The following is a 60,948-nucleotide window of genomic DNA, read 5'->3' as shown; positions in this document are numbered from 1 at the left end:
CTTGTCCCTTCAAGTACTCCCCTCCCCTATTCACACACTTATCCCAGTGGTGTGTTCACTTTGTGAAGCAGTTCTGGATAGCTTCATTTGGAAAGGCCTTTCCTTTAAGGTCCGTGATGAATTTGCTTTAATGTCATCAATAATCTCAAAACGGCAGTCTTTTACCATTGATTTTAATTTCAGAAATAAGAAAAATTGCAAGGAGCCAGGTATGGTGAGTAAGGAAGGAGGACAGTCATCTGACTTTTGGCACATTGTGAAGGAATCATGAGTTGTCTCACCACAATTCTGGTCTCTTTGCACATTTTTTCACATAACCATTGTAAAACGCCTTGATAGTATGCATGGTTTACTATTTCACCTTTAGGCAAGAATTCAAAATGTAATGAATTCCATTAAAATTGAAAAAAAAACAGAGAGCATTACTTTAACATTGGGTTGAGACTGACATGGTTTCTTGGGATGTGGAGATCCTTTGCCAATCTAGTGTGATGATTGAATTATTGTCTCAATGTTGTAGCCGTAATCTCAGCTTTCATCTCCCGTTATGATCCTTTTCATGAATGTTTCATTGTCATTGGCTTGTTCAAGAAGTTTCCAACAAACATTCACACTATTATGTTCCTTCTGCTGTTCGGTCATCAAATGAGGAACACACTTTGCTGCAACTCGATGCATGTTCAATTTTTCAGTCAAAATGTCATGGCATGATCCAATCGTGATGCTAACTCTCTTCTACAAGTTCTCTGAAAGTCAATTGGTGATTTGCATGGACCCGATCGTTTATTTGATTAACGTGGGTGTCATCAGTTGAAGGCCTTCCTGGTCGAGCAATCAATCTTCAATTTACTGACAACCACTTTTTAAATCATGAAAACCATTCATAACATTGTGTACAACCCAGAACATCATCTCTGTATACTTGTTTCAAAAGTTGAAATGTTTCTCTGAAACTTTTCCCCAGATTCATGCAAAATTTTGTTATATTGTTGCTCCTGAAAATTTCACATTACAAACATCACTACTAACATTTAAAACATGTTGCAACCAAATAACAATAACATAAAAACTAAATGACATATCAAATATCCAAGAGCATCCAAAATGTTCAGTTATTTTCTGAACAGACCTCGTATTTGACTATCTTTTTTAATCTCTGAGTTATGAGCGTCTGTGCATTACATTTCAGCCACTTCTCATATAAACAAATATTTTATTCACAGGATATAATAAATGATGAATGACATTTATTGATAAGAATGATGCAGTGCTATCTACCCATGCCATTAAATTGAAGTCTGGACGTAAAATTTTGAAGAAAGTGGTTGCTAAACATGAAACCTTCTGGTATAAACAAAACAAAACAAAATGTTAGTTGAATTTTTTTTTGTCTTCAGTCATTTGACTGGTTTGATGCAGCTCTCCAAGATTCCCTATCTAGTGCTAGTCGTTTCATTTCGGTATACTCCCTACATCCTACCTCCCTAACAATTTGTTTTACATATATTTGTTGCCTGCCTGCACAATTTTTCCCTTCTACCTGTCCTCCAATATTAAAGTGACTATTCCAGGATGCCTTAATAAATGGCCTATAAGTCTCTCTCTCTCTACTTTTAACTATATTTTTCCAAATGCTTCTTTATTCATCGATTTGCCACAACATCTCTTCATTTGTAACTTTATCCACCCAACTGATTTTTAACATTCTCCAACAGTACCATATTTAAAAAGCTTCTAATCTATTCTTCTCCGATACTCGGATCGTCCATTTTTCACTTCCATATAAAGTGATGCTCCAAACATATACTTTCAAAAATCTTTTCCTGACATTTAAATTAATTTTTGTTGAAAAATAAAGTTGAAAATAAAGATGCTGTGTGAGCTGAATAGTCACAAATTTTCATATTCTCTGCCTGTCATCATTCAGTTTCTCTTAGTTTGTTAAAATACATTCATATAAAATTCAAACACTGCAGATAATAAATTATGAAGATTGAGTTAAGTGACTTTTTGTTAGTAACTTTTGAATCTAATTGTGAGATATGGCTGAAATGTATACAAGAACATGTCCACTTATATGGATATGCGAATAAACAAAGATATCATAAGGCATTTTAAAATTATCATCAACAGAGCCACAACATCATTATTTTTCATAAATCACTGATGTTAATAAACTTCTGAGTATAGTTCTGATTGGAGAGATAAATGCTTGGTACTGGTTTGAAGTAGTGACATGGTAACAGTGCACAGTAAAAAAATAATAAAATAAAAACAACATTTGATAGAATATTTAACACTTTTTTAAAACAATCATCATACATATACATATATAGAAATATATTTAAAATAATAATTTTTTATTTACAGTAATGGAATGGCTAAAAACAATTACAATGGAAATTTTTTCAAAATGAATTGTACACTTCATTTTAAATATTATAATTATATTGTAATAGTCATTCAAATACTAATTATTAAAATGTGTATCTTACAATGTAATAATAGATATTTTTCACTGGAATATAACAATTATTTTCAAAATTGACAATACTGTTTAAAACATGAATAATGGTAGCTGCAAATAAAACATAAATATAAACTTACTGTTAAAAATTCACCCTAAAATAAAATAGAAAAGAAAATTTTTTTATAGTACAGTAGTAACAAACTGAAAATACAACATTATTATTATTTATAATTATGACTGGGTAATATGTAAAAAATGTGGATTGGAATACATTAAATTAGAATAAAAGACAGGAAATAAAGGCAATTGAGGATAAGTAGAAATGATAAAATGATATTTTTTTTTAACAGCTTAAATTATGTTCACAAGTTGTAAAAAAAAAATTCACTTTAGAAAAACCTACAACACAACATACCAGTAACCATAAATTGAATATTATTTTAGATGTGCTCAACAATGATAAATATTAATTTCAGTGAATATCCTCTGGATTAAACATTCCCTGGAAAAAAAGAAATACAATTTAGTGACAAATCCAAGTTTTTCAAACATGTGTAACAAGTTGGTTGGTTAGAAAGGAAGGAAGTACTTGGATAGTTTTGAAATATGATTGTGGAGAAAACTGGTAAAGTCAAATGGAAAATAGAAAAAGGAATACAGTACTAAGTATTTTAAAAATAACATTTTTTTAAAATGAAAGAAAAAATCATTAAGTAACATTTAAATTTTTCTTTTCTTAAACATTTTATGATTACTATGTAATATAACAACTGAAAACAAACAAATTTTAGTTAAGACTGTTTATTATTTTAAAAGATGAAATTTCAAATAATAATTGTCTGAAAAGTCACATGTATAATTATTTTATTTGATGCATTATAATAGTTCACTTACATTTCTCTTTTAATTATTTTTTTTGTTTGACTCGACTGCTGTACATATGTTTCAGTCATATTTTAGGGGGTAAAATTTTCTCATTAAATTAATGGATTCATATAATGTAAATGTAGATCTGGAAACACTTTTTTTTATAGGTAGTGAAAAAGTATCCAGATTTGCTCTAAAGGTTAAAAAATAATTCATTAGAAATTCGATGGACACTAATTATTGAGAAAAAGTAGTGGTTTCTGCATATGAAATCCTCACAAAAAAAAGGGTTGAAAAACTATATGTCTAGTAATAGTTTCCTTCAAAATCGTTGTAATACCAAAAAAAAAAGAGTTGAAAAAGCAGGCTTTTTATTAGATGTGGCATTCATTTATTAGTTAAATTGCCAATAACTAAATAAAACAGACAAAATTCATGGAGAATCTAAATCTGAGAAAATTGAAGTAATTAAATAATAATTCCACTCATTTGATCAGCATGAACCCTTTCATCATAAAGGAACAGTAAAACAGCTCAAAAGTTCTATCCCAATATTAGCATAAAAAATCTTCTGGAAACTCAATTCCATATATGAAAAGTCATTCAAATATAAACCAAAATTTGTTTACATAACTTTATTGATATTAGATAAAATTACAAATAAATTATCTTATATTTCTACATAGTTTCCTTGAAGAGAAATACATTTTATCCACTGGACAGGTAGATAGCAGCTTCCTGATTCCAACATAAAAAAAAACCAAGATGCCTCATCAATCAATTGTGCACGTAATGCTCGACTGTGGCATTGTTTTGAAATCTTTCCCCTCCTGAAGATTCTATCAGCAAACAAAACAAGTGGAAATCACACAATGAGAAGTCTGAACTGAATGGTGGGTGTTCAAGAGGTGTCCAATGAATTTTAGCGAGTTTATTGTGAGTGAGCTGCTATGTGCGGCTTTGGTTGTCTATATCATTTGTTGCAATAAACAGCAAAAATATATGTTATAATAATATATGTATTAAAGTCATAATATATGTTATATGTTTTAATTTGTTACATCATCCAACAACTAGCAAGTAGTATGCTGCATTTACCATCCTTCACTGGTGCAGGAGATCACTTAGCAGCACACCTTTTGAGTCCCAAAACACAGCTAACAAGCATTTCTTGGCCTTGATTGATACTCTCTTTCCACTTTTCCTCCACTACATACTTAATCTCCTGTTTTCCGAGATGTAGTGGTGGACTCACAAGCGCAGGTCACAATACAGTTCAAAAATGCCTGTCTTTCTTTCTCAAAGAGATTATGAAGCTACTGACAGATGTCTTTCCAAACATTTCTCTGTGCCTTAGTGAAAAAACATGGGAACCCTCTTGGCCACACTTTGTTGTATTGAAGAATGTCTGACAACATTGTTTACACACTCCCAACACTTATGACCATCTCTAATGCAATTTCAGTGATGGCTGTGTGGCAATCATCTTCCACAAGGTCATAAAATGCCTGAATGTTGTCATCATTGATGCTGGTCTGTGAACGACGTTTGTGACTTTCGTTTTCCACTGCATCACAGCCATTTCAAAATGTTTTGGGCCAATCAAACACTTGAGTTTTTGACAGGGTAGCATTTTCAAACTGTGCCTGCAGTCGAGTCAAAACTTCACTTTTTGAGATGATTTGACACCTCCATTGGTGAGAAATCTGATTATAATTTGTTGCACAATGGACAATGGTATTTCCTGCTCAGACATTCTGCTACTGATGTGGGTACATGGCTGGCCGGTAGCTTCCCTCCACATATATCCAAGTAACTACTCGTAGTGCTCATCACATTCGCTGTTCTTCCTCAGAGCAAAATTGTAGTTTTTGAATAACCCTCATATTTAAAAATCAAGTCGTGTTTTAAATCTGCATTAAAAATAAAATAATTTTTAAATCATCAGTTTTACAATATTTATTATAAATTATAATTCTTAAACTGATTAAAACCAATTAATAATTTAGAAAGATTATTATTAATTTCTGATGCATTAAATTGAATTATTTAAATTTTGGCCAAATTTATGTTTTATAACTTTTAATAGCATATAAACTGTTTATGTGCCTGCTTACTTCATTTCTTCATAAGAGTTATCAACATTTGATATTAAAATAAAAAAAAATACCAGGGTAATCAATTTTTTTTTATAATACATATAAAATACAGTAATGGAATAGTTTTGTTTTGAAAGAGCACCTTGTTCATATTATGTAGAAACAAATACACATAAAAGAGGCCCGAATGGTGAACAAAAATTAAGATTTCTTTAATGCTAATAAAACTCAAAGCTCAGTTAACATGCAGGATGGAGGTGGACTGCGACTAGTTTCTAGGCGTCCTATCACAGTACACTATCTCCTTCACCATTCTATTACCAGTGCTAACATTACTTCAAATACCTTAGGTAGAACTAAACTACTGCACATCTATGAAATTACGCTTTCTAAACTTAATAAATAATTTTGGACCTTCAAAAATATTTTCATCATGAAACGATTTACTTTTATTTGTTAAATTTTTTTCTTAAAAACATTTAAATATAATTTTGACTTAACATTCTTCAAAAAAATAAAAGAAAATAAATATAATTTATTTCAGCCGTACATCTGTAATAAACAGGAAAAATATTTCAAATCATTTAATATATTGTGTAAAACATTTATTTAATAATTTATTGTAGTTAGGAATCATCTGCACAAAACAATCCCTGAAAATAAAAATAAGAATACTGAAATAAATATAGATATACTTTTGATTTATTTATGTTTTATATATATATATATATATATAATACTGTAAGAGAATGAATCATTAAGTTGACACAATCATCAACGGAATTCAGATTGTAGTAAAACAACAATTAATTTCATTTGAACTCAGTTCAAATAAAATTTCAAAGAACACCAGGTAGACAATTGATGCAAATCACTGAAGTAAATGGGTTAATATTTATTATGAGAATTTAAGGGATCAGTAAATTAAGGAAAAATAAGCTATTAACAGATGAGACAAATTAGCTGAAAGTAACCTTTATTATTACTAGTTGTGTACTGTCAAATATTAAATATAATTACTGTTTAATCTTAAATCTTTCTTTATAACTAAATAAATAAAACAAAAATATACAGATTCCATTGATGTAAAAATATTTCCATTTGGTCAAATTTTAGAGAAGTTATCCATTTGTAAACAAAGCCTAAACTGCATGGTTTGTTCAGATTCAGGGATTTCTGCTTAATAAGAGGATGTTTACCATTATACTTTGTTATTGTAATTATTGTTAATATACTGCTTAAATATATGATATCATTTTGTTATTATGTTTACATTTGGGGTTTTTTGATGTAATAAAACTCCATAAAGGCTCTAAATTTTGAATACATAATTAAAGATAACATTTAAATATAAATGCTAAGGTGCATTTTATTTTCATGTCAAAGATGGACTTTTGTTAAAATGTTTTATTCCTTGTAATTTGCAGCTATTATCTCTGTGTATTTTAGTTTGTGTTCGATAAAGATGAATGACAATCAATTTCAATGAAATAAAAATATTTCTAGTTCTATTTCTATTTCTTAGTTTTGAAATTTTTATAAATATTACACAACAGAATAGCAACGAGACTTTATTGAAGATACAAGGGTTTGCATTTTTTGGTGATCTTAAAAGACATAACAAATTTTATTTATATATGATGACTAAAAAAATTCATTTTAAATGATGAAAAAATTCATCAATTCTTGTTGAATGTGACCTTACTGATGGTATATTTAACAGGGGATAAAATTAATGAAAAAAACTGGAATAAGCCACAGGCATTATGAAAAAATTTATCAATAAGTTGAAGCTCTGAAGGATAATGGATTCCTGATTCTTCCATTACTGACCAAATGATGGGCTGAAATTTTTAACATGAATTTTCAATCTAATATGAAATGGAAAGGGACACAGGTTTGAACTGCATGTTATTTGTAAAGAGTCATGGTTGGAGTACTATATTCCTGAAAAGAAGTAATTGAGAATGGAATTGTGATCATAAAATGAAACCACTTGATTGAATACAAAATCCAGGCTGTCTTGCCAGTATTTTTTTGGAGTGAGGTTTAGTAAATGATTATTTATCACTGAATGATGGACAATGCTGCATGCTAATGCAAATTTTGGAAGAGATAAAAGCCTATCACAATTAGGTTAAAACTTATCAGTACAAAAGACACATGTAACAATTATTTGTTATTTCTTCATGATAATGGTGCATTCTGAATTACTGCTATTATAAATTGTAACTGGACCAGATCATTGCTAAACATCATTCTAATCTGTTTATCAGATTATCTTTTCTAGTAATAAAGGAAAGTAAAGCGAAAATGATTCAAAATGATCAACAGGTAGACAATTTGTACACAATTGGTTTAGAATATACACTACTGCTTTCAATGAAAATGGAATAGAAAAACTTCTATTCTGGTGGCAGAGGTGCATGATCTAAATAGAAAGTTTTTATGCAAAAAAATTAGTTTTAGAAAAGTTCCAGTTTATATTGACTTTTGTTCCTGTCCTTGTATTATAAGATCTCTAATCACAAGCGAGTCTTTTTTTTAAAGAATTGCACTGCTATAAAATAATAAAAAATTATTTAACTCAAAATCCTTGTTTTTACAATGAAAATATGTCTTACACTACTTTTCAAAATAATAACTGTTGACACCCATCCACAAATTTTTGAGATTAAGAGATGAACTTCATGATCTTCCTTCTGAAGAACCCAGTTCCTCGATCAGTATGCAACAGTGAGCATTGCCATTGATCTGTATGAATTTTACACTCAAAAATTCTTTTAATTTCAGGAATATATAAAAATCAGGTGACACTAAACCTAGACTGAATGTGGATGCATGACATTTAGTGATTCTCAAGTTTTTAACTCCACAATCCAGAAAAAAAATAATATAATGAATATCTTTTTTTTTCTTTTTTTTTCCTGTTTAGCCACTGGTAACTACCATTTAGATAATACTTCAGAGGATGAATGAGGATGATATGTATGAGTGTGAATGAAGTGTAGTCTTGTACATTCTCAGTTCGACCATACCTGAGATGTGTGGTTAATTGAAACCCAACCACCAAAGAACACCGGTATCCACGATCTAGTATTCAAGTCCGTGTAAAAATAGCTGGCTTTACTAGAACTTGAACGCTGGAACTCTCAACTTCCAAATCAGCTGATTTGGGAAGACGCGTTCACCACTAGACCAACCCGGTGGGTATAATGAATATCTTGTGACCCCCAAACCCAACCCAATGAAACAATTTGCGTACATTGCTAGCAATGGGTATGAACATGCATGTATGAAGTGTACAAGCAAGAGCAAATTACAAGTTCCAACATTATGTGCACATGCTCCTTGAAATTTAATCTGCTAGAAAAATATTTGCTGTGACAGCGTCATGTTCAAACATGTATATAATATGTTTGAACACATGCTCTTAGAAGTACAAAAGAGGTGAAAGGTATTGAGGAATGTCAATTTAGATTTGAATCAAAGTGTGTATCTGGTGCCTTTATTTAAGTTTTTAAAAGTACAGTTTAATTGAAAATAATAATAACTGAGGTTTTCGTTCTTTAGTGTCTGGTCAATGCAGCTGTTTAAGTTTTCAATCAGATTCTTATACAAAATGGATAAATTTGTGGAAAAACGAAGTGAGTCATTTACATTCAGTGAATCGATTAGTAAAAAGACAAGATTGTACAATTATTTAAATTATGGTTTTACCTCATTGGATGGAAAACCACAGTGCGTTGTTTGCTTTCAAGTCCTCTTCGATGAAAGCATGAAGCCATTAAAATTAATTCAACACTTGAATACTAAACATTCGCATCATAAAAGCAAATCGTTTGGAATTTTTTGAAAGAAAATTACATACTTTGAGAAATCAACAAGCTTCTATTTGTAAATCAAGCCATACTGATAAAAGTACACTTGAAACATCTTATCTCAAAGCATTAAGAGTAGCTAAAATGTCCAAACCCCATACACTTGCAGAAAATCTCATACTGCTTACTGCAATTGATATGGTTAGCATTTTAATAGACGTGGGAAAAGCAAAAAAACTGAAAAATGTTTGCTTTCTAACAACAAAGTATCAAGGCAAATTGATTACATAGCTGCCGATGTTCGTGATCAGATAATTCAGCAAGGGAGTTCATGTGAATTTTTTAGTATTCAATTTGATGAATCAACAGATGTGGCAAACATTTCTCAGTTCTTACATTTTGTAAGATATGAATGCGATAGGGGCAAATCAACCAAAAAAATATGATGTTTTTTTGCAAATCAATACCTGTTTTGCAAATTATCACAATGTTATTTTGATAATTTTTATAAAGCTACTAAAGACTATATCATAGATTGGGTAGAATATACTGCAGTATCTAGTAATAGTGCAAAGATGATAACAGGAAAGAATAGTGGATTTCTGAAAAAATTATCTTACACCAAAGGTGAAATGGGTGTACTGCTTCCTTCGCAGACATGCTCTTGCCACAAAAAAATATGGTGAAAAATTTCAAAAAATTTCTTTGTAAAGCAGTAAAAATGGTTAATTTTATTAAAAGTCGACTATTACAGAATAGGCTGTTTCCTAATTATGCAATGAAATGAGCGAAAAGAAAAAATCTCTTTTTTTATATAGAAGTCAGATGGTGTTGGCTTACTTAGCTGATATATTTTCACTTTAAACGACTTGAATGTGAATTTACAAAGATAAGATAAAAACATATTATTAATGACAGACAAAGTTCATGCTTTCATTAAGAAGTCTGATATCAGGATTCACCTTCGAAGCAAAAATTTTGATAGGTTTCCACTCACTTCTGATTATATTAAGAAAGAATTTGATAAAGAAGACACTATTATTCAGCACAGTAGCATAAAGATGCATTTGCATGAGCTAAGAATTCAGTTGGCAGCGTATTTCCCAGAAAATAAAAATGATTTCTAGAAGAGATGGTACTGAATGCATTAGTGAAAATGCTGTTGCACCTGCTAAGTTACCAGTTGAGATTCACGACAACCTCATCGAAATGTCTGCCGATAAAATGTTACAACTGTAATTCACATCTGAAGATGTAGATACATTTTGGCTTGCTTGTTGAAGTGAATATGGAAATTTAATCACAGAAGCATTAAAGATATTAATCCCTTTCGCCACAACTTACCTCTGTGAAAAAGGTTTTTTGTCAATGGTTGTGCTAAAAACTAAATATAGGAATCATTTTTTATCATTAGAAAACAATTTGATTTTGTGAGTTTCTAACACAGACCCACATATGGAAAAACTTTTAAATGAAAAACAAATGCAACAATCTCACTAATTCATTTTTTTACATGTGTACCCATAAATCTAAGAAAAATGTTTATATTAAATGATTTTTTCTCATAAAACAATTTCATTGTTGTTTACATGTAAAGTTGTAGGCTAATTTCATGACCCCTATGGGGGTCACAACCCCCAGGTTGAAAAACACTGTTATAGATCATATATACCCCCTTTAGTGAGCAGGCAATACTGATTGTTATGTATAACATGCCATACATTGTTTTTCACAGTTCATAATGTTTCCTTAAGGCAGATAATTAATCATAATACTTTTGTCTGGTATTAAAAAACTGTTGCTATGACTTTCATTTTGCTTTGTTTCAGGTGTGTAATGACACTCATCTCTCTCAAAACTGCTACATCTCTCTTAATGTGCGATTGAAAAATTTCTTCCCTTCTGCCTGATAAGAATCAAAACATGCCTGAAAATAGCTGCTTTCTTCAGTTCGTATTCTGATGTGCCAGACTCCTTGGGTTTCACCTCATAAACTTTCTTGTAATGAAGATATTCACTAAAAATACTGTGAATAACACAGTACAAGAAACATTAGAAAAAGCTGCATGAAGTTCATATGTTGTGAATCACTTATTTTATTGAATATGTTATCCAATATAATTTTGAATTTTTCAGTTAATCTTTGATTGAGCATACAAATCTTGATTTATCTTGCACGTCCCTCATTAAATAACAGATTCCATTTTTATTTATTTGCTTCTATCACCTATTCTGTACACTTCAACTAACTGTTGATAAATTTCTGTTGCGTGAATGATTTTTTATTTTCAATTAAAAAATGAACCACAGATGCAACTACCACTTGTTGGGATTGACAACTGACACAGTTAATGAAATGCTACTGAAAAACAATGTTTGATGATGCACATGGTCTTGGAGCATCACAGATAAGTTAATATACATTTCTGACCAGATAACTTTCAAAAAAATCAGCTTGCATTGGAAATATACAAAAGTGATTTTTATTTAACAATAATCCCACCCCATATTTCTCACTCAACATATATTCTTTTGTTGTACCAAAAATAAATTCATATTTTATGAAACGTTTTTGTTGTGATGAATTACAGAAAATCATGAGTTTTGGATTGAGTACTTGTTCCTACACTATTTTGTTTATAAGCCATTGAACTCATACTCTGAAATGATTTATTCCAAAAGTAGAAAAACAAAGGTTAAAAATAAATATATAACACTTTTTAACATATTTAAAAAAAAATCTATTGAATCGTGCAAGAAAAAGTAAAATTAACATAATACAATGAAATATAAAATAAATAAAAACCAAACCTTTGCTCTGCGTAAAATAGAATCCTTGCTAGCATCATATGGATGATCTTTAGATGGGATTTCAAGTATTGATGGAATTGGTGCATTATGTAAATCAATGACATGTCGAATTAATTCTGCAACCTTAAAAAACAAAAAAGAATTTAGTTGTTAAAATTAAGAAGAAATGAAATATCAGTTTTCAGAATTTTTTCTTGGAAATTATTATAATGAATTAGAAAATCAATAATACTGGTTTTAAAAGTACAGTAGTAATTATATACCACTGACTAAAATTTCTTTTTCTTTTTTATGCAAGGTGCGTTTTTAAATTAAGTCTATTTTGAAATAAAAATACACATGAAAAATCTGAACATTCTTTACAACTTATACTTAAAAATTATATTAATTTACTACTTTGCTATTATATTGCAAACTTCAACATCACATTTTTCATATCATTTCACTAGTTTCTTTATTTCCTCTACAAAATAGCCCACTACAACTGACTTAAACCATGCAGAAACACCATTTTTAACGTGCTTTCATTGTCAAACCTTTGTGTTGCAAGCCACTGTTTAAGGTGAAAAAAAAAGAAAACAATCATTTTGCCATGTAAGGCTGCATTATTTTGCTAAAACAAAAACTTGCAGGACAACACTCCCCGCCATTTATCTTTTATAGCTCTTCTAAAGTTTTTTAACATGTTGCAATATGTACATCAGCATTCACAGTAGTTCTTCCATTACTAAATCTGACAAGCAGGACAACCTTTTTGTCTCAAAAATCAGTAGCCATGATATATTTTACCAAATGTTCCTGCTTTGAGCTTCTTCAGTGTAGGAAATAATGAATGCTGCCATTACATTGACTGTCGGTTTGTTTCGATGTTCTGAATAAGAAACTGAGGTTTCATCTCTGGCAATTCATCACCTTCATCTTCATAATACCTCAAAAATTTATATGCGGCAACCACACATCTTTCCTTGTGTGTGTCTGTAACATCTTCAGCACCCATCTGCCACACAATTTTTAACGTCATAAATCAAAGATCATGAAACTCTAAATACAACTGTGACATGGTGAGTTGCTGATTTTCTCATATTTTTCAGTCAAATCATCTGTTACCTTTGATGGCCGGCTGTTACATTCATTCACCATGGCCGGCTCATGAACATTCATTCGCCATTCTCACAATGAATGGCTTCACTGTCTTACTTTAGAGTTACTCATAATATTCTGCCTGTAAACGTCATCAAGTTTTCTTGTGAATATCAACTATAGAATTGTTTTTTACCAACAAAAATTAGTATGTCCTTGTAAATTACAATGAGCAGAATCGTAAATTGTAGTACTCATTTACGTGTTTTTTTTATATACAACTAAACACAAAATGACTGAACTACTGTTATTAACAGTTGACTACAACTGATTGATATAACTGAGCTACACAAGCGCCATCTGTTCACAAAGCTTATATAGGCAGGAAATTCAAAATTAACCTTATATTAAAAAAAACATACCTCCTATTTTTTTTTCTTTTTTTGAAACTTTTTCTACATCCCTAATCTTTACAAACTGTCTCCAAATTATGACTCTACTGCATCTATTCTTAGTCTCTTCTACCTTGTACAGAGAATCTTTCTAATCTCCTTCTTAGCTGCAGTTCAGTTTCAACTTCAGTCATTCTTTTGCTGAAATAACTGTTATCTCTATTTAATAAAATTAGTAACGCTACATGATTAACCTAACTTGTCACTGGTTTAATAGCCATAAATTAACGTCATGAACAGTATTTATACATAACAATATTATGTATGCTTAATTAACTGTCTTCTATAAGGGGATGGAAATGTGATCTAACTCAAAATTAAATGTAAACAAGTATTTGCAACTATTTCACAAACTGTTTATTTTCTAAACACTGTAATTTCCTTAACTAAATAAGCGAGAAAATTAAATTTACCCATTCCTAGTGAATATGCCATTTATTTAGTTTTAATTATAATATGAGAATTTTTCACTAATTCTCACTAATCAAAATCACTAATTGATCAAGATAAATTAAGTAAAATTAATATTATTTAATATAAGTAAGTAAAAAAGATTAATAAAATGTTATTACATTTTAATATTTAGATTTTTATTATTTTATTACTTTTATCATAATTGCGCGACAGATAAAAATTCAAGATACTTCTTTAGGTATTTAAAACATCTAAAATTTTCTGTTCAGGAACTTTTTTATTGATCGTTATACCTACAACAGGTATAGATAACACAGTGTGCTAATTAAATAATACAATTACATCAGCTTTGCATTTACTATTGCCATAAGAAAGCAAAATAGTAATGGTTTGTTCTACTAGTGTGTTTTCTTTCCTTTAAGTACAAGTTAAAAGCTATGTAAGCTTGAGTTTGTGATTTACAGGAAAACATAGCAGTGCTATGCAGCAGAATGTCATTAAGAAATTAAAATGATCTTGGGTGACAGTACTAGAGACACATTTAATGGTTTAAAAAAAAATCTGATGTGGACATCACATGACTTCTTTGTACACCTATTATATTACATATACACATTTTCTGCTGCACTTCATTTAAACTTATTTCATTTGAAAGTGTGATATGATCCTCCAATTCTTTAATAAAGTGGACAGGTTACACAATTGCTGAATTATTAGTTTTCATTAACATCAAATATTTATAAAATTATTAATTCAATAATCTTACATGAAATATTAGGATAGAGTAATCCTACTGGTATACTACTCATATAGGAGTAATACTACTTGTATTACTAAATCAGTATTATTTGTATCTTCATAAGTTGCAGATTAACTAAAGTTTCAGATTTCTGGTGTATTGTATAAATAAAAGTAAATAATAATTAAACTATTCCTTTTAGTGAACTCCTGTATATTGGTTAAAAATGTTAATTTCGACTTTACCGTGTAAAATATTCAGTTTTTATTATTGAATTATTTGGTGAATAATCAAAAATGAAAAAGAAACAATCATACAGGAAAAAGAAAGATAACATGAAGAAAATGTTAAAACCAAAGAAAGAATAAAAAGATTAAGAGTAGATGATAATATAAAGAGGAAGAAGACGTTAAGAAGACCAAGAAAAGAATAAAAAAATTAAGAGAATGATGAATATAAAAAGAGAAAATTTTAAAACTAGAGAACATGTACACAAAATAAGATCAAACGAGTTATATCAAACCAAAGTGCGATTAAATGATCGGCAACAAAAAACAAATAAACAAAATGATGATCAACTCTAACTTACAGAGAATATTGTCAGACAATGTCAGAGGAGTAATTTTTTGCAATTTATTAAAGATTGGGCATGTATGCCTCAGTGTATATGTTGTTCTTGTGAGGGTCTATTTTTCAGTCATTCTGTAGTTAACTTTAATGTAGATAAAATAAAAAGAAATTCCAGAATAATTAAATAAAATTAAACTAGAAAACCCAAAAATAATGCGATTCAAAATTATAATTTTCAATTAATATTAAATAATCAGATGTTTTACCAAATCTATTGCATATACACATATGTAATAATGCCTATTAAATTACATATACACATTTTTAAAAGCACATAAAATTTTATTTCACTAATAACTTCTAATATAAAAATTTTTTTTTATTGTTATTGAATAATTATTTAATTTTTTAAATTTATTTATTATTATTATTGTAAAACTTTTTTAACAATCATGGGTTAATTATTAATAAATCAATATACTAAAATTAAAAAAAAAATAAAAATAAATTAAAAAAAAAAGTCTGATTTGAACCAAAGTGCCTTCCCTTGTAAAATCGAAATATTTCACTAATTAAAATTTCATCTAGCTATAACTCTGGAACCAATGAAAATAAGTACTACTTATGAGATACTGTTGAAAAACCCTCAATGAGAGATTTTTCTTACTGCAGTTAAGAAAAAGTCAAAAACCCAAATGTTTTTGGATTTTGGGCTTTTCAGGACACATTTGGTTCAGTTGATTGCAATCAAAAGGGGAGGTGCACAACTAGATCTTACAGCAGTCCTAAATCCAAAATTCCATTATGCTATGGCTAATCATTTTTGAGTTGACAAGATATACACACACACACACACACACACATAAATATATACATACTGATGTCATGCCAAAACTAGTCAAAATGGATTCCAGGATGGTCAAAATAGATATTTCCACTGAAATCTGAAAACCAAGATTATTTGCGATCACAATACTTCCTTTACTTCGTACAAGGAAGTAAAAAAAATTCATGGTACTGAATGACTGTCTTGGCCACAGGTTTTTGAATGATTTTCTTTGTTTTCAAGAACATAAATTGTAAAATGATGATTCTGGGTCTCATTAACTGATCTTCATTCAAACACCAGAGATGATCAAAAAGATGAGAAAAACTATGCTTGAAGATCAATCAATTTCAACAAGGTTTCTTACAGGAATTAGTAAACATGAAAATTTGTTCTATTTAAATGCATTTAAGTTTCAAGCAATGAGAAAAGAGCCAACTGTTTCATTTATTTAATGGCATGAATTGAAAATAAATTATGATTTTTGAGTAGTATCTTTACTGGTGATGAAAGTTGGTGTTTCAGAATGACACCAAAATGAAACAATTCACATTGCCATACCACATATCCTTCTTCATCAGAAAAACTTGCTTGGAGAAATTGTAAATGAAAATCATGTTATTGTTTTTTTCAATATAAAATACATTATAATTATTATTTGGTGGGAATATTTCCTCACAGATTTATGGTCATCAATTATGTAGAGGTATTACAGAGGCTCTAGAATTAAATTTGTTGGTTAACTAAAATGTTTGAGCCCAAAAAAAAAAACTTGTAAATATCAGCCACCCCTTCTGTTACATACATCAGTTATTTTGGATAAAAAGGAATTACACTCATTAAATATCCCCCTAAATAATATGATATGAGATAAAACATCAAAGCTGCAGTGATCAACCAATCCGAAAGTGGCACCTGAAAAGTGGTTACAAAACTTTGTATCAACGATGTAAATGTGTGTGTAAGAGGGAATTATTAAAAACCTTTTATGTGTATTCCTGTAAGAACCTATATGTAACCTTGTTGGCAACATGGTTAGAATTCTGGCTATTAAATTATCTAGTCATAGGTTCTATTCCTTGCAATGTGAGGACATTTTTCATCTATTATTTCATTTTATTCCTCATTCAACGAATGCATGTCTAAGTTTGTAATATTAATACAAAAAAAAATTCTAATTTGTATATATCATACTACACATTTTTGGTTGCTCAGAAATATATGAAAAAAAATACACAAATGCTAAAAATGGAAAATTATGGTTATATTTCATTACTTAATAAAAAAAAGAATCTAGTTACATTTGTTGATCATTAAGTTAATCTGATTACATAAAACAATTCAAGTCCATAGGAAACATTTAAGATACTGACAAAAAAACAATTTATAAAAAACATTATTTTCTTCTTCCTTGAAGTTTTGAAATTCATATTGATAAAGAGTTAAATAAATAAAATATTTATAAGAAATATGCAAACTTACATTTTGATTGATGAGAATAATATCTATATCATCACGTTTAATGAAACGTTTGAAAGTTTCTTCAATCTCACTAACGCTAGTATCTATAATGGACAGAATATAAAATAACAAAACATAACACAAAATAATACATTATGATAAATTACAAGGTAATGGGTATTACATATGGCTAATTGCATCTCCTTACAAGCTGATGATTCTGTAATACTAAGAACAAGTCAGGGAGTAATACCATGGTAATTGAAAAGTGTGATTTTTTTAAAAAAGGGAAAACAAATGTATACTCATTAAAGTTCAAAACTGATGATAAACAAAATTCATTACTACAGTGCTGCTTGTAAATACAGCAATGTAAATTTTCACAAAAAAAAAAAACAAATTAATAACAGAATAAACTGAATGAAAAACAAATGAACTCAATAAGATCAATGCAATAAATGGAAACAATTTAGGGTGTCAAATAGACACCCCCCCTGAATAGAAAGAAACCAAAATGAATGTAATCTAAACAGGGAAAAAAATTAAAAATATGAAAACAAATATAGAATTTATATATATAATAAATTCTTCTGCTGGCATGGCCAAGGTGGTTCAACCCAAGTGAACCCATGCTGGACCAGCTCCTGCTGATGGGCTCATTGGCCAGGGCACTTGAAGCCGTCCAGTAAGCTGGAGCAGGAGGATAGCATACGCGTCCAGTGGCGGGCTGGCCAGGAACCTTTTTCTTCTTCCATCATCTTCTGCTTCTCTAGGCGATTGTTGGCAACGAATTAAAAATTTGTTTTGCCGTTCACCATTTTATAGGTGCTCGTGAGTGGTAGATTCACAGGGTGGATTTGGTGGGAGAGTTGAGAATTATATTTATAATTTATATATTTGTCATATTCAAACACACACACACACACTAAACGAATAAATATATATATATATATATATATATATATATATGAGGGTGGACTAATAAGTACTCGTGCTTGAAGTAGGTGGTGTTGCTAAGGAAAGTTGACATTATTATAATATACTACCATCTATGAAACTAACAAAATTTTACTGTTTCAAAGTTAGTTTTTATTTGATAGCCACTTGTATTAAACATATTTGGTGTTTTTTGATATTAATCCGTAATTCACTTTTCATTTTTGGATAGAAAAACATGTGAAGAAATAAAAGTGAAGTTGGATTCTGTCTATAGGGACTCTGCACCATGTATAACAACTGTGAGTTTTTGATTTAATGAATTTAAACATGGCTTACTTCTGTCTTTGATGAGGAGCACCCAGGTTGCCCAGCAGATGTGGTTACTGAGGAAATCGTTGAAAAAGGTCCATGACGTGATTCTTGCTGATCACCAAACAAATGTGCATAAAGTAGCAGAGGCCGTAGTTGTGTCATACGGAATGGCAATAAAGATTTTACTAGATAAGTTAATAATGAGAAAGCTGTTGGCCCGATGGGTGTAGTGATTGTTCACTTCGAACAAGCAGATACAGCGGTCAACTTCGAAGCAGTGTTTAGATCTCTTCAAGTGAAATCCGCACGAGTTTTTACGTTGATGAAACCTGGATCCATTACTATATGCCAGAGACCAAACAACAATCAAAGCAATGGGTTTTTGAGGTGAATCTGTTCCAAAAAAGGCCAAGACGGTCCTGTCAGGTGAGAAAAGTCATGGCTACGATTTTTTGGGATGCAAAGGGTACTCATAGACTTTCTGGAAAAAGGAAACAAAATAATGGGGCATACTACAGTGATTTACTGGATCGATTAAACGAGAAATTGAAATAGACACTGCCCCCAACTGCCAAAGAAAAAAGTGTTGTTTCGTAATAACAACTTACCAGCTCACTCATCCTGAATTGTCGCAGCGAAATTGCATAAATTGTACTACGAATTGCTGCCGCATCCACCATACTCGCGCCTGACCTCGCTCCCTGCAACTACTTTCTGTTCCCCAACATGAAAACATGGCTCATGGGAAAAAAATACAGCTCAAATAAAGAGGTCATCGTTGAGACAGAAGCCTATTTTGAAGAATTCGACAAGTAATATTTTTTCTTGATGGCTTAAAAAAATGGCAGGGATTTGGGAAAAGTGTATCCTCTAAAAGGAGATTATGTTGAAACATAAAATAATTTTTCTGAAAAACTTGTATTTTCATTTCTAACACTGTATTTATTGATCCACCCTTGTGTATTATTGTCACATACATGCTGAGTGCAACAGTAGCTGCTCAAATGTCAGTGGGAGTACAGTATACATATGTACCTGTACAAGCACCGTGCCACTGCCCACCAAGCTAGGTGACTGCACAACTCTCCCACCAAATCCACGCTGTGAATCTACCACTCACGAGCACCTATAAAATGGTGAACGGCAAAACAAATTTTTAATTCGTTGCCAACAATCGCCTAGAGAAGCAGAAGAAGATGGAAGAAGAAAAAGGTTCCTGGCCAGCCTGCCGCTGGATGCGTATGCTATCCTCCTGCTCCAGCTTACTGGACGGCTTCAAGTGCCCTGGCCAATGAGCCCATCAGCAGGAGCTGGCCCAGCATGGGTTCACTTGGGTTGAACCACCTTGGCCATGCCAGCGGAAGACAACCAACACTGACCCGACACTGTGGGGCTCTGGGAGCCACCACTATCACACTGTAGTGCGGACCCAACTGCCGCTGAGGGGAAGCTTGGTCTGATGATTCCAACAGATAAGCTGCAACTCCCCAACTACAGCTGAGCTGATATCACCGGAGACCAGCTTCCTGACCTAACAGCCCTTCTCTGCCTAACTAACTAAATGCACAAATAGCCCTTTTCAGGGTCAGCACTATAAAAACCTCAAACAGCCCTTCTCTGCCTAACTAACTAAATGCACAAATAGCCCTTTTCAGGGTCAGCACTATAAAAACCTCAAACAGCCCTTTTCACGGCTACCACACGTGCCATCAAAGCCATTCAGTGATATATATATATATTATTGCCGACATATATATTTATATACACTGTTTTTAAAAAAACATGTTTTACACTGGTAGGTGCCGTGAGAAAATGCTTCTTTAATTAATTTGTAAAGCTGCAGTATTTAAAGCTGTGGTTTGCTGGCTCTTTTAAAAAATGGGCTATATTTTTCAATTTTTATTAGCCACTTTGTTAAATCAGGATTCACTAAGACTGCCACTACCAGTGAAGGTTTCAGGCTCCTAGGATCTTATAAATTTATATCATAAATTATCTCCAATGTAGTCATTAAAGACTTAGTAATTTATATGATTTAAAAATATAATTATTTAAATATAGTTAGATAATTTTTTCTCTCCTAATTTTCATGTTAGGCATCTTGATACTCATTTAATGACAGTCTCCACTGAGAGTTGTTATAACTGTGAGAGTATAAGGAGCTGTTTTCAAAGAAATATGACTTTACCAGTAGAATTTTATTCTTACTTAACTTCGGATTTTTTCAAGAGGTGTTATAGGTGTTGAAAAAACATCACATTTAAGTGAATGAAGAACCCTATCAAATTTCATCAGTTACTATATTTAATTAACGGTTAATTTTAAAATAATACTTACTTTTATCAACAACCATAAAATTTGGTTGTCTGTTTTTATTAATTTCACCAACTCCTCCTAGGAGAAATCCAACACAAGTATCCTGTATAAAAACAAAATGTAAACATTAAAAGTATTGATTTATAAAAAAAGTTGTGTGTGTGTGTGTGAGTATATATATATATATATATATATATATAAATATTCTGTGCCAGGTGGTAAATAAAAACCACCTGGCACAGAATATTTAGATAAGACATACCTTACCTTAATTTTACCACGTAAGTACTTTTACAAGATTTTGCAACCTCAGGCATGGCTGAAATATTTAATTAAACTGCATATTCAAAAATACTGAGTATTTTTAATTTTCAATATGCAATTAATTAAAAACTTCAGTCATAAAAGAGAATAAGGGATCCTGTGAAAGTACTTTCATAGTAAAATGGTAAATTAAGATGTGTATTATTTCAATATTACATACTAGGTGGTTTATAGTAACAGAATTTAAAATATAATTTAATAGTAAAGAGGAGTAATATGAATCTTAAAATAATTAATTTCAGTAAAATAACATACATATAAAAAGTTGCAATAAAAACTAATGAAAATTAAAACTTTTATCCATAAGAATTTACTTTTCTTCTACATTGTTCCCTTCAAAGTAGACCCTAGATATGGTACACACTTCTTAGATATGCCAACATTTCTTCCAATCCTCAAAACATTTGCTGAAAGCATTTACTTACTTTCTTATTCCTGTTTAGCCTACAGTAATTACCGTTCAGATAATACTTCAGAGGATGATATATATGAGTGTAGTCTTGTAGTCTCAGTTCGACCATTCTTGAGATGTGTGGTTAATTGAAACCCAACCACCAAAGAACAATGGTATCCACGATCTAGTATTCAAATCCATGTAAAAATAACTGACTTTTCTAGGAGTTGAACGCTGGAACTCTTGACTTCTAAATCAGCTGATTTGGGAAGATGCGTTCACCACTAGTCCAACCCTGAGGCGTTTAAAAATATTTACTGGTACAGCCTTAAGCTTAATTAGCAATTTTTTCTTTATTTCATCTATCGTAGCAAATCACTGTATTTTTAATGTTCCCTTAATCAGTAGGAAGAAGAAAAATTGCAGGATGCCATATCTGGAGAATAGACAGGTTTTGAAATCAGTATGGTGTTATTTTTGGTTAAATAATCACAAACTACAAGTGAAATGTCAGCTAAAGTGTTATTGTGGTGCAAAATTCAATAATTTTTTGCCCACATTTGTTTTCATTTTCTCCAGGTTGCTTCATTTAAACAGCGTAAAACCACTAAGAAATATTTTTTGTTTCACACAAACTTGTAAGAATTTACAATGAAACATCATTATAATGATGTTCAACAGTGAGGGCAACCTTAATAATAGAACAAATTTAACGTGCTTTTTTCAGTCTTGGTTCTTCAGAAGCTTAAATTGGGATGATTAGACATTAGTTTCAATATCACAACCGTACACCCACATTCTGTTACCTTTTATGAATGTTTACAAATTCTGTGATGTTGCTTCTGTTGAAAATTAACAGTTTTTGAAAAAGGTGTGCTGCTACTTGTTTCATACTCAAAATATCAGTCAAAATTGTTTCACACAAGCCATAAAAGTTTTACACCTCTTAAGCATCTTTTTCAATAAATTATGTTACGATTATTGATCAAAATGGTCTTTACTTTTTCAATACTTTATCACTTGTTGATGTGTTAGGATGCAACCCTTTTACAACCATCTTGAAACTGTCTGTATGGTTCATAAACCTTTGATGTAACTCAATATTCTCATCCAAAAACTTCTCAAACATCTTCCCACTTTACTGATTATTAACAACAGGAAAATTTCCATTCGTTTTTTGGGTTCTTTAAGTGTGAAAATGTCTAGATCCGGTGAAACCCGCACAAGATCAAATTGGATAATTTCAATACTTAGAGAGCTATAGTGCTATCTAGATGAGAAAGTAAAATTTTTTAGGTACTTACATATTAACGCCACCGCAGCTACAGCTTTATTTAAAAACAAAGTAGTCAATCGGATTTCGGTGGAAAATGGGCCGATATAGAGTTTAACATAGATTCAAAACAGTCTCTTTATTAATTTTAATAAATGGCTATTTATATTCATTTATTTTATAAATTTAATTTAACCAAACTTAACCTACGATCACTAACCTTGACTAATTGACAGTAGTGTTTTGATTATTTAAATAATAAATAATTGCAATAATTACTGAATTTATTAAATAAATACTCAAAAAATTACGGTGTTAATTAGTCAAGGTTAGCGAGCGAAGCGAGTGTAGGTTAAGTTTGATTAAATTATATTTATAAAATAAATAAATATAAATAACCATTTATTAAAATTAATAAAGAGACTGTTCATTTTCCACCGAAATCCGATTGACTACTTTGTTTTTAAGTAAAGCTATAGCTGCGGTGGCGTTAATACGTAAGTACCAATTTTTACTGTTGAACAAAATTTTACAGCAACTATTGAATCTGTTTAAAATAAACACATACCCTAGACGCAAGGGTATTTAAACCATAAATCGTAAACATATGTGTAAAACAGTAATAATTTGTGTTACTGAAAATTTATACTGGCAGAGGATAATATAAGAATAAATAAAAGAATATGATATCAAGATTCACAATTTTTAAAAAAATATGCAGATTGAGAACATTTATTTAACTTTAGCCCCTTTATAACAAACAACTATTGTGTATAAAAATAATGAAATATGACTCAAACACTATAAATGATTATAATCCTCCCAAAGTGAAGCCAATAAAAAATACACCACTGGGAATACACCTTCAACCTAGCATATCAAACATTCCAATTCGATTTGTTTCACCACTCCAAACATAGTACCTCTTCATAATAATCCAATACTCAAACAAATCAGATTCTACTGATAACTAACCAATCAGAATACCGAATTTTTCCTACGAAGAATAACTATCAATGAATATGAATATGAATAACTATCAATCAAAAACACCAGTTTTTGTCTGATCACAGCAGTGAAAAAAACTGACCAATTATAATCCATATATCATAATATATATCATAAGATATATCATAAGATATATATATCATATATATATATTATAATTCCAATCAATCATATTCCCTCATTTTATTATCTAATCATAAGGTGTGAATAAATCTTACTGATCAGTATACAACATACTTGTACTTTTACAAATCAAAATATGTAATACACTTGAATGCTGTTAATACTATATCCTATCCAATCGCAAAACCTCCATAATATTGTATTAGTAATTAATGCTGATAACCAATCAGAACAAACATTCAGAATATCATCACCAATATGACATTAAAGTTTTCAACAAGGATAATGAAAATAGTATGTCAATAGTTAACCAATTCAAATCCGTTTATTATTTCACAAATAGACCCAAATTTTAGAAGCAGAATGTACTGCTTCTAAAATTTGGGTTCAAGTAAGACAATGGAATAGCCTATTAATATAATACCACTCTTCTTATAAATCCAGTATGAGCAAAAGTAATTGGCTATAATATACTTTTAGAAAATAGGCCAGAATATTAGTAAAATTTTACTATCAGGTACATACTAACTTTTTAATTATGTGCTGTTTGGTTCTAATAAGTTTATTTCAGAAAACTCCAAGAAATCTGCACAAATTTAAATGAATGAAACCTTGGATCAAAAAGCCATCTTATCATATCTGAATTCTGCGTGAATATAACTTTTGAAACAACACAAGCATAAAGTAAGTTTGTGCTCCAGTATACATTCATACAAGGCTTTTTATCTACACCATCCACTAATTAAACCTACATCAATTTTTTTGTATTCATAAACATCAACTTAGTTTTTATTGTAAGAGCCAATGTCAGAAGGACCTAGTGATTCAGATAATATTCCTTTTATAATTTTTTGCTTAGCTTTTTATTTGTTCAATCAACAATCAATTTCATCATGTCATCACAGACCAGTACATGAAAAAATCAACAGGATTTTTAGTTATTTACACAATTTAAACAATGATTCATTATTCAACTAACACTTGCAAAAAAAAAATATATATATAGGTTTCCTCAAACATCACTTCAAAATACATTCAGTGTAGGTAAAGTTGTATAATTATTGTTACTAATTTGACCAACATAATAGTGTGATGTGACTTTGTCATCCTCAATATCTAACAAATCATCAATATCATTTGGTTCTATGCAATTGGTTGGGTCTAAAGTAAAAGTTGAAGGAACAAATTATTGTTAATCATTATTTGTTCTTACCTCAGCTTGTAACCTCACCCGTTTATTTTGGTACACTTGAATCAGTAGATCTATCATCACTTTAATCATGGATTAAATAATTGCTTTATTGGGCGTTGTTGAATCTAGATTACAATATGGTATCACATGTAGAGGAGGAAAAATACACAAAATACTACCTTAGAATGATGTACCTATAAGTTATATGGTATAAGGGCCCTTTTCTATTATTTGGGTGCCACTAAACATTTTACCTTTGGTGATATGAAATTATTATTACATGAAAGTGAAGAACCTAAATAAATAAAAAATTCAATTTATTTATGTGAAATTGGGTACTCCTTAAAATATAACCGTGTTGGCGTATTATCACCAGTGAAATTAATAATATTTAATATTAATAATAAAAAAGAGAAATAATCTTGTCATGTGCTTTAGTGATTTTTAAATTCCCAATCCATATTGTGTCACCAGTCAAAAAAGTAATATCTAACGTAAAGAGCAAGAAAACAAATGGAACACTGATATACATATATAAAAGTAAAAACATAATGAATAACACAGAGGAAAGAGGTTTCAACTTAATAAAAAAAAATGGTTATATTTTCAGTTAAGGCAATATTTTCAATCGCTCCCACAAAAAAGGCCTTATAAGATTCAATCTGCTAAAATAAAAATATGGATAATGTAAAAGTTTTAATTTTTTAACAGATTCTTGGCTTTTCTCAGTAAATTTATTACAACAGAAAGGATTGCTGCATAATACTTATCGATGTACCAATAATCATTACTTTGAAATTATTTTGTAGTTAGGTAACAAAGATTGTTGAAGCTACAGGAAGAGCATTTGCTGAGAATATAAACCAATTCACCAGGATACTTGGTTTGAGGGGTGCAGGCTACCTTTCTCGAATAATAAATATACTTATTTATTCCTGATATTGTCAGTAGATTACTACAAAACTTTGCAAATTGTAATTAAAATAAACTATTGAACAAGGGTAGACTGGGCCAATTATAACAGGTCTATGCCCACAACCCTACTAAAACCAGATGCTCATTAAAGGCACAAATTTAATAGTAATGATGGATAAGTCTGTTTTATGACAGAAGATAATGTTGGAAAGGCATTGGCATGCACTCTCTTTGCATGGTTAATGATCTTCACTTTGCATTGTTGGACATCACTCTGCAACTATCCTCCTCTTTCTTATCATTGAGGAACACATAAAAATGACTCACACAATAATATCTAGTGACTAACATACACACCACTACTATGTATGGTATGGAATGGAATGAATAATACTTTTTCTTCGTACTGCTGAAGAATAGTACTGTAGTATTAGAGAATAGGACAAACATACACAATGTTAGCTGCAACAACAATCGTTTACTAACTCAAATTTGTGTTGAATGGTTTGTTAACATCAATTCAAAATGAGCGACATGGTTTATAATCTGTTTAGCAGTTTACAGTCTATAAACAAAAACATATTTCAAAAAGATCAAAAATGGGAATAAACAAGTCTGGTAGTTTGTCTTATATAGAATCAGAGTAAACACTGTTGAAGCATTATGGTTAAATGAAACCAACTGACTCCATTATATTGTTAACATGGCTGTACATACATACAGCCACTTAAGTTTTTTTAAAATTATTTCCACTTGTAATAAGCAATTGAAATAATTTTCACATGTTAAAAAAATGTTTTTAAAAAAGTTAAACCATATTTCATTAAGCTGATCAACAAAAAATAAAGCTTTAAAATAAATTATTGAATTACAATTCTACAATATTTTTGGAAATACCTCATTTGGGTAACACTCTTAACTATAAACAATATTGATATAATTTCTAAACCAGCCTCTTTGGCGCGAGTAGTAACGTCTCAGCCTTTATCCGGAGGTCCCGGGTTCGAATCACCGCTCAGGCATGGCATTTTCATACACACTACAAATCATTCATCTCATCCTCTGAGGCAATATATAACGACCCGAGGGGCGTTAGTGGTCTCGGGGATTAAACAAAAAAAAAACAAAGATATAATTTCTAAAATTTGACAGTAAACAGCTGTACATAATGACAATGAATTTATTACGTTTTCAATGTCGTATTATCAAAAAAATAAGCATTTTAAATATCCTTTCATTGATTTAACAAATAGTATATCATTAACATTTTCATTTTAAGAGTTTAATCAAATTTCAAGAACGCTTTTATCAAAATACATTTGATCTAATTAAAAAAGGATTGTTTTAAAATTACACAAGATATTAATTACCTCATCACCTATAACTGCCAGAAGTTTTCCTTTAACAGCTGAATGCATAGCCATGATTATTTGTTAATATAATACCCAAAATAAAGAATTTCACACAGCTAAGGTTAATACCTTAAACGTCTCGTGACAGTCAGCTGATTGCTCAGAAATTAGGGCTGTGCCTGAATTAGCAGATACAACCTCAATCTCGTGTATCTATTTCAACAAAGCAAAGGAATTTGTAAATAAGTGATAAGAATACTGTATACCCTTATTCGTAGAACTTATTTGTAAATTTTCGAAAGCTTTTAGAACTAAACCGAATTTGTATAATTTTTTAATAAATTATCGATTCGATTATCAGTTTTGGAGTGTAAAATTGAATTAAAAAAGCGTTTAAGCGCAATCTACAAGGAAAACGATAGTTTGCTGATTTATCATTAAATGGGATCATTGGTATGGCGCTTCTGTATTATAACTTAAGATAATAATCAAAATTTTCTTTACTAATCCAAATATCTGACGAAATTATGCTGCTACTGTTTTAACATGATCAAAATCACATCTTTCCACCTAAATATCTGGAAAGATGCGTTTAAAAGATATAACTTTAAGATATATCTCAAATAAATTAATATGTAAAGGATATATTACATTATATTAATCAGGAAAATGTAGTCTACTGTGTTTTTTAAGAGACACTGTAACACCACGTCTTGAAAGTATTATCTACAACTTTTTAGAAGATTGAATCATAATTTTTAATATTTTATTACGTAATATATTCTTCAAAACTTAGTACTATCACAGAAATTTTATGTAATTTATTTTTTTTATTAATTCTTTACTTTTTAATAAAGTTGTAAGCTATATCTGAACCAATTATTACTCATTAGGTTCTTATTCAGTATTATATATAAATTCATTGTTAAACACTTAAAAGTTGGACTTAAGAATAATAAGTTTCCACTTCATAATGTTAAGGGTAAAATAACAAAATGTAAAACAGGGCTTTCAGTATTTAGTTTTACGGAAGTCGATTGTCGGAAGAGTGGTAAGACTGGTTACTAATTTTTGTAGCCCTGTTATAACCTCAAATTTTATAGTGGTTGGTAGTTTCTGCTGTGACGTTTGTAATAAAGTAAGTAGATGATAATTATGATTTCGTTTTTTACTTTCTGTAACTCATACAGTTATTTTTGTGGAATGTTGTTGATTAAAAAAAAAAATTGTTATTCTAAATGCCAATTGGTTTTGTTGGAATTGGATCATATTTCTGGTTACTTTGAAGGCGATATCCACTTAGTACTCTACTTTATTTACACAATATGACAACTTCAATCCTCTAATTATGATTGAAAATGTGTTTGTTAATTATGATTAGAAATTAAAGTCTTATTCTTTGACATTAATACATAACAAATCCCGACCAATTTTGATATGATGTTTACCATATTGATGATTACTTGTGAAAATTATTATATATTTTTAATTGTAGGTCGTCGTTGATGAAAAATACTTTTATCTTGCGTTGTTTAGTTTTTAGTAGAGTTTTCAAACCGTCATACTTTAAAACAAAATCAGTGGATTTCATTTGACGCTCATAGTTCATTATGGTTTTTTTTTGCCTAATATTTTCTTGATGTAAATAAACGTTAAGATTTTAAAATGATTTATATATTAATGTATGGCCTATGTGATTGTGTGTGGCGATAAAAATTGTGTGTGACGTAAAAATAAAATTCTTGTTTTGATAGTAAGTATATAATGCAAATTTATTTTGATTTAAATAGCAAGTGTATCAAATTGATTAAAAAACTGTTGGTTAAGCTAATATAATCCATTTGTATGCAACTTTTAAAGGGATGAGTGGTTGTTCATTGACTAATTTATATTTACTTATTCATTAATAAATAATGAATATTTCAAGTTAAATATAAAATATGAAGTAAAGGCAGTAAAAACCATTTATAGCATTTATTTTTCAACATTTGAAGAATGTATATTAGGCATAATTTCTTATGTTTTTTAATTTTCTTTTGTAGAATGCGTGTACCAGATGAAGTAAAATCAAGCTGGGCAGATGAAGTAGAACAAGTTGGAGGAGCACTGCCTCCCCCATCTGAACATGTTGAGAATGGAATAAAAACTGTTACTGAATATAAATATAATGATGATAATAAAAAGGTTTGTGTTTTGTAACGAAAAAGTTTGTATGTATGCATATCTTACATTAACAAATTTTTACCATTTAAATAGCTCTTCATTAATATATATATATATATATATATATATATATATATATATATATATATCATTACATTTTAAGTTAATTAAATAGTAAATATTTGTTAATGTATGTTTGTAGTTTGTGTTTTCTTTAATAATTCTTTTTCAATGTATGTATTACTCTTCAGCACAAAGTACCAATGAATTATACAAATACTGAATTTATGGAGAGTGTTTACTAGTTGAATCTTAACCCTTGAAGTGGTAAATACATCACTTTTATAATGCCAAGTAATTTTGCACAATATATATAGCCTTTTTCTTAAAGTTATCGCATTTTAATGATATTTACCCTCTTATATACCAAATTAGACAGAAAATATCAAAGCATATTGCTAAGTTAATATTTTTGATCATTAATGTAAAGTAATAATTTAGTAAAAAAAAAAATAAGGAATATAATCTCAAAGAGGAAAATGTGTTTTTTTATTGCACACTTTTCTCAAACAACTGAATAATTACACTTATTCTAAGATATGCATGTAATAGAACATTTTATTCTAAGAAAAACTGTTTTTGTTTCATTAATTTTACATGCAGTAGAAATTAAAATACAAAACAAAAGTATAATGTAAGTACAGTTGAATCGGTGTATTTGCTTTAGAATCAATATGCATGAAACTGCTAATCAATTCATATTTCATCGGGGACATTGTTTTATTAAAGAAGGGTATGTATTGAGATGGACAAATATTCCAGCAGGATTTGTGGTTTTTCCTTACAGTCAGTCCCATGTTTATACACAAATCAATAAAAGCTTTCATTATTGCTATGTTTACATCAACCCTCTTGCATAGTCTGGTGAATTTATGCCTTATGAATTTTAAAGCGACTTGTTTTTCAGCAGCTACATTCATGGCATACTTATTAGTTTCTTGAACTAATCGCAGCCAAACGTTTTCAGGGAAAACAAAGAGAAATATTCTATTGGCTGAGCATTCCTAGGAGGTGGATTGGTAAGGCCTACATTTCTAACAGAAAAAAACACTACTAGGATCTCAGTCCATGTGTCAATACTAGTTCTGAAGGCCCTGGCTGAGAGTTATTTGAAGGCCCAGGTAGGGAAGCAGTATCTTCTGAATCTGAGTCAGAGGAATTACTTGTCTGACTATGATACATAATTAGGGTCTTCAATAATAATGTCAGATTCATTTTCACTATTTAAAATATAATCCTCTATTTCACTATCATGTAACCCTTTAACCGCCATATTTTTATAATATAAACAGTGTTGTTATACACCTAAACAACGCAAAAATTCCTGGTCAGGCATGGCATTTTCACACGCTACAAATCATTTCATCTCATTCCCTGATGCAATACCTAATGGTTGTTCCAGAGGTTAAATAAAAAAAAAAAAATTAACACTAAAAATGGTGAAGCACAACTAAACTAGATGAAGATCAGATAACACAATATTACCGGTTATGAATGACTGCTGCAGAGTTTACATATGTTTTGTTCAAAACATAGGTTTTGTTTATAAAACTTGGATCACATAATATACTTTTTTGAGACTTCAGAAATTCTTACGTGTATCTAGCAATAAAAAGTTATTTTAAACATAAACAATAGAACGAACTGCAAACACAACACGGTAATGTAAACAATGATAGTACCCACAAATGCTACCTCGATTTTCGTTGCTGTAGAAAATAGCTTAAGTGCTACCAGTGGAAATAAAGTATACTATGAAAGAAGGGAATTGTTTAAAATGATAGTACACTTAAGAAGATTGGCTAACTTGTTAATTCAAAACAAGCCGTATGCAGGGATCATCTGTCAGCAAAATCGACAGTTGCAGTTTATCGGTCGTCATATATCTGTCGATTAAATCGACAGCAGTAAGTGTTGATTATATCATTGATCAATTGATTAAATCAACACTTACTGCTTTGAGGGTTAATGATTGTTTTTATATAACTGTAACTATGAAGAAAACGTTTTTTTACAGCATTACCTAAATGTAAATGTTAGACAGTTAGATGCAACATTTACAGTTCTATTGTAGTATATTTTAGAGCCTAAGTCTTGTTTAGAAGGTTCATGTTGTATGTACAATTTTTTTTTACATTAACTTGGAACTTAGACATTTTTTATTTACTAATAATTAATTATACTGTAGCCAGTGAATGAATCTTGTAGGATTTTTTGTTCTTCATTGGTTAATAGTCTTCCAAACTGCTGTTAGGTAGATTTCATAAAGAAGCAGGCTACCTATTGTAATGGGTACCATGATTTGACTTCTGGAAAATTTTGACATATCTTGTTTCACATTCCCTAGACTCAAAAACCACCGTCAGTTCAAAAGTTTATGTATATATATTTCGCTTTCTTGTTGCAATAACTGCCATAATTTTGCGCCACTCATTTTCAAATTGATACATAAGATATAATGACCCAAAATCTCAGTTGAGTTTATTAATGAGAAAAATCAGATCATTGGGGTTGAAATGGGGGGGAGCTTTTCCAAAAAAAACAAAATATTGCTATAACTTTCTTATTAAGTAAAATATTGAATTCGTTTAAAGTTTCTACTTTTCTTTTGATAAGAGCCTAAAACTTATCTAAATAAAGTTTTTTGATATCTCCTACCATTGGCCCTGGGAGTGGGAAAAATTTGGTTTCGAAGACAAAAAAATCTTACATAGTATAGATTTCAATCTATACTATGTATGATTTTTGCATACATAAATGCAAAAATTTGCATAGTATGTAAATTGGGATTGCATCTTAAATGCTCTTGCCGAGGTGGAAGACACCGACTGTAATATGTTTTGGCAATTTTTATAGACATAGAGGCAACATTTCCTTCCTTGTGTTGGAGTTCTGTCCTCTATGAGTTGGAACGCCGCAATGTTCCCGTAGCCCTACAAGCCATAGTGCATGACTATTTTTCTAACTGTACGGTTCTGTTTAGAGATGTGCACCTGGATGTGGAAAAGTCTGTCACCAGGGGAAGCCCGCAGGGTTTCCCCTGCTGTGGAACCAGGTATTTGATGAATTTCTGAGACTGACATTCAGAAGGGGGTCACGGCCCAGGCTTTCGCCGATGACTGTCTCCTGTTAGTTTGTGGTAATTCACGACTGCAGCTAGAAGACTGGATGCAGGCGGCTTTGTCGACTGCGGAGGGCTGGATGGACATACAAAATTTAAAGATTTCTGTGCCCAAGTTGAAGTTTATGCTTCTCAAGGGTGCAGACAAATTATCATACAGTTGTAACCCCCATATTAAGTATAAAGGCTGTGTGATCAGCTGAGTTAGGGTTCATAAGTACCTAGGTGTTTTGTTTGATGAGAAGTTGCTGTTTAGTAACTACATTAAGCAAGTAGCGGCGGACACCTATATAGAGTCCGCCATATTCATCACAGATATTGTGATGTACAAGTTTAGGAGGATTGCTTGGAAGGATTACGGGCTGTCGGGCCGTCATTTGTACATGGTGTACCGAGATATCTTTGAAAGTATGGCCTCTTATGCTGTGTCCTTTTGGGTGCATAGGTTAGACAGAAATTGAGCACTTATTCAGAATTTAAGGAATGCCCAGCATAGAGCATTAATGGTATACACTGGTGTTTTTAAAACAACCTCCTATGAGGCTACCACCGTATTGGGAAAGGCTCTGCCAATCGATTTAGTGGTGAAAGTTTGGGTGGCTATGTGGAAGTTGTGAAGATGTAGGGGGGCTGAGGTATTTGGGATGCGGTTTCGAGCCAAGCTTGTATCAGAGTGAAATGGTGATCACAATGCACTCGTAAATTTAGTTCAGTTGTCCATCTGTCACCAGAAGAGGAGGCTTTACAGCCTTGCAATTGATTCATGGCAGCAAGAATGGCACATCACGACTAAGGGAAGGTCCTTGTATAGATTTATACAGGACCTGGGGGGGATGGTATGCCTCTCCTTCGTTTTTAAGGGCAACGGGTGCCCAGGTGATCTCCAACCATGAGAATTTGAACCAATATTTGTTTCGGTTCTACCTGGCAGCTGATGAGCTGTGCGTCTACACGGAGATCCAGTCAAACGAACAAATGATGTTCGACTGCCCAGCTCTTGAGGGGGCCAGAACTCAGGCCAACTTAGAGGTCAAGGGGAAAATTGGCCACTCATAAGTGACGAGTAAATGGGGTAAAAGCCGCATTGTCGAACCGTGTGGGTGTTCCTTGATGCCATTGCTTTGTTCAACTGGCATCAGTAGTTTATTTAAGGGAAAGACTCTTACCTCGCCGCTGTGGGAAGCTATCTGAGAGTTATGGTTGGCCATCAGCCAGTTAAAGCTCCAAGTACTTTAATATTGATGGACAATTACTTACTGGCATTCAGCGACCTAGGAATGGCAGCGAATTTCTGTCTTGACGAGAAAAATTTAATTTATTGAATGTCATATATATTTTAGTAGTTGACGGGGTGCGCCTACCCATTTTAGAATATATGACAAGTGTGCGGTGGGACCCGAAGCAAGTGGTGTGTGGCACCATGCTTAGTTCGCTCATGCAATTAGGTTAGCTCTAGGAGCCAGTCACCTAATTGAATCACTAAACTGATTCAAGGCTCAGCAGCCGTTTGTGGCACAGACATTCGGTCTTATGCTTTAGCGCAACTGAATGGGGTGGTGGCGGGAGAAATGCCATGCAAATCAATGTTGAATGTTATGAAGTAAGTATTTGTACAATTAAGACATGCTTATTTTATTGACACTAAACACTTGACATTAAACATAAGAAGAAATACTGAAATGACAATTATGGATTTTGAGGTTATTTTAATTGTTAACGCGGAAGTTTAGCAGCCATCTGACGAGTAGTATAATATAAACTTTACTTAAGTCTAATTACACATCTTTATTGTATTGAGTTTGGTTTATCAAATGTCTGTTAGATTATAGAGTAAGAAGTAGTGAGTTTAGAGGACAAACATAACAAAAACTCTTTGTTGAATTATTATAGTAATAATTGTTTAAAAATATATATAGAACCACAAACTGTAAAGTTTTGTAGAATTGTAAGCTGCTAATCTTAAAATAGTGGTAATTCTGAGCAATTATTCCCCCAACCTCAATTTTACCCATATTGCAATATGTTATATTAGAGGTCAACATGAAGACGAACAAGTGAAAAAATTTGCCAGAACAATATCAATATAATTAACCAAACTTAACCTATGCCTGCTTTGCTCGCTAACCTTGTCTAGCGACCATAGGTTAAATTTGGTTCGATTATATTTATTTTATAAATTTATATATACATATATTTGGTTATCTGATAACCGAACATGGACATTGTTCTTTTTGTTATCTTCAACTGCTCATTCACATTATCTATGACCATTACACAATTTTTTTCTCTTGTTTTGTCTTCATGGTGACCTCTAATATAACATATTGCAATATGGGAAAAATTGAGGTTGGGGGAATAATTGCTCAGAATTACCAAAATAGTTTATGACTTAGTTTTAAGTTTATCATGGATTAATCACTTTTTTTTACATTGTTATTAGATGAAAATTGTACGAACATACAAAGTAGAAAAGCGAGTTGTCTCAAAGAATATTGCTCTACGAAAAACTTGGGCAAAGTATGGTGACTCAAAAGATGAGAAACCAGGTCCAAATCCTCAGACTACATTTGTTGCTGAAGATGTTTTTATGCAGTTTATTACTAATAAAGAAGAACAGGATAAACCTGAAGAGGATCTTTTTGATAAATTGAGAAGTAATATAATCTTCATAAATATCATTTATTATATATACTTTTATATTTATGCATTAAAGCAAAATACTATCTACTCATTTATTCATCACAATACTCATTTATTCTCAAAATCCTGAGGTTCCAAAAAAATTAATATTTTGTGGTGAATTCTGCTTAAGTTGTTACGAACCCATTAGCTTTTGAGTTGAATTATCTGATCAAACAGTGTTAATCTCCTTTGTTGAATGGTAGATGTGCATTTTGAATTACCAGTGATGCTTAATTTTTAATGATGAATCACATAGGATAAAAATTTGTTCAAACTTAGTAAATAAAATTTCCACATTTTGTAATTTTTTTACTGGTTGGATAATAAAATTTTGGTAAAATAAATTTGTATTTTTCTGTTTAAAATTGTATTTCTTGCCTTTAAAAATGTGCTTACAATGTATTAAGAGTTTTGGATTTTGTAATAATATAAATAGAAATATCGCCTCTAGGGAAATTTTGAGCATTTGTCTAAATTGAATTTTGTAAAAGTTAGTGTTAAGCAAATGAGATTTGGAATGATGACCAGATTTGGACTTCGTTCACAATTTATAAGATTGCTGAAGTATGGACTTTACATTGCTGAAGTATGGAAATTAAATTATTTTATCTGAATAATTCCATTTTTATTAAATCGATTTTTAAGAATATGTTGCTAAAATTTTGATTCATTAATTTATCTCAGCTTCATTTTTGAAAAAAGAGTTTTATAATAAATTTTATTATCCAACCATTATAAAAATTACAAAAAAATGTAAATTAAATAAAAAAATTAACTGTTTTATTTTAAGCCTTTATTTTTTATTAATATAAAGGTAGGGTGGTAAAAACTGAATTCTGGGGTTAAATAGGGTCATAAAAAATAAAGTTTTGCAACCTATGTGTTAAATAAACCATATTTATCTTATGATAACTATCCGATACTGGAAACTAAGCAGAAAATATAAAATTTTTGTTTTTACTTGCATGTAACAAGAAATATTTGAAGTATTTGCTTTAAAATTGATGCAAGGATCAAATTGTTTATTCATGTTCAGTGCTAGTTTGTTTGGAGTTGCAGATAGAACAGTTGATAGAGGTGTCTCCAATATGTTTTTTGATTCATCCAAAGCGTGCGAGTTGTTCTTGACAACAGTACATTTCAGATGACTCCTCCGTAAATACAAATCTGGTGATGACAGATCATCTGAGAACTGTAAAGGCCATATTCTGTGAGAAATTACACAATAATAGATAAATTTCTTGTAATTACTATGTTGTTAAATTGGCAAGATGAGTGGTCTCTATTTATAATCACCAGTTTCGCTCTTCAGTTTCAAGCTAGGCTACAAAATTTGTAATAATTTCTGTATATCATTATGCAGTCGTTTTTGTGAAAACAACAGATCTTAATTACTCTGTCCTGAAATTGTGCACCAAATTCCAAGATTTTGAGAATGCAATGGTTTTTCATGATAAATGTACAACCTGCAAAATAAACAACATTCCTGTTGTTGCTAGTATAGGATTGTTGTCCATTTTGGTTATGTGACTTTATGAATATTGTATAAATGTTGAAAAAATGAGTATGTTAGTGTTCAGGTGAATAACGGGCTCAATATTTATTATTGAGACTTTGAAGAGAATGATTAAGATCAAGAGTGTGTAGTGTGGTACTGTGGTATCCTTTGTTTAATTTCTTGGACAGTTAGAAAAAATTACACCCACAGCACACATGAATCTAAGAAGTAAAAAGATTTACAGGATATTAAGGTGTACATTATTTTTACTTTTGAGAATTTCATGTAGTTTTTTCCGAGTGTAATGTATTGTTATAAATTTGATTATAAACGTTCCTAATAAGATGTTTTCAAAATGAAATCATCAATGCCTGTGCTAAAATTTAAGCACCATATTAAATGATGTTATCGAGATATGTGAATATTAATTCATTACAGAATGTGATCAGTTGGGATCTGTAGCAGTGCATGTATAAAGTAAAGTAAAATTATTTTTTATTTTTGTGGTATTGTATTAAAAAAAGAACCATTAATTTTTCTTTCTTAATAATTAATAAATTTACTGTTACTTTTATAATATTTGTTAATTATGTTTTTCTTTTTACAGGTATGGGAGAAAAGGGTGGTGTTAAATGTCGTACTTGTAATGGTGATCATTGGACTACACGTTGTCCATATAAAGAGACACGTATGGTGCTTGGTAAACCAGATGATAAAAAGGTTCCTCCAGTACCTGAGGAGAAACCAAAAACAACTGTTGTTAAGTATGTACCTCCAAGCATGCGTGATGGTGCCAGTGGTAAACGTGGTGATAGCATGAATAATGCTCGCAGTCGTGATGATTCACTTGCTATTCGAATATCAAATCTTTCTGAAAGTACTCAAGAAACTGATCTTGAAGATCTGGTTAAACCATTCGGTCCAATATCAAAAATATTTCTTGCTAAAGATAAACCGTCTGGACTCTGTAAAGGATTTGCTTATATTCATTTTAAAGTACGTGCTGATGCTGCTAAAGCTATTGCTAAACTTGATGGTCATGGTTATGATCATTTAATTCTAAGTGTTGATTGGTCTAAACCTGCTAACCAAAATTAATTCTTTTTAATTTGATTATAAAAAAAAATATATATATTTCTGGTTATATTTAGGGGTTAAATTGATTGATTATAATAAACGTATACTGTCAGTAAAGTTATTTAGTGTTTTATTTCATATTTTTTCATTACTCTGTATGGTTGTGGTCTATGGTTTTTGGGAATGAATGAACTGATTACTTGTAAAGTAATGTGTATAAAATGGAGTACTGTAGTACTACTGCAATTGGATTTAGGAAATACCCTGTCTGTCTTAATAGGTTGTTGGAGTGGAAACATTTAGTGAGAGAGAGAGAGTGAAAGTGAGGGGGTTGTTAATAATGTTTCTAATTGTACACGACTAGGTAGAACATCTGCAATCTTTGAGTTACTAAAGTGGAACTTCATTAAAATTTATTACTTCAAAAAAAAGGGGTTAATTTGGATGCTTCAAAACTTTCTCTGGACATTCTAGAAATGGTTGAAGTGTGTGTTCTAATATTGTTTTAATATTGCTTGTGTAACAATTCTTTTCGAATTTTGATAATTTGTTTTTTCAAATTGATTATTGTAAGAATTGAGCATTGCATCAACATTTAATCTAATAATGTGAAGTGTTTTAAACTGAAAAAGTGACTTTTTTCTTTATTATTTTTGTGAGGATTATCTATGAATCAATTCACTACAGAAAGTAATGAAACTTGTGTGTTGGGATATGGAATTGGAATTTTGTAGCAAATGAAAAATGCTATGCCTGACCAGGATTTGAAGCCAGGACGTTTGGATAAAGGCCTTCACTCTAACATGGAGATAGATATTTGAAAAATGTATCTTAATTTCAAATCTGTTTTGCAGTTTAGCATTAAGAAATTACTTAATTTTTTTTTATGGAACCATAACGAAATGGGAAACTTTCAAAATTTATAGAGTATCAGCTTTAACAATTTTTTTTGTTTTTTTAATTAGTATTTTCATCTTAGTCACAAAACTGCACATCCGTGCATGCTGGCTAATATATATATACCAGCCAACGATAGATACTCACGAGAACTCTGTACATTCGTGCAGTTATATTTTATATAAAATACAGAACAAAATAAAATTTCTCATATCAGCATTTTTATTATAAACTAAATTTTTTAATAATTTCCCAACCACTTTTAACAACAGGAATAATTGTGGTAATAATACTGATTTGTGAGTTTAGCTCTGAAAAGATTTTACAGAAATGCAATCTAATTAACATATTATTTTTATTGTTTTGTGGAAATTATTTGCGAAATGTATGTTAAAACTATTTTATACAAAAATATTTTTAAAATTTTATGAAAATCTTATAAACCATTTTTTAAATTATCTTTAACACTTAGAACCTTGGGCTTCTTGGCACATGGTGTTCTATGGTAATTGAGCAATTTAGACTGGTTTAAAAAAAATTCCGACTTTTAATTCTAAAATTTTCTTAAAAGAGTTTTATCATCTGAAAAAAAAAGATGTGCAAATTTGTACTATGTAAAAAAAAAGACAAATGCGACTTATCAGAGTTTGTGCGTCATGGTGAAATTTCCCTTTCAAACGCAGAAAAAAAGATAGCTGTGTCGCAAGCACTTAATATTTTTTAAATTATTATATGTATTTTAAATTATTTATATTGCATATATCGTATTACTCTTTCAGTATAATATAGATTCATTTAGATATCACTTGGAGTAAAAACTTGCCACTTGAAAGAATAACCTTTTTTTGTAAAATATAGCACAAAACCAGTGTCTGTCTGATGTTTTACTTCCAGTGGGTACTACTGTTTCACACAATTCTGATTATTTACACTTGAGATCTAAATGTAGTTAGGAACATTATTATTCTTAGAAACTACTTTATAATTAAAAAAAATAATTATGGGAGTTAACACAGTGACATTTATAAAAATTTAAATATAAACAAAGAAAAGCAGTAATATTTATAAATAATTTACCTTTGTATGATACACTTTGAAACAATCTGGTAAACACACTGCAACTTTACAGTGTGAGCACCCCAGCTTGTTTCTTTTCGTACAAATTCGTTTGGTGATGCGTTTTTTCTATCTGCAGAATTTACATTTTCTTGTTTGCTGTCCTTTTTTTTTGGTAGGCAGAAGTTTCTCCGGAAAGTGTCTGCTTGTCAGTCTGTTGATATTACAGCCGGTGTTTCTTGATAAAAAATACTACCTTTTTTAGCAAAGGTTTTACCAATTTAAATTAAACACTTCTGTAGTTTGTATTTTTTCTTCATATTTTGAGGTCTTGTGTTGTGATACAATATAAAAAGAATTCATACAAATAGAATTGTCAGCATAAGTGTTAAATTCAGAAGAAAAACTAAGAGCACTAATAAGCCTAGAAATAGCATAATTAGAAATAATATCCCTTACTGAAAGTTAAGTTACAGAAACAACCTTTTTTACTTTTGAATGCCGGTGGTTTTAATAATCATCCGATGAATACAAATCATGATTATAAACAACTGGATCTTCATATTTCAGGTCCCTATGAACCATTATCAAAATATAATTCACTAATTTGTTCGTGTTCAATAAACTCAACCTCAATTTCTTTGTCAAGAATCAGAATTTTCTCCATTGCTATCATCCAAGGCATCACAAAAATTTCACTAATTTAGGGTCATAAATATCACTCATTTTGCTATTATTAAACAATAATAACAAAAATAATGTGACAATAGAATAAACATTGAAAATAAATTAACAACACGTACATAAATAAACTTGCCTCACAACTATTATCTCACTTAAACTAACAAAGTTGAAAAATTATCTAATTCATAGCGAAAACAGTTTGTTATATGAATTCAGTATGAAACTCTGAAATCTGAGATCAACGAAGACGATCTGGAGTCATCCTGATGAAAGATATAAACTTTTAAACACAAGGACAATGTATTCTCATCTGTCATTCAACTGAGCAAAGATGATTGCTCATCATATAAAATAGGGTTGTCAGAATAGGGTTATTTTCTTAACATATTCCAAAAATAGCTGGAATATTAAACAAAATTGTTTTAATAATTTTTACTTATAAAAATTAATCTTCTTCAACATAAAATTATGTAGGAAATATATTCCTTGAAGAGGAAAGTGATTCTTGAAGAGGAAAGTTGCCCAAGGCCTGCTGCAATTGATTTTTTACTTCCTCCATGGTACAGAAACATTTTCCTTTTGAGTTTTTTCATATTTGGGACCAAGAAAATGTCACCTACAGCATGATTGAGTTTATAGGGAGGATGAATGATAATGGCCATTTTTTTGGCAAAAATGTTTGATGCAAAGGATGATTGGTACAGGAATCAATTGCCACTCTCCTACTTTGTTGAGCATTTTAACTGTTCTTTTTGTAATGTTCTCAACATATCCACTTAGAGATGTTGATTTACTACCTATCCTGAAGGAATAAACTCTTGTGAACAATCCCATTCAAGAAAGCAATTAAGTCTTTACATTCGATTGAACTTGTGCTTTTTTGTCTGGGTTGATTGTTGTTTTATTTCTGGGTCTTGACCCAGAAACAAAACAATTTTTCTTTAGAATTTCTTTAATAGATCGATGACTACTTTATTTTTAATTTTGAATTACATTGCGAACTTTTTCAAGATTTTCATCATTCTGAATTGTAGAACAGTATTTTTCAACCTATGGGGCACATCTTCCTAGGGGTGTTTGTAATCCCTAGAGGGATAACACTAAATGGGGGATGCGAGCATATAAAAAAAAATATGAAAAAAATTTATTAATTTACTTCCTCTCTATGATCATGAGACCTTACCGATGGTGAGGAGGCTTGAGTGCTCAGTGATACAGTGTAGCTAGACTGAAGGTACAACCATATCAAGAGTGGTATCTGTTGAGAGGCAGACTAAGGAATGATTCCTGAAAGAGGGCAGCAGCTCTTTTAGTAGCTGTTAAGGGCATAGGTCAGGAAGTCTTAAACATCCCTATCAGCATCATTCAGTCTTTTGAGTACTGCGCAGCTGAAAGCAATGGAAAACTACCGCTGTTTTTTTCCCAAGAAAATGTGTCTCTGCATTTTCATGTAACAAAGATGGAGGCTTCTTCCTTAGTAAAATATTCCAGAGGTAAACTATTCCCCCATTTGGATCTCTGGATGGGGACTGCTAAGGAGGAAGGGTTACCAGAAAATTAAAAAATAACATTCTACGAATCGGAGCGTGGAATGTTAGAAGTTTAAAAAAGGTTGGTAGGTTAGAAACTTTAAAGAGGGAAATGGATAGGATAAATATAGATGTAGTAGGAATTAGCAAGGTTCGGTGGGAAGAGGAAAACGACTTTTGATCAGGTGATTTTAGAATAATTAACTCAGCTTCAAATAATGGGCAGGCAGGAGTAGGTTTCATAATGAACAAGAAGGTAGGGAAGAGAGTAGAGTATTTCAAAATGCATAGTTATAGAATCATTGTAATAATGATAAAATCAAAACCTAAACCGACAACGATTGTTAACATCTATATGCCTACAAGTACCCATGATGATGATGAGGTAGAGTTTGTATATGAAGAAATTGATGAAGCAATTAAACACTTAAATGGAGATGGAAATTTAATAATAGTTGGAGATTGGAATGCAAGATTGAAAAAGGCAAGGAAGGAAATATAGTGGGTGAATACGGGCTGGGCAATAGGAATGAAAGAGGGGACCAACTTATAGAGTTTTGCACAAAGTATAATTTAGTAACTGCCAACACCCAATTTAAAAATCATAATAGAAGGATATACACTTGGAAAAAGCCAGGCGATACTGCAAGGTATCAGATAGATTATATCATGGTTAAGCAAAGATTTAGAAATCAGCTCGTTCACTACAAACTCTGGAGCAGACATTGATAGCGGCCATAATTTAGTGATAATGAAATGTAGATTGGGGTTTAAAAACCTGAAGAAAAGGTATCAGATGAATTGGTGGAATTTAGAGAAGCTTGAGGAAGAGCGGGTAAAGAAGATTTTTGAAGAGGACATTGTAAGAGGTCTGAGTAAAAAAGATAAGGTAGAAATGTAGAAGAAGAATGGGAGAATGTTAAAAAGGAAATTCTTAAATCAGCAGAAGCAAACTTAGGTGGAATAAGGAGAACTGGTAGAAAACCAGTGTTTCAGACGATATATTGCAGCTGATAGATGGACGTAGAAAATATAAGAATGCTAGTTATGAAGAAAGTAAAAGGAACTATCGACAATTAAGAAATACTATAAACAGGAAGTGCAAACTAGCGAACAAAGAGTGGATTAAAGAAAAGTGTTCAGAAGTGGGAAGAGAAATGAACATCGGTAAAATGTTCATTTTACCAATGTTTTTATGACAGAGCATACAGGAAAGTTAAGGAAAATTTTGGGGTACATAAATTAAGATCCAATAATTTGTTAAACAAAGATGTACAGCGATTTATAATACGAAAGGTGAAGTCGATAGGTGGGTGGAATATATTGAAGAGTTATACGGAGGAAATGAATTAGAGACTAGTGTTACAGAGGAAGTCAAAGAGGATGAAAAGGTAGTTACAGTACTGAGATCTGAATTTAATAGAGCATTAAAAGATTTGAATGGCAGAAAAGCTCCTGGAATAGATAGGATACCTGCAGAATTACTAGGCAGTGCAGGTGAGAGTAATAGATAGATTATACAAAGTGATGTGTAATATTTATGAAAAAGGGGAACTTCCATCAGACTTCAGAAAGAGTGTTACTGTTGTGATACCAAAGAAAGCAGGAGAAGATAAATGTGAAGAATACAGAACAATTAGCCTAACTACTAATGCATCAAAAATTTTAACTAGAATTCTGTACAGAAGAATTGAGTGTAGAGTGGAAGAAATGTTAGAAGACCAATTTAGTTTCAGGAAAAGTATAGGGACAAGGGAAGCAATTTTAGCGCTTAGATTAACTGTAAAAGGAAGATTAAAGAAAAAACCAACATACATGGCTATTATAGACTTTGAAAAGGCATGTGCTAATGTAGAATGAAATAAAATGTTCAGCATTTTAAAAAATTTTGGGTTCAAGTATAGAGATAGAAGAACAATAATTGCTAACATTTACAGAAACCAAACTACAACAAAAATAATCGAAAATCATAACAAAGAAATAGTAACAAAAAAATCCCTTTTGGCACACTGGAAGGCGGAGGTAGATTTCGCCGGTGCTAAGTAGGGGATATAAAAGATTTCCACCTTACAGTTAAGAAAAACTTAAAATTTACTCAATACAATGGTTGCATGTGAAAAAAGTTTCACATGTTTAGTATACGACCCATTTATTATAATTGCAGCAACATTTTGGTTATCCCTTGCCATAAGGGTTGGTCATATCAAAAATTGTTTCAGATAAAAATTTTAGGTAATGTTTACAGGATTAATGTTTACAAATTAACTTTAAACTGATTCAATACTGTGGCTATTAAGGGAGGTATGATTTTTTTTTTCTTCAAAACCGTATTTTTTTCATCCAGCTTGTATTAGTGTTTTAATTACTTTTAATTTAATTAATTAATTTTAATTACAATTTATTAGTCTTCCTTTTTATACTGGCTTCATAGTGAACTCCTTTAATGCCATTGTTAGTTTGTTGATAACACTGACAAAAGGTATGAAAAAATCATGTAGCAAAAAAATCGAAACCCATCGGGTTGGTCTAGTAGTTAACGCGTGTTCCCAAATCAGCTGATTTGGAAAGTCGAGAGTTACAGCGTTCAAGTCCTAGTAAAGCCAGTTATTTTTACACGGATTTGAATAATAGATAATGGATACCGGTGTTCTTTGGTGGTTGGGTTTCAATTAACCACACATCTCAGGAATGGTCAAACTGAGAATGTACAAGACTACACTTCATTTACACTCATTACATATCATCCTCATTCATCCTCTGAAGAATTATCTAAACGGTAGTTAACGGAGGCTAAACAGGAAGAGAGAGAGAGAAAGAGAGAGAGCAAAAAAATGGAAATATGTACACACAAATAAGTTAGAAAATAAATACCTACTGAAGATTACCACAGACTATGGTATTTTCCATGTTATTATTAAAAACTAAAGGGTTGCTTAGAGGTGAAACAAAGTGAAAGATTGATTCATTGTTATTACTTCCTTGTACTAACAATCCTGTTAGCATTCTGAAAAAATTACCTACCAAGAAAAAAGTTAAAAACAATCAATTTTCAATGAAAAAAATTTATTAATGCTGTAAAGCGTTTTTAATTGTTAATATTTTTTTAATTTTAATGTTAAAAATCATAGTAATGTGCAATATTTAAATAATTGGAAAACCAAAAACTTTGAGGATTTAAAAAAATGTATAATAATTTTTTTTTGAATTAAAAAATGTTTAAATCTAAGTCATACTTGATTTTTTTGGGTATTAGAAAGAGGAAAAAAGTGCGGCTTAGATTCAAGCAAATACAGTACATATATATGTGTTACTTTACATAACTTATGTGGTTTTTTCTTAAAAAATATAAGTGAAGTATGTGTGTTCCAGTATATTTTGAAGTTGGGAGTTCTAAGGTTCAAATCCTATTAAAGACAGTTTCTTTTGTTTGAATTTTATATGGTTGGGTTTCAATTAACCACAAATCTCAGAAACAATCGACCTGAAACTGTACAAGACTACACTTCTTTTACATTCATACACACCATCCTCATTCATCCTTTGTAGTAATACCTTATGGTGGTTTCGGAGGCTAAAAAAAAACAGCAAAAGAGTATATACCAGAATATTGTAATGTTGAACAACATATCTACCTGTCAAGGTAGGTTCAGATTTGAAATTGTACAATATTTGTACAAATATATTTTTATTTCTTAATTTTATTGTATAAATAAATAATTATTTTAAGATCAAATGCAAAACTTCAGTAAATAAGTTCAATATGTTCAGTTCACATGGATAGCCTCATATATGTAGTTTAAAGTATAAAAAGAAAAAAAAATTCCAGGCCACTTCTGCCCCACAGACTCCTGAGGCTTGTTATCATGGTATTGGCCACTCTTTACAGCTTTCTCATAAGAATAAACAAATGTAGAATGATTGGTTCTTGCATTATTTAATGAATAATTTCATTATGATACACTAATTTTATGGATGACAACTGAAATTATAAAACTAAAATAAATAAAAAAGAAGTAAAGAATTTTTATTTGAATGAGAAATACTACCAACTAATGTAGAAAATGAAAAAGTTAACTTTTTCTTTTTATTAAGTGGTCTCTTCTTTTATTCAGATTTAATAAAAGAAAATAAATGTTTTAAACATTCATTCATCTATGCTCAATAACAAGGAATGTTATAGCGTGGAATTATGTAAACTCAGCCTTTTTCTATTTCAACAATTTATAAAAAAAAAAACAAAAAGCAGCAGCAGTTTAATGAATTACATTTTCAAAAAAACATCACTACAACATACAATAACCTAATTAATAAAAATTTTAAAAGAATTTATTATTTCAATATGTAACCTGACCAATTTATTTTTAATGAGAAAATAAATGTACAGTTTGAGATACGTATATCTCTCTTTGTTAAGAAATCACAATAACCTATTATTCAGGGAAAAAAACAAGATATACATAAATTTTTATCATGGAGAAGTTGTATTTCAGTAACTATGTTAATGTTTAATTAGTTTTCTTATTATTTATAATTTTGCATTTGACACTGTTTTTGATCATTATTGTAGTATAAATTGCTCCATTTCATAATGTCTGTCAATGATAACAGGAATAGACAAGCAATGCAAAAAATATAGACTTAATCTGATTTGGAGATTGGTGCAGCACAGTTTAAGGGTAAAATATTAAATTTTTGCAAATAAAACCGAGCAAGCTCAGAATTGCTTTTGATGTGTTTAAAACATTGACTATGAGATAAATGAATCAGTCATTCAAGAAAGAGCTCGATGACAATTTCAGTACAAAGTGAATTTTTTGTTGCATTTGTTTCTACAGGGTTCTTTCTCTTTATATTCATCATCCTCTCTTAATCTTTCTATTCTTTCCTTGGTCTTAACATTTTCTTCCTCTTTATATTTATCATCTTCTCTTAATCTTTTTATTCTTTCTTTGGTTTTAACATTTTCTTCCTCTGTATTTATCAGCTGGGATTGATGGCCAATCCCATCAGTGCATATAGAAGATATCATCATTTAAATATTGCATTCATTTCAGAAGTGAGTTGAGACATTTCTGTAATCAAAGTACTGAGGAGGTTAAAATCCGAATTTTACATAATCTATAATTTATATCCAGAAATTAATAAATCTGAAAGGATCTGTATGTAGTAGTAACGTGTATTTTCATTCAAAGGAGGAGAATGCTTTTGAATTGCTCTTCTCCTCCAAATTTAATCAAAAGAAAAGAAGTACATGTCCCCTTTTCGAGTACTAGGAAGAAATTAATATACGATTGGCCAATAAAAAACAGCATATTTTACACCAATCACAATAGTGAAAAGAACCAACCAATCATAATCCTTTATTTTGTAACCAATCATAAGGTGTGAATAAATCTTAGCAATCAGAATACCACAAATTTTAACACTTTGAACGCTACTAACATTATATACTTACTACACGTTATTACTACATTCAGATTCTTTAATATTTATTAATTTCTTGATAGAAGTTATAGATTATGTGAAATTTGGATTATAAACTCATATATGAACTCGGATTAAAAACTACTAAGTGGTTTTTTGAGTTTTTAAATAATATTATTAATAAACCTTTATTTGAATGAATTGATAGACTAAAAATTGAACTAAACCACTTAAAGATGATCTCATCGTGATAGATGTAAACATGGAAATGCAGTACAATTTGATTAGAGGCGGTCACTAGACTGATGGTTAATGCTGCTGGACCTAGAGATTCAAAATGGAGAGTAATAGCTTTGACGGTGACCTGCATTATTCTCTGTGCAGCACTGATATGGGGTCAGTTTCTAGACATCTTAAGGAATAAAATGAGGGCCAACAGGATATACCGGAGATTGGCACTGAGGGTGGCTCAGGTGTACTGCACTGTCTCGCTAGAGGCAGTGCTGGTTATTGCTGGGATGCCACTGGTGGATCTCTTGGCAGAAGGAAGATTTGAAAGGTACCAGGGCATGGACAGGTATGTGGCTAGGGTCTCCCTAATAGGCCATTGGCAGGAGAGGTGGTGTAGATATCCTACACCATCATACTCTTATTGCGATAGATTTTTGGATGGTCCAGTGGCTGTCTGGCTACAGGTCGTTCAATCCATTTTATATAAAAGAGGGCGACAGACGTCGCCTGGGTGCCTGTATTGTGGTCTTGAAGACTATGCAAAGCATACCTTCCTACGGTGCCCAAGATGGGCTCCGAATAGACCGTTTGGGGGAGAGATCTCCCCGGAGGAAATTATGACCATTTTGCTTAGTGCCAATGACGGTTAGAGTCGTTGTTTTCGCTGGTTCCAGGAAGTACTGCCCAAGAAAATGGAAGAAGAGGAACCAAGGTAGGGTGGTATTTAGATGTTTAGACCGAAAGTTGTGGTGGAGGGCCAGCCCTCGGGGATCCTACAGGATCGATGCTGCTGGGTGCCCTCGAGAGACGCTTGAAGCTGCTGCTTGAAGACGACATAGGTAGAACCCGAGGCACTCGTGGGGATGATGTGTGCCTGTTTAGGCGATCCCATTCCCGTGCTTTGAGAGGGGGAGGGTTTTTAGTGGGTCCCCGCTTCGGCAGTAAACCCCACACATTCAGCAGTACGGACTGCTGGGCGTCTGGTTGCAGATTTTCCCTCCTCCGACGTAAAACAAAACAAAAAAAAAGATGATGGAATTAACCAATCAGAGACTTGGATCTTCTTTGGCTCACTATTAGTCTAATTTGGGATCTACTAGTAAAGGGCGGATCGAAAGGCACAAGGTTATGTAAATATTTATTTAAATTATTCGAATTAAAATGGACTTATTTGTATGTAATTTTTTTTTATGAAAAAGAGAATGGATCTACGTAGTAAGCTTGTTATCTCATTAATAAATATTTATGTGTATTTCGATTTGAAGTATATAAATTCTTGGCGCTTCCTCAAAAAGTTAGAACAAGTTTTCAAGATACAAAAATTGGATGTCGGATCATTATTTAGCGTCCAAAAGTATGAATCGTTTGGATTTCTGTCTATATCTTAACTTTTCCTTGTGTTTATATTTATGAATATGCTATCTTCGCTAAAAAAATAATCACTTATTTTTAAAAAAAAATAACAATATCTGCCTTTAAAAAACCTGACAACGAAATTGTTTTCGAAAATTCAACATAATATTTTGGTAAGCGCGGGTTCTGAACAATACTTAAGGGGGAGGGGGCTCTAAATAGTAATTGTCGTATATTAAAGAGTCCTCCTGTTGCATTTAAATATTTTCGTTTAAGAGAAATAATTTTTTTATCGATGTAAGACCTGGTGAGAACTTAATCATTAGTCAACCTTAAATACCTGCTATTTCTATAACATGTAAAACATATTTAAACAAATTAAATCTGCCTGAAAGTTGATTGGTTCCTTAATATTTTATGTTTAGTCCTTTATTTCCATACCTTGTTTTCTTTTACTTTAATTCGAGTTATTGTCATTTTTTTAGTTCGATTTCTTAATTTCTTTAATTTTTTTAGCAGTCGTGACTTTAACTTTCATAATTGTCTTTATTATAACATTATTTTAAATGTTTATATTTTAATAATTAATATGGGCTTTAATCATATCTATTTTAACTTATAATTTATGTTTTTGCATTTATAATTTATCTTATAATGACGGTTATATATGCAATACTATTGTGTACCAACCTAAATAAATCTACTTATTTATTTATAGTACGTAAGTGACAAATGAAGAGGTGTTGCGGCAAATTGATAAAGAAAGAAGGATTTGGAAAAATATAGTTAAAAGAAGAGACAGATTTATAAGCCACATACTAAGGCATCCTGGAATAGTCGCTTTAATATTGGAGGGACAGGTAGAAGGAAAAATTAACGTTGCCTGCAGGCAGGCAACGTTTGGAATATGTAAAACAAATTGTTAGGGATGTAGGGTGTAGGGGGTATACCGAAATGAAACGACTGGCACTAGATAGAGAGTCTTGGGGAGCTGCATCAAACCAGTCAAATGACTGAAGACAACAAAAATAGAACGTATTATAAATCCATTTTATAACTTTCGGAGTACCGGTTTCTAGGAAATCATTTGAAGGATAAATATTTATGAACAGGTATTTTGAATCCTATTATACAGTACGATAATTACACGGCACTTATTTAAATCATAATTGTAATTCTAACCAAAGATCTGTTCAGCTAATCTTCTAATTTGATATAAAACAGAAAAAAAATGAAATAAAAATATTAGCCATGTTCATCATTATTTTTTATTTACGGCTGTAAATATATTAGAACGTAAAAACGTTCAATACGTAAATAAAGAAGGATGAAAATGGTAAATAAAGAAAACCCTTGTTTTATGTCTTTGGTAAATTAAATCCGAGAAATAATTACATTTAAAAATTATTACGACAAAAATTACAATTTTAAGCCATGAAAAAGTTGGAAAATATTTACTTTTTTTACAATTATTCCGTAAAGACCGCCGTGTGAATTGTGATTGAACCTTTATAACAGCAGTATTTCTAAACCTATAGATATTGCAAAAATTTAACATGATTTATTTTTCTTAGCTAAAAAACATAATAAAAAATAATTAGATAGAACTGAAATCTAATGCAATTTCGTAGAAATACTCACAGTAGAAGCTTTAAATCAGTTTGAATAAACCTCGTTTACCAAGTATTTAGGGATGATCTTTATGCAATTAAATAATTTAACACATAACATCTTATTTGTTAAAAAAAGTGAATGAAAAATTCCTGTTAAAGTTAGATAAAATGGAATTTTGTTAGAATATTCAGAATAAAAGCTGGAAATTAGTAATGAATAAACCATTCATTCCTACCAGGTAGCATTGGATGACCCCGGTGTAATTCATTTATTTATAAATAAGAGAAAAAATGAATGAAATATTTAAAAATATTTCTACTAAGAATTGACTACAAAGTAATGAGATATAATGCTCCTTAACATAAATATTTAAAGTCGTTCAAATAACCTGTATATACATTTATTTCTAATGTCTGGTGTCATCTATATTATTAATAAATCTCCATGTACTTAGAGTATACAAAAAAAACTTACAACACAGTTGTAGGGCTGGCCTCCGTGGCGCGAGTGGTAGCTCGCCACGGCCATAGTCTCGGCCTTTCATCCGTAGGTCTCGGGTTCGAATCCCGGTCAGGCATGGCATTTTCATCATTCATCTTCATCCTCTGAAGAATGCGTAACGGTGGATCCGGAGGTTAAAAAAAAAACAGTGTAGGACTTTCCCGTCACGGAGCCAAAGCTGCATTCCAGGAAATCCTATAACTGGGTTTTTTCTAATGCACAGCTTACACACACAACTTAATTAAAAATATTTATAATTTCATTTATTTATAATATTTTTTCGTTTATTTAATTCATGATTTTAAATAAAGCGCGCGCGCATACTGTATTTAATACGCGCGGGTGTGGCGGTTCTAACGGCGATGGTCGGCACTAAATAAACTATTTTAGTCTCACAATTTACATTGAACCAATTTTGCTTGTACGGTCAGCAGACTTATGTAGCCGCGAGGCTTAACGCACCAAGTACCTTGTCGACCGGGCGATCAAGTTCGAGACCCAGCCAGACCGAGTTACATTTTTGCACCTAAAATATTATTCATTTATTTAATTCTATCGCCCATCTGTGACGTCACAATAAGGCAGTATAGAGCATTTTTTGAGGCGGGGGGTGTGATTCTGCAAAAAACTTTTTTTGTGGTAAGTGTTATTATTTTTTAATTGTAAACAAATATGTCTAACAAAATATGACCTTTAATTAGGCGAAATCTCGAGATAGTGATCTTGCAGCATAGCCTCATCCCCTTGACCTTTTATATTGAAAATTTAATGACATTAATGCCCCATATGTAGGTTCTATCTAACCAAATTTGGTCAAAATCGGTCCTGTAGTTCGGTCGGCAGACTGGTGTACCCGCGAGGCTTAACGCACCAGGTACCGAGTGGACTGGACGATCGAGTTCCAGACTCAGTCAGACCGAGTGACTTTTAAAGGACAGGCATTTTGGCACAACTATTTACCTGTCAGGTGATCGGAAATATTATACGTAAGTGCGATTTAGTAACGATATGAATAGGCTGAACTGTGAACCCACCGGTTGGTCTAGTAGTGAACGCGTCTTCCCAAATCAACTGATTTGGAAGTCGGGAGTTCCAGCGTTCAAGTCCTAGTAAAGACAGTTAATTTTATACGGATTTGAATACTAGAACGTGGATACCGGTGTCCTTTGGTAATTGAATTTCAATTAACCACAAATATCAGGAATGGTCGAACTGAGACTTTACAAGACTACACTTCATTTTCACTCATACATATCATCCTTTGAAGTAATAACTAAACGGTAATTCAAGGAGGCTAAACAGGATAAAGAAAGAAAAAGGTTGAAGTGTGAGAGAGACCGTATATCGGCGGCCGGCTGATTTGAAGCGTGCTGCAATGCGAATCGCTCTCGCAAGACCACGTGACTTATAGCAAGCTTGCAGTAGTATAAGATTCTCATTTATAATGAAACACCTACAGTTATAGAAGTGCTGTTTTGTTTATATATATATATATATATATATATTAAAAAATTAGTTTGTATTATTTGCACAAAAAGCGATGAAAAAATAATTGTTTTTAGTGAAAAAACTCTACAAAAAATCATAAAGTTTGGAAATTCGGCAAAAACATGGGTTAAAATATAATGCCGTTATTTTACCATCCAATGTTAACCTAAAAGAGGGTTATCATACATATTGCTATAAAAAGTTCCTCCCTGTACTGAAGAAATATTAGATGTAAACGCTTCAGGAAAATCCAATGTACTTTCTTCTTCATTAGGTATAGTATAATTTTACTTTTTATTATGTAACATAAAATAACATAATCCCAAATAGCGTAACAGATTCATAGTCCTTAAATTAAGATAAATTTTGTCTATGGGATAGAACAGACTAAAACACTCATTATACCGACTGTTGGGTATATTTATGTATACTATTGTTAGGTATATATTTTACCCCTGTAGCATTTACTGGTCTACGAATTTATTACTTGCTTGAATTTCTATAGTTGCCTCAATGAATGGAATAAAAAATTTTACAACAAAAATACTTTTAACATTACATAATTTTGGAAATACAAATTTAATAAAAATTCACGATTCGTATTTGATTAAAAATTAGTTAACAATTCTTAGTATAACTAATATTTTATTTAAATTTTTCGAATTTTAATATTGTTAGTTATTAGCATAAGGCTTCAGTGACTAACTTGAGTTTTTTTTTCTAATGTAAATGTTATACAGAGTTATCATAAAAGAATGGTGCGGTTTCAGTAATTCATAGGAAGATAGTAGGGAAATTTCTTATATTGGTATCTCTGAAAGCCTCCACCCCAAAAGTTTGTTTATCAGCAATTGTAACCACAACGTCAGTTGTATTGTTGTTGCGGTGAGTTTAGTGAGTTACTATGTTCTCGGACAAAGCAAAGTGTGTTTTATTGATGGCTGAATTAAAATCCGTAAATTTAGTTCAACGTGCGTTTCGACGTGAATTCGGAAGAGATCTACCACACAAAAATAACATAACACATTGGTTCAAACAATACAAAGAAACTGGATCAGTTAAGAAACAGAAATCAACTGGCTACCAAGTGTATCAGACGAAACGGTTGAACTAATTAGACGATCGGCAATTAGAAGTCCATGCCCTGTCGAACCGTCGAATTAGGTATTCCAAAATCAACAGTTCACAAAGTTTTACATAAAAAACTGAAATTACACGCTTATAAAATCCAGATACTGCAGGAATTGAAACCCGATTATGGTGTAAAACGTTACAATTTCGCTGTTGAAATGTTGGACAGAATAAGTGAAAACGAATTATTTTTAGACGATATAATTTTTACAGACGAAGCTACATTCCATGCGAATGGATGCGTTAACACACACAATTCACGAATATGGGGCTCTGAAAACCCACAGGCAATTATTGAGAAACAACGCGATTCGCCTAAAGTTAATGTTTGGTGTGGTGTGATGAAAAATCGTGTAATAGGGCCTTTCTTCTTTGCTGAAAAAACAATTAATGGAGTCGTGTATTTTGACATGTTAACCGATTATTGCTTTCCTCAGCCGGATGAACTCGAAAACATTCATCGACTTCATTTCCAACAAGATGGTGCTCCCCCGCACTTCAATGCATCGGTCACGGACGATTTGAACGAAAAATTTGGAGATCGATGGATAGGCCGGCAAGGACTCGTACTTTGGCCTCCAAGGAGTCCAGACCTGACACCTTGCGATTTTTTTTTGTGGGGGTACATCAAAAGCGTTGTTTATATCCAACAAATTCGCGACCTAAACCGCTTAAAAAATAGGATTAATGAAGCAATGACAACCGTTAACGAAGAAATGTTAACTAATGTTTGGAGAGAAGTTGAGTATCGTTTGGACATTTGTCGAACGACTAAGGGCGCACATAATGAAATTTATTAATTATGTAAAAAAATGTTTGAGACGACAAATTTGAAAAATAAAAAAAAACATAAACTGTAAGTAATTCTGTTTTAATTTAAACCATGTTCAAAACCGCACCATTCTTTTATGATAACTCTGTATTACAGATATTTATAATCCAACGAACGTTCTTCCGGTCAACAAAGTATGTATGAAACATCAACATCTCGACACATAGAATGTATTGCTGAGACATCGAACACGGATTTAGAAGAAAATGTATTAGAAACTTTAGAGGAGTCGGGAAATCAAGAAGAAATTTGTATTTTTTATTGGCGAAAGGTCCAAAAAATACAAAGGACAACGTCAACCTCTTAATGCTCTCGATAAGGAAGTTTTGAAAAACATTTTAATACCGTACGAAGAATTTATCAAAGATACTAAAGTATATAAAAAAGTTTAAAGTTCAGACTCTATACATAATCATGGAATTTGCCGAAAATATTATTTCAATAAATTGCGAGAGTATCAAGAAAAATCGGAAACGAATTATCGAAAAATTTAAAATTACTTCGAGAAGCTTTTGAAGAAATTTGTTATTTTATTAATGAAAAAAGTATTGTTCAAAATAAAATATTTTACTCTTTCAGTTCATTATGAAACAGTTGTTTGGATATAATTACAAACGTTGCTACAAAAACAAATACAACAATATATATAGTAAAGTTCATTTTGAAACAAAATTAAAAAAAAAAATCCTTTTCGGCACGCCGGAAGGCGGAGTTAGATTTTTAAATATGGAATAAAAAAGATTTCCTCCTTAAAGTTTAGAAAAACTTCAAATTTACTCAATACGACAATGGTTGCATGTGAAAAAAAGTTTCACATGTTTAGCATACGACAAGCCCCATCTTCTTACAATTCCAGCAACATTTTGGTCATCTCTTGCCATAAGGCTTGGTCATATCAAAAATTGTTTCAGATAGGATTGCAAAGTTGGCGGGAGTTTATAGATTCTCCCTACAGATTGCAGAGCCTGGACAGTGTCCCTTGCTGGAGGATGATTCTATCGGGCGTGTTTTTAAATGTTTATTTATATGACGGGTCTAATTTTTCAATTTTTGTCTTATTTTATATTTTGATTTTAAGGACGGATTTAATTGCATTCCAATCCGTTGTTAAACCAGCGTTATCGAACCCATTTCATGGGCCGACCGCGGAAGGCTAGGCTTTTGAAACCTGTCCCCCCGACGTAATTTCCCTTCAGACCGTCCACTGAAGTCCTTTCGGTGCTAACGCTTCATAGGCTAGCAGGAATACGCCACAACGGGGCACTAACTGTATGGAGGGAGCAATGCGCCCTCTTCTCCGGAGGAGTCGCAATTGCTGATTTAATTTAATTTAAATGTAAGTTTTAAAAGGAGAGGTTGAGTAGAAGCTCTTCATCCACTTCTGTGATGGCTGCCTTTCAGGACGCAACTCTGCTGGGCTCTTTTCCGGACTCCTGTCCGTGATGTCGGGTCGAGTAGAGGGTCTTCCTTCTTCTTCATCTTCTTCCGATGACCTCTTCAGTTTCAGATAGAAGTTTTAGGTAATGTTTAGAGGACTAGCGACCACTTAAAACCGATTCGATACTGTGCCTATTAAGGGATGATTTTTTTTAGTCTTCGAAATCCCACCCCCCTGAGCCAATGCCTGGTGATGTAAAAAATACTTTATTTATATAAGTTTTAGGCCCTCATCCAAAGAATAGTAGAAATGTTAAAAGAATTTGATATTTTACTTAATAAAATATTGTGTTTTTTTCGAATAAGCCCTCCAATTTCCACTTCCGTTGTTCGATTTTGCTCATTAACAAACTCGACTGAGATTTTGGGTCGTTATATTTTATGTATCAATTTGAAAGTGATTGGCACAAAATTACGGCAGTTATCGTGTTAACAAGAAAGTGATTACCAGCCAATTAAGGCTCCAAGCGTTTTAATATGATACTTGCTGGCATTCAGCGACCTAGGCATGGCAGCGAATTGCTGTCTAGACGAAGTAAATTTCAATTTATGGATGTCATATATATTTTTAGTCGTTGACGGGGTGCGTCTACCCATTTTAATAAATATATGAGAAGTGAGCGGTTGGGACACGTAGTCCGCTCACGCTGTTAGGTAAGCTCTAAGAGGTATTTAGTCGCTAAAATGTCTTGTCAAATGGTCTTGTCGCTAAACTGTTTCGAGGCTCAGTAGCCGTTTGTTGCACAGACATTCGGTCTTATGCTTTAGGTGAACCGAATGGGGTGGTGGCGGAAGAAATGCCAAGCAAACCAATGTGAACTATTCAAGGGGATAATGAAATGTTATATTTTGTTTTACGATTTCTTGGGGCCGTCCGTTTGTATTCAAATATTTAAATTACTGTAGTGCGTTTCAACTATTCATGCCATTTGCCGTAAATCAGATGATAATTTTATTTTTTTAATTGAGTTATATAATGCGATCGATACATTTTTGTGTTTATTTCGCTTTTAGCATACGTTACAGGATTTTTACTTTGAAAATGATTTTATATGTCACTTGAAATGGAATAATTTTATTAATGTTATCATGGAATAAATTATATTAATTTAATAATACTGAAACTATTACAATAAAATAAAATATTAATGAAATGATGAAAATATAATAATAAATAATATTAATATTGAAAAATAATTTGCATTTTTTTTGTGTGAGCTGAAATATTTAAATGTGTGCATGATCCGGTATTTTCTAAATTATTAAAAAAATCATGGTTTAGTTTCGATTAAGTACGAGTCAATATTTACACTGAATGCAGCCAAACATATTTAATTTAATTTTTTAAGGTTTTTTTTTTTTTTTTTTTTTTTTTAATAATTCACTTACAGGAAAATTAAATGCTGAAAATTTGTATACCGCTAAAAGTCTTAATGAAAATTAAACCCACCAAAAAGTGATTATAATACATTTGAAAAAAGGGATAAGTTGATTTGACAGGTGATTTAATTTTAATTCGTATTATAATAATTATATCTTAAAGTCTCCGGTCAGATATCGCTTCACTCGCCCGACCATCTAGACAGGGGGTTTCGCTTCCTGGACCCCGACGCATTCATTATCCTCGTAGTTGTTAAAATATTAAATATTTTACAAATATTCATTAAAGAAAAAAAAAATTAATAATATTCTTTTGGTAACAGAAATATAATAATGAAGTAAAAGGATACTTTTTCTTTAATGAATATCTTTAATTCACAAATTCACTTTCGAGAGGTTAGGGCCTCGATCTGCGGCTTAAAACCTTCCCTGGGATAAACACAAATGTATCCTGAAAATTTTAAAGCAATAGGTAAGTTGGTTATCGCGTGATGCTGTTGTAAACTGACAAACTTTCTTTATATATATATATATATATATATATATATATATATATATATATATATATATATATATAATATATATTTTAAGTTATTTTAAGATTTTTAAGTTATGATTTTTTAACACAGCTCTAATCCCAATGTTTTCCTTTTTATCCCCAAAATAGAAATTGAATTTTAGATAAATCATTCGTATCAAAAACTATAAATCGTTTGAACGAATGAATCGTTCGTACGCTTCATTCAAAATAAACATGTGAGCAGATACAGAAAACAAACCAACGCACCGTGATTTTTATTATAGCTTGAATAATCATACCTTCAATTACTTTACGTCTGGCAACAATAAATACAAGGTAAAAATTTTTTATTTATGCAGCATATCTAACCATTCCTACCACAATATGAATATTAGTTACCGATCACAATAACAAAATTATTTATTTATAATTAATTTGGAATAAAAAATTATGCTCCAAAACGGTTTAAAAATTTTCTTAATTTTGAAGATATTTTTTAATTAAAACCTTTAGAGCGTAATACTGAATTTTAGTTTATTTCAATAACCATTAACTATTAGTTATTATGATTATTATATATACAGAATGTTTATAAAAACCGCTTTAAGAATTCAGGGGATGGTTCCCAACTCATCCGGTTGGTCTAGTGGTGAACTCGTCATTGCAAAACAGCTGATTTCGAAGTCAAGAGTTCCAAGGTTCAAATCCTAGTAAAGGTAAGTTACTTTTATTAGGATTTGAATACTAGATCTGGATTCCGGAGTTGCTCGGCGGTTTTTTCCGTAGCGGGAGGAAAAAGCTCTACCAGCCGCCGCCAGGCCCGCTCTGGCGGCAAGTGCGGGGCTCTTACCCGCTAAAAAACCTCCCCCTCTAGTCACGCAGGGGCCAGACCTAATCCGCATGGTATATACGCAGCCCCTGCACAATCACTCGGGCGCTCTCGTCACCGAATTTAGAATAACCAGAGCGACGATGACCCCAGGGGATTATCGGCAAACGACGACTCCGACGAGCCCCCTCCCCCATAAGACTGGCCGCCTATAGCCATCCGGCATCGGTCGTTCCACCTTAGATCAACTGTAGACTTCCAGGCTGCCTGCTCCTCTTTCTGCTGCCTTGTTTCGAATTATTGCTGACACCGCAGCCGTTACTCTCGTCCAAACATCTCTGTCATCCATCATCACACTTATGACATTATTCATATCTACTGCGCCGTGGTCCATCATGGCGGCCCTCAAGTCTCTCCACCTTGTGCAAAAAAACACTACGTGTTCCGCCGTATCTTGCTCCACACAATTATAGCAGCATCACGTGGTACTCCTACTCATACGGTACAGGTAATCTCGAAAGCATCCGTGCCCTGATAGAAACTGGGTGAAGTCGTAATTGGTATCACGGTGTTTCCGTTCTACCTATCTCCTGACGTCACTGATGATCTGATGTGTCCACCGTCCCGTCTCCATCGCATTCCACCTGTTGTTCCAAGCTCTGAACATCCTTGGCGGTTGGGTTTCAATTAACCACACATCTCAGAAACGGTGGACCTGAGACCGTACAAGACTTCATTTACATTCATACATATCATCCTCATTCATCCTCTGAAGTAATACTTTACGGGGTTCCGGAGGCTAAACAGGAAAAAAAGAGGAAAGGGGGATGATCGCCACATCGAAATAGAAATAAAGAAAAAACATTATATCATACGTCCGGAAACGCTTAATTTACCGATTTATTTTTAATTTTGATTTTAATTATTTAACTTATTTTTTTGTTATAATTTTATAGTATTTGTTTAATAAATTCATTGTACCCATCTTTTTGTAACTAAGCACAAACATATTACGCAGTTATTAAATAGATGAAAAGTATGAATTAATGAATGAAGTAAAGAATAACTGAGGGAAATTTATAGCGAAAAAAATTACAGAGCAATAATAAAAGTTTGAGCTTAGATTAACATTTACAATAAAAATAATTTTAATACAAGTAAACATTGTTTATACAGTCAATTAGTGGCGTTTTTCTTTCTTTTTTTAATAAAAAGGAACATTGCGGGGGTTAAAAGCACTAAATTTAAAACACAAAGTTTACATTTTGCTTGTTTATATGAAGTACGCACTTTTAAATAATTGCAAAAGAAATTATCTCGGTACTTACGTAAAATTACTTGTTAAAATATTTTATAATTATTTTACCACACGATTAACAAAATGTGTTGATTAGAGTAATTTTTACGATCTGTGTAACTGTTTAAACTTTCAAATAGCTTCATTTAAAGTAATTACCACTTTAATGACTTTACTACGTTTTGAACTTCGACAAACTACAAGGGAAATTAGTTGGGTCAGAGGGAAAAATGATTGGTAACTCTGCAGCGCCACAGGTAGGCGTTACAGTGTTCCTTCTGAGCGTTAGGGTGACGTATAACTCGTTATTCCGTCTGTGTTTCGTTTTTCGTTACGGGATATTTTCGTTTTATAAAAAATAAAATTATATTATTATTTTTTAAATA

At 31.5% G+C, this 60,948-nt stretch overlaps 2 protein-coding genes across 2 annotated transcripts; one reads left to right on the top strand and one right to left on the bottom strand.

Moving 5' to 3' along the window:
- Nucleotides 1-2,430: 2,430 nt before the first annotated feature.
- Vha14-1 (V-type proton ATPase subunit Vha14-1) lies at nt 2,431-27,981 on the bottom strand. The gene is made up of 5 exons (XM_075375271.1): nt 27,777-27,981; nt 21,199-21,280; nt 17,632-17,714; nt 12,069-12,191; nt 2,431-2,972 (listed from the first exon to the last, which is right to left on the bottom strand). The coding sequence occupies exons 1-5, from the start codon at nt 27,828-27,830 to the stop codon at nt 2,943-2,945; spliced, it is 372 nt and encodes a 123-aa protein (XP_075231386.1). The 5' UTR covers nt 27,831-27,981; the 3' UTR covers nt 2,431-2,942.
- Nucleotides 27,982-28,736: 755 nt separating this feature from the next.
- LOC142330045 (eukaryotic translation initiation factor 3 subunit G-like) lies at nt 28,737-38,480 on the top strand. Its single transcript, XM_075375070.1, has 4 exons — nt 28,737-28,896; nt 29,801-29,942; nt 35,543-35,756; nt 37,890-38,480. Exons 2-4 carry the CDS (start codon nt 29,802-29,804, stop codon nt 38,378-38,380), a joined length of 846 nt encoding a protein of 281 aa, XP_075231185.1. The 5' UTR covers nt 28,737-28,896; nt 29,801; the 3' UTR covers nt 38,381-38,480.
- The last annotated feature ends 22,468 nt before the right edge of the window (nt 38,481-60,948 follow it).

Source organism: Lycorma delicatula, chromosome 9 (genome assembly GCF_047948215.1).
Source record: "Lycorma delicatula isolate Av1 chromosome 9, ASM4794821v1, whole genome shotgun sequence".
NCBI classification, from domain to species: domain Eukaryota; kingdom Metazoa; phylum Arthropoda; class Insecta; order Hemiptera; family Fulgoridae; genus Lycorma; species Lycorma delicatula.
This window is presented reverse-complemented; position numbering and strand designations above follow the sequence as displayed.

Coding starts and splice junctions, on each gene's coding strand:
- Vha14-1 (XM_075375271.1), bottom strand. CDS start 27,830: ATGGCTATGCATTCAGCTGTTAAAGGAAAACTTCTGGCAGTTATAGGT. Junction 17,715..21,198: donor TTTTATGGTTGTTGATAAAA/GTAAGTATTATT, acceptor TGTCCATTATAG/ATACTAGCGTTAGTGAGATT. Junction 2,973..12,068: donor CTATTTTACGCAGAGCAAAG/GTTTGGTTTTTA, acceptor CTTTTTTTCCAG/GGAATGTTTAATCCAGAGGA.
- LOC142330045 (XM_075375070.1), top strand. CDS start 29,802: ATGCGTGTACCAGATGAAGTAAAATCAAGCTGGGCAGATGAAGTAGAA. Junction 29,943..35,542: donor ATAATGATGATAATAAAAAG/GTTTGTGTTTTG, acceptor CATTGTTATTAG/ATGAAAATTGTACGAACATA. Junction 35,757..37,889: donor TCTTTTTGATAAATTGAGAA/GTAATATAATCT, acceptor TTCTTTTTACAG/GTATGGGAGAAAAGGGTGGT.